Consider the following 71,643-nt stretch of genomic DNA (forward strand, 5'->3'; position numbering starts at 1 on the left):
GGTGTAATACTCATGTTCACAAATTAGACAAAAAAACAGTTGTAAATCCTTTTGTAGTTTTGTTTTTCATATTATACACTCCCAGCTATGCATTAGTTCTCTTGTTTTCGTTTTCAGGCAGCAGCTCTCCTACTGTTCAATGGTTCAGATAGACAGTTTTTCAGAAATAAAGACACAGTTAAATCTTGCTGATGAGGACGTGGTTAGGTTACTCCAGTCGCTATCTTGTGCTAAGTATAAAATTCTCACCAAGGAGCCAGCCTCAAGAACTGTTTCGGACACTGATTATTTTCAGTTTAATTCAAAGTTCACGGATAGGATGAGGAGGATCAGGGTGCGTGTCCCACTTAACAACTTGCCATATCTGTTTATTTTAATTTTTTTTCTTTTGTTTTTAATAATTGTGAGAGTTGATTTATCAGATTCCTTTGCCACCTGTGGATGAGAGGAAAAAGGTTGTGGAAGATGAAGACAAGGACCGGAGATATGCAATAGATGCTGCTATTGTGCGTATAATGAAGTCTAGAAAAACTCTTAATCACCAACAGCTAGTCTCCGAGTGCGTAGAGCAGCTAGGCCGCATGTTCAAGGTTTGCTATTTACTCATCTTAACAATTTTATGAGTTGTATTTTTTGTCTTGTTGTCTATTAAGCTTACCTTAAATGATCGTTGCCTTAATTTTGAGCTTTGTTTTTATTAATATAGAGTTTTTAAAGGTGGTGTTTTTATTAATATAGAGTTTTTAATGTGCAGCCTGATTTTAAAGCAATCAAGAAGAGGATTGAAGATCTGATCACAACTCACAAGAGAATACTTGGAAAGAGACAAGGAGAACCCTAATGTCTTCAGGTATTTGGCATGATCGGAAAGCCCAATTATCCATGTACTTGTATTGGCAAATTCATTTTCTTTGCAGAGGAGTATTTTATGGTAACCATCGAGACACTGCCACTTCCTACATCATTCGATCAACGACAAGGGTCGACCCATTATCTGTGGATATATTTGATTGGTTGGTTTTTGTGTATCAAGAACCTTTTTTAGATGCCACGAAGTTTATGCTATTTGATTAAACTGCTGTGTATTATACAAGGTATAAGTTTAACTAAGTGGGTGTTTAAGGTCTGGGATTGTGTTATTTGAAAATGCCATGATTACGTAGTTACGATCCTTTGATCAGCGAGTGTGCTTTGGTTCAATTGTTCAAATTGGAGATGGCCATATAAAATTAAGAATAAATTACGAACTATGTCCTCTATGTATTAGTCACTTTATGTATAGGTCGCTTTATGGCATCACAAGCGACACCCCCGTTGAGGCCTTTAACCAAAACAGTGAAATCGAGAGCGAAAAGTGTATTCAACAAAGTTGTAACCAAATTCATAAAGCAAAGATTTCCAAGTTGATGTCATTCTCTCATACATATAAAGTTCCAAGGTTACAAGGAACTAAAAATGCAATACAAGTATTTGTCAATGCTTATCATTTTATTTTATGGTTAAAGTGAATCTTTTTTATGATCTTGTGGGTATGTGAAAGTAACCTATCGTGAATAGATACATGCAATTATCAGTAGAAGCCAAATGATTCAGTTGATCAGTTACAATTATAAGAGAAGTGATTGATATATAGTTTGATAATGCAAGTTTGTAGGTTGTGGTCATTGAACCAACACCTCATGAAACGTAGGGTCATAACTCTCACATGTCTTTTGTATCTTAATATACTTTTTTCAATGAAACTTCCAATCAACAAAAGATGTCGGCCCATACTTGTAGAAACATATATTATGCTATCACTGTCGGTTTATATACGCACGTTTTCAAATCTACGACTTGTGTTTCGATACGATGTTGCATTTACCATTCTGATATTCCAATTCTAGTTCCATTAATTTGTTGATGATGATTCAATTCAAATATTTAGCACATTATAATGTCTTGCACCACAATTGTGTAATGGATCAAAATCATTTTTATTTGACCCGTTTCATCCATTGATTATTATATAAGTATCATATATACTAAGTACTAACTAACAAAATCACATTTTATTAGCAATAAAAAGAGACATTCGTTGTACCACAAACTGAACTCTCCCACTTGTAGGATTCTGATTGAGATTTCTTAATAAAAAAATTAATTGTAACTGTAGAAAGCAGAAATAAATTAAAACAAACATCTCAGAAGACAAAACGTATTATTATTTAAAGTGGAAATGCTTGAAAGAATATTTTATTTATTTATTTATTAAATGATTATTGTTTCAAAAGATTTTGGTTGTTAAATGGTCATTTCTTCTCTCTCTTCTGTTATTAATCCCAAGTTAAATAATGAACCAAATCTTATTAATATAACATCACTTTTGTGAATAATGAGGGTCACGTGTCCATGCCCGTCCAAGATCCCATCACCAAATAATTTGTAATGGTTTGTTTGTATACTGATATTTCTTAAAAGAAAATTCCAATGTGTAAGACTCATTAGATTGTCATGGTCATAAATACTTTATTATTATTATTATTATTTGTTGTTGTAATTCAAGTTTATAACTATGCTTTAGAAATTTTGTTAAGACTGATTTATTTTTGGTAGTAAAGAATGTTTTTTTAAACACAGAAGAACTTCTAAAACTGATAAAGGGCTTATCGAACAAAACTATAACGATTAACAAATTTTACCCAAATCACGGAAAATGACATACACACGTAACACACTCATATTGCAGTTTGGTTTAATGGATTTTTTTTTATAAAAAACAGGCTACGTAACATTTAGTCATGGTTGCATTTTTTTAACGTTAATTACATCAAACGATATTTTTTATAAGTTCATATCAAATTTCATATTTAGATAAAGTGCACTTCATTGCATATATAAAAGATCTATATATACCTGCAAAAGGTGGTATCTTTTTCCATATGCATTACACTGATTCATCCAAAATTGCTTATATCATAAAAGGGTGTATATTGGGTTTTAAAATACTTTACATTGTAACACATATGAAAACTCATCAAGCAAAAGAAAGAATTTAACTTTGTCAAATTAATCAGTGTAAATTTGTAAGTTTAATTATTTTATGAAAAGACAAGACGATGAAATAAGCACATGTTGGAGATTAGATTAAAAATAATCTTATATTTAGATTCCCATGTCTCTTTGTTTGTGTTTCGAATATGGACAAATATTGAAAAGCTAAAAGGAAAGAGCAAACTCCAACCTGGGGAGGGGGGTAGGTAGCAATATATGTATCTATCTATTTAAGAATGATAAACGATAATTAACGCACAACTTATAAATAACCGATTTATATTATAATCAGAAAATATAACTCAAAAAACTGATTACAGTAACTTTTGTAGTGATGGTGGTGATTGTTGTGTTTGTTGTTGTTGTTGTGTTGTATCTAACACTAACTTTGTACATCTATTTATACTAGTAACCCAACTTGATCACCAAGCATAATATGTGATCACCACTCAACTTGGCCACCAAGGTGAACTTGGGCAACAAGGTCAACTTGGCCAACAAGATGAACTTGGCCACCAAGCATATGGAATGTTTCATAATACCCCTTAGACTTTAACCGACTTGTTAAAACCTCTTAGGCCCGGTTCGCCGACTTGTGACCCGGAATAGAAATTAATCCAACATTCACCCCCCTAATTTCTGATTCGGATTAGTAAGGTCTTCAACTCCAAGTAACTCGCGCATCTCCGTGAACTTGATTCTTGCGAGTGCTTTAGTGAGGATATCGGCTCGTTGCTCTTTCCCGCTAATGTGCTCAACATCGACTTCGCCGTTGTTGTAGCAATCTCGGATAAAATGAAAGCGAGACTTTATATGCTTTGTTCGGTTGTGAAAACCGGATTTTTCACAAGGGCTATTGCAGACGTGTTATCAACTTTCAACATAACTTTCTGTAATGCTTCTCCAGTCAACTCGCTCAACAACTCTCGGAGCCATACAGCTTGACATGCAGCTGCTGAAGCCGCCATGTTCTCGGCTTCACACGATGAGAGTGCAAATGTCGCTTGCTTTTGTGAGCACCATGTAATTGGAGATTGCCCGTAATAAAACACGTGCCCCGTGGTACTTCTACCATCATCCTCATCTATGTTGTGACTACTATCACTATACCCGACAAGTCGTTTGGACTCATTCTTCCCGTACTTGATCCCATAACTCGTCGTGTTCTTTAAGTATCTCAATAGGTGTCGTATTTCCATACCATGAGATTCTCGTGGGCTTTGCATATATCGACTAACAATACCCACAGAGTACGCCATATCCGGACGAGTGTGTAATAAATACCGTAAGCAACCCACTACCTTTCGATACTCGGTTGCATTGAGTTCGACTTCATTCTCGGCTTTTGAGTATTTCACACCATGATCCATCGGGACTTGAGACGGATTACAGTTTTGCATACCGGTCTTCTTTAGAATCCTTTTGGCGTATCCTTCTTGTGTAATTACTATCCCGTCCTCTTATTGGACTACTTCGATTCCGAGATAGTAGGTCAACTTCCCGAGATCCGACATCTCAAACTTGGTCGGCATACCCCTTTTGAAATCGGAAGTTATACTCGAGCTTGTACCTGTCACAAATAAATCATCCACATACACGGCTACGATCAAAAAATGTTTCCCATCCGTCTTTCGGTAAACTGATTGTTCCTTGGAACATTTTTGAAACTTCATGTCTCATAGGATGTTATCGAGCTTTGTGTTCCAAGCTCGGGGAGCTTGCCTTAACCCGTACAAGGCCTTTGACAACTTGTAAACTTTTGCCTCATCGCCTTTTTTCTCGTATCCTTCGGGTTGAGAAACGAACACAACTTCTTTCAATTCACCATGTAGAAATGTCGTCTTTACATCAAGATGGTGGATTTCCCACCCGTTAGATGAAGCCAACGCGATTAGTAGCCAAACGGTCTCGATTCGGGCTACCGGAGCGAAAACATCATCAAAGTCAATCCCGGGTTGTTGCACGTAACCCTTTGCAACCAACCGAGCTTTGTACTTGTTTATTGTTCCATCCGCATTTCGTTTGATTTTGAACACCCACTTCAACCCGATACATTTTGCACCATTTGGAAGTTCAACTAACCTCCATGTTTCATTCTTGTTTATCAAATTGATCTCGGTATTCATAGCTCAAACCCGTTCTTGGTTCGACTTAGCCTCAAAATAGCTACTCGGTTCACCACTTGCTGTGAGAAGCAATTTCTCATAGTCAGAGTCAATAATCTTCTTGTAATCTTCTTGGTAAAACCGAGACTCGGGTTGAACGTCTTAGACCCGTTTGGGCCTCATTATCACCCGAATGGACCTGTGACCCATTACTCGTCGACTGAACTTGAGAGCGGGTTGAGGAATTAGGCCCTATATGACTTGGTTCGGCTGAGTCGTTGGACTCGGGTTGAACCGATGATGTAGGTTCAGAGCTTGGGCTACCCGAGTTGCTTCTAGACGTTTCTTCAATAGTGGGTTCGATTTGACTAGATCCATTGTCAACCGCACCCCCCCAAACAATAGAAAACATACCCGGCTCATAGTCATTCTTCTCGACTTTCTTTACTCAGTTCCACCCTTTGTTTTCGTCAAACACAACGTCCCGACTAACAACAATTTTCCGGGTGTTCGGATTGAAGAGACGGTATGCTTTTGAACCCGTCTCTGACCCGAGATAAACGAGTTGTCTTTACCTATCATCAAGTTTCTTTAGATGTACACTATCAACTTTAGCATACGCATGCACCCAAATACTCGAACGTGTTCAATAATCGGTTTCTTTTTCTTGAACCGTTCATATGGAGTTTGATCAACCAAGGTCCGGGTTGGGACCCGATTGATTAAAAAGGTTGAATGTCGGACCGCTTCTCCCCACATATAATTTGGTACCTGCATTGCCTTTAGAATACTCCGCACCATCCCCATTAAAGTTCTGTTTCGCCTTTCTACCACGCCATTTTGTTGCGGCGTGTACGGGGCGGTTAAATGCCGAATAATTCCACTTTCATCATAGAACCGATTGAAATCACGTGAAGTGAATTCTCCTCCTCTATCGGTTCGGAGAGTTTTCATTGGTAAACCCGCCTCCGTCTCAATTAGGGCTTTAAACCTCTTAAAACTTTCAAACGCTTCACCTTTTTCTTTCAATAAAAATGTCCACATATATCGTGAGTAATCGTCTATAATAACAAACACATACCTATTACTCGAGATAGTGGATGGGGTTATTGGATCGCACAAGTCACCATGAAATAACTCCAAAGGTTGGGATGCTCTAAACGAGGATGTAGCCGGAAGTGAACGCCTCGTTTGTTTAGCCACCAAACACGATTCACACAACTGATTTTTGTGTTCAACATGTGGTAAACCTCGTACAAGATCCTTCTTAGCCATCGATTTCATTAACTCGAAATTGATGTGCCCAAGTCTTGCGTGCCAACGCCATGCATCATCTTCAATCTTTGATTGCAAACACACGGGAGCTCAAATTTTCATTCGTATTTTGTAGAGTCGATTTTTGGATCTCTTGACCTTCATGAGTAACCTCCCGTTCTCATCGTACATGGTCAGAAGATCGTGTTTCATCCGAATGTCACATCCGGATTCCGTTGCTTGACCGAGACTTATTATATTACTTTTTAACTCCGGAATGTAATAAATCTCGGTTAGCAAGTCTTGGTCACACGATTTTCCTTGGAAAAGAATTGAGCCTTTTCCCTTGATTTGAACAAATGACCCATCTCCGAACTTAACCCTCCCGGTTATGTTCTCGTTTAACTCTAAAAAATAAGACCGGTTTCCCGTCATATGATTACTTGCCCCATTATCCAAATACCATACATCATCTTCGACCCGCTCGGTCTCGTATTTCTTTGGTATTAGGTTTTGTTCATTTAAGAACATAACTTGATGCATATACGCTGCATCATCAAAATTTTCACGGGCTTCGTTTTGTTTGCTTCTTGACCCTTTTGAACTCGGTCCGGGCAACCGGATGCAAAGTGACCAAACTGGTCACATCGGTAACATAAAATCTTTGACCGATCTTTCTTCACCCTTGCTTTTCCCCGACTTGATGACCCTCGTTCGGTACTAGGGGTTCGGTATTGGCCATTGAAACGGCCTCGACCGCGACCTCGACCTCCTCGTCCTCGTCCCCCATTAGATTCAAAACTTCTATGACTTGATGAATCATATTTACCGAATAAAAGTTTACCTTGGTCACCCCCTTGAATTTCTTCTTCTCGGATTCGCTCCTCATAGGCTCGGAGTCGGCCTACAACATCTTCAAATCCCGTTTTATTGATATCCAACATTTGCTCAAGCGAAGCAACCATTTGAATATACTTCGATATTGGGAGACTTTTGAGAAACTTCTTTACCAACCTTGCTTCATCTATAACTTCGCCGAGAGCCGCTGATTTCGAGGCAATGCTCGATAACTTGCCCGCAAAGTTATCTATGGAATCTGACTCGTTCATCTTCATATTGTCAAATTCCATTGACAAGGTTTGGAGACGTGCTTCTCTAACCCGTTCGGCACCAAAGAGTCGGGTTTTAATCGAATCCCACATGGCTTTAGCAGTTTCTTGATCTCCAATTTGCATGATCACGGTTTCGGGTATGGATTGAAACAACAAGGCCATAGACATGTCATTTTTTTCTTCATCGGGGACACCCGAGTTAATGGTGTCCCAAACTTTGTGAACTCTTAGGACTACTTTCATCCTCATAGCCCACACGTTATAGTTCGTTGTAGTTAACATTGGACATTGAACGGAAGATGGCCCGTTCTCTTTCCCCTTTGGCGGCGGCGGTGGAGTCGTGTCACCCATGGCTACTCAAACCCAACTTGTTTGAATAAAGAAACAACTGAACGAACTATGCTATCGACAATGACAACAACTTCTTTGGGAGATCAAACCAACTTGTTCGATCAACCACGATAACAACTTCTTCAGGAAATCAAACCAACTTGTTCGATCGAGACACCTTCTTTGTTGGCCGTTAATTATCGCGTTCTTGAACCGAGATCTGATACCAATTCAAGAATGATAAACGATAATTAACGCACAACTTATAAATAACCGACTTATATTATAACCAGAAAATCTAACTCAAAAAACTGATTACAATAACTTTGGTAGTGATGGTGGTGATTATTGTGTTTGTTGTTGTTGTTGTGTTGTATCTAACACTAACTTTGTACATCTATTTATACTAGTAACCCAACTTGGTCGCCAAGCATAATATGTGGTCACCACTCAACTTGGCCACCAAGGTGAACTTGACTTGGGCAACAAGGTCAACTTGGCCAACAAGGTGAACTTGGCCACCAAGCATATGGAATATTTCATAACACCCCTTAGATTTTAACCGACTTGTTAAAACCTCTTAGGCCCGGTTCGCCGACTTGTGACCCGAAATATAAATTAATCCAACATCTATCACCTTTTATTTATATATTGTGGCCATATAATTATAATGCCACATATATATACATATTGTTATAACGTGTGGGTAAAACATCCATGTGAATGGATGGAAACATTTGCATGTGAAAGTCTTCAACTAACGTGTGGGTAAAACATCCATGTGAATGGATGGAAACATTTGCATGTGAAAGTCTTCAACTAACGTGTGGGTAAAAATGTGGATGGTGAAAGTCTTCAATCAAATTATTAGCTTATGTCCCCCAAATAGTGAATGTAAAGTGTGTGTATATATCTTATATTTGTAACAATAAGTGATACAGACAACCAAAAGGAGTTACGAAATATATATGTATATCTCTTATGTTCTTGTTTGTTTTGTCATCTTCAACTCTTCAAGTTTAAGGAATAATTGCTAATCTTGTAGTAATATTATAACACGTTATCAGCACGAGCCGCTTATATCCTAACCAAGAAAGGTAATAGACACAAAGGTATCTACATAAGCATCATAAACACTTCTTTAATTATGTACATTAGATATATATCTATGCATATACATATACTAACTAATATACTGAGTAATAGCAATAATGTGTATAAACATTGTTATTAAATTTTGATAACTATTCTAACTTTTATTTATATATACACACTAATATCTCATTTAGAAGTTAGATTTATTTACACTAACAATTCTATTCTTATTATCGTGCATACTAATTATATATATTTTATAAAATAAACTGTATTTAATATCTTATTTATTATCTTACCTTAAAATAATTAATATTATATATTATATATATACACACACACAAACGGTAATGTTACCGTTATAAACGGTAATATAACCGTTATAAATGGGTTATAAACTTCTACTATAAATAACCAATCATTAACCCCATTTCATTTACAACAAACATTCTTCTTATTAAATTTATCCAAGATAAAATTCTCAAAATGATTCACCCGGTTTTGATGTTGGTCACTATAATGCTTATACCACTTCTCATTCTAATCTTTAATCTCCCATCTGAAGATTTCGGCATTTTCTTTTTCTTTTATATGTTTATAGCTCTACCAATGTATTGTATCTCATTGTTGATTGATATATATGGATTCTAATATTTATCTTATTATTTGCTCTATTATGTTTAGCAACAAAATGTCAAATATAGCAAAACTCGAATTCCCAGCACTCAACATTTCTGGAGAAAATTATATGTCTTGGACAGCAAATGTCAAAAGACATTTAAAATCTATGGATGTGTTAGACGCAATCCAAGAATACAATGATTGCTCTGACCAGGATAAAGCAAGAGCTGATGTTTTCATCCATAAACATATTGATGAATTACTACAGCATGAGTATTTTAATTATGACAACCCATATATGATATGGGAAGATTTGAAAAGCAGATTCGGTCATTTAAAGGAAGTTTTACTTCCTACTTCTAGAGATGAATGGAATAGTCTTAGGTTCCAAGATTTTAAGAGGGTAAATGATTACACCTCTGCTTTATACCGAATTTGTTCAAAGCTAGAATTTTGTGGGTATCCCGTAACAAAGGAAGAAAAGTTAGAGAAAACTTTCTCCACGTTTCATGCATCAAATATAAACTTGCAAACACATTATCGTTTGCAGAATTTTAAGAGATACTCTGATCTAAATGCATTACTCCTTGTAGCCGAGAAAAATAATGAATTATTGATGAAAAATCATCAATCTCGTCCCACGGGTTCATTAGCAATACCAGAAGCACATGTTGCTCACAAAAGTTCTCATAAAAATTCTGATCATAAATGGGAACAAAGTCGAGGACTAGGCCGTGGACGTGGACGTGGTCATTTTGACAAAAGACATTTTAATGATCGTAAGCATCCATTCAAATGGAACAATAACTCTTACGGTCGTGGTCGTGGCCGTGGTCGTGGTCGTAACCAGAGAGCCAATAATTATCATGTCCCACACAATACCAATTCCAACCACCAAAATAAATGGAATGAAGCTGGTAGGTCCGAAAACAATGGCACTTCATGTTTTAGATGTGGAAGTACAAACCACTGGGCAAAGGCTTGTCGCACAGCTCCACATCTGTGTGAACTGTACCAAGCCTCTCTAAAAGGAAAAGAGAAAGAAGTGAACCATGTTGATAACTTTAATAATATCAATGCTGAGCTGAGCGTTGAAGACTTTAGGATGGAACTTTGAAACAAAGTTGCTTGACTACTATAATTAGATGCAATTATTAAGTGTGTTCTCATTATCTTTAATTATGTAGTTTCTCTTTCATGTACTACTTGTGTTTCAATTAAAGTTCTTATTAAAATATCATATGTCTTCGTTATACACTTATTTTTTTTTCTCTTAATATTTTTCAAGATTTAAAATGAAAATCACCGGAGCACAAGATCAAACAAATGAAGAAGATATATGTATAGCGGATAGTGGAGCCACGCATACTATACTTAGATCTAAAAAATATTTTTATAAACTGAAACCAACAAAAGGGATCATCAATACAATATCAGGTCCTACAAACTTGATAGAAGGAGTGGGAAAAGCTAATTTAGCATTACCAAATGGTACAAAGCTCAAAATAGAAAATGCTTTATTTTCCCCAAAATCAACAAGAAATTTGTTGAGTTTCAGAAACATATATCATAATGGATATGATACTCAGTCAAGGACTGTTAGTAATGAAAAATATTTGCATATCATAAGCAAAGATCAAATATTGGAAAAATTGCCAATGCTCCATTCTGGTTTGCATTATACATATATAAATGTGCCTCAAGCACATATGGCAGTCAAAGAAAATTGTTGCGATTCTGGTATCATAAACTTATGGCATGACAGATTAGGCCATCCAGGATCCACAATGATGAAAAGGATCATTGAAAATACACATGGGCATCCACTGAAAGGTCAAAAGATCCATAAAATAGATAAAATGCCTCAATGTACATCTTGTTCTCTTGGAAAATTAATTACAAGGCCTTCGCCATTAAAAGTCGATAAAGAAACACCAATGTTTCTTGAAAGAATTCAAGGTGACATATGTGGACCAATTCATCCACCATGTGGACCATTTAGATACTTCATGGTCTTAATAGACGCATCCAGCAGATGGTCTAATATCTCTTTATTATCGACTCGTAATGTTGCTTTTGCAAAATTCCTTGCTCAAATTATCAAATTACGTGCACATTTTCCGGATTATACCATTAAAAGAGTAAGGCTTGATAATGCGGGAGAATTTACATCACATGCTTTTGATGATTATTGCATGTCTATGGGGATTGTTGTAGAACACCCTGTTGCTCATGTACACACACAAAATGGCTTAGCCGAGTCGTTGATCAAACGCCTACAGCTAATAGCTAGACCATTAATAATGAGGACAAAACTCCCTGTTTCTATTTGGGGTCGTGCAATTATGCATGCTGGATCATTAATCCGCGTGAGACCAAGTGCAAATCATAAATGCTCTCTCACACAACTTGTTTATGGAAATGAGCCATATATCTCTCATCTTAGAATTTTTGGTTGTGCTGTGTATGTTCCTATTGCACCAACACAACGCACAAAAATGGGTCCCCAACGAAGGTTGGGAATATATGTTGGATATGAAACATCTTCCATCATAAGATACCTTGAACCTTTAACAGGTGATGTATTTACAGCACGTTTTGCTGATTGTCATTTTAACGAGACAATGTTCCCAGCATTAGGGGGAGAAATGAAAAAGCAAGAAAGAGATATATCATGGTGTGTACCATCATTGTTACACCTAGACCCAAGATCAAAACAAAGTGAGACAGAGGTTCAAAAAATAATACATCTACAAGAAATTGCAAATCAGTTACCTGATGCATTTACTGATATAAACAGGGTCACTAAATCTCATATACCAGCTGCTAATGCTCCAGCTCGAGTTGAGATTCCAAGCAAGCAAAATAATAATAATGCACCTCATGAATCCCAAAAACGTTTAAAACGTGGAAGGCCAATCGGTTCAAAGGATAAAAATCCTCGAAAAAGAAAGGGTTCTGAGAAGGATACTGACCCTAAGGAAGGAATGATTGACAAAACCTTCCCTCAGGAAAGAATAAATGATATAACATTTCCTCAGGAAGAAATAAATGATTCCAATAAAGAATTGTCAATAAACTATGGTAAATCACATATAATGTGGGATCGAGATGAAATGGAAAATATTGATGATATATTTTCTTATTCTGTGGTAAGCGATATCATGGAAGAAAACGATGACCCTGAACCAAAATCTGTAGATGATTGTAAAAATCGACAAGATTGGAACAAATGGAAAGATGCTATGCAAGCTGAATTAAACTCACTAAACAATCGAAAGGTTTTTGGACCTATTGTCATTACACCAAAGTCAATGAAACCTGTAGGATATAAATGGGTTTTTGTGAGAAAACGAAATGAGAAAAATGAAGTTACAAGATATAAAGCAAGACTTGTAGCTCAAGGTTTTTCTCAGAGGCCAGGAATTGACTATGAAGAAACGTATTCTCCTGTCATGGATGCTATTACGTTTAGATATTTAATCAGCTTAGCAGTATCTAAAAATTTAGAGATGCGCCTTATGGATGTTGTCACAGCTTACTTGTATGGATCACTAGATAGTGACATTTATATGAAAATTCCCGAAGGATTTAAACTCCCCGATGCAATAAGCTCAAAGCCTAAGGAAATGTATTCCATCAAATTACAAAGATCCTTGTATGGACTGAAACAATCTGGAAGGATGTGGTACAATCGTTTGAGTGATTATTTGATAAGCAAAGGATACACAAATAATCTTATTTGTCCATGTGTCTTCATCAAGAAGACAACATCAGGATATGTGATCATAGTTGTGTATGTTGACGATCTAAATTTAATTGGGACACAAAAAGAAATTAATGAAGCAATTGCTCTTTTAAAGAAAGAATTCGAAATGAAAGATCTTGGAAAAACCAAATATTGTCTTGGTTTACAAATTGAGCATATGCATAATGGGATACTTGTGCATCAGTCAACTTATACTGAGAAACTCTTAAAACGTTTCAATATGGACAAAGCAAATCCTTTAAGCACACCGATGGTTGTTAGATCACTCAATGTTGACAATGATCCATTTCGTCCTTGCGAAGATAATGAAGATATTCTTGGTCCCGAAGTACCATACCTCAGTGCAATTGGAGCACTTATGTATCTTACTAACTGTACAAGACCTGACATTTCTTTTGCAGTTAATTTATTGGCAAGATTCAGTTCATCCCCTACTAAAAGACATTGGAATGGCATTAAACATATTTTTCGGTATTTAAAAGGAACTGTTGATTTAGGTTTATTTTATCCTAACGATTCAAAAGAAGGGTTAGTTGGTTATGCAGATGCAGGTTATTTATCTGATCCCCATAAAGCAAAATCTCAAACTGGATATGTATTTAAGAATAGAGGAACTGCGATTTCATGGCGTTCTCAGAAACAAACACTCATTGCAACATCTTCAAATCATGCTGAAGTCATTGCATTGCATGAAGCTTCAAGAGAATGTGTATGGTTAAGATCTATGTCACGACACATATTGATTTCTTGTGGACTAGAGAAAGATCGAATTCCAACTCCTATCTATGAAGATAATGCAGCTTGTGTCTCGCAAATGAAGGAAGGATATATCAAAAGTGACAGAACAAAGCATATACCACCAAGATACTTTGAGTATACTCGAGACCTTATTAAAGACTATCAGGTTGAAATGAGATATGTCCAGTCCAGCAACAACTCAGCTGATCTTTTCACAAAAGCACTTCCCACAGCAACATTCAGGAAACATGTTCATGATATTGGCATGCGCCATGTACGAACAATGTAACGACCTGCAATTTGAGGGGGAGCTATATACTGCACTCTTTTTCCCTTAGCTAAAGTTTTTTTCCCATTGGGTTTTTCTTTAGCAAGGTTTTTAATGAGGCAGTAATTCAATATCCCGAAGTTTGAAAATGTTTCATCCAAGGGGGAGTGTTATAACGTGTGGGTAAAACATCCATGCGAATGGATGGAAACATTTGCATGTGAAAGTCTTCAACTAACGTGTGGGTAAAACATCCATGTGAATGGATGGAAACATTTGCATGTGAAAGTCTTCAACTAACGTGTGGGTAAAAATGTGGATGGTGAAAGTCTTCAATCAAATTATTAGCTTATGTCCCCCAAATAGTGAATGTAAAGTGTGTATATATATCTTATATTTGTAACAATAAGTGATACAGACAATCAAAAGGAGTTACGAAATATATATGTATATCTCTTATGTTCTTGTTTGTTTTGTCATATTCAACTCTTCAAGTTTAAGGAATAATTGCTAATCTTGTAGTAATATTATAACACATATGATAATATATATGATATGACATGATTTTTGCCTATATAAGGCACCTTAGTTATACTACTGTGACCACACACACACTCAAAAGACATTTGGGCACATAGATGGGCTTCAAGAACAAACTGTTGGTATGTGCAACAATAGAAAGTGAAAGTAAAGAAGAAATGGTGAAATCAATGGAGAAAGCTAAAGAAGAAGGGGCTGATATTGTTGAGCTTTGTATGGACTCCATCTCTCACTTTCATATTTCTGATCTTGAGCTTCTCTTTAAACGAAGAACTCTCCATGCTATTGTTTCATTCAGGTACCTTTCTGCCTGCCACTTTATTATTGTAATCGGCTTGTTTTTTAAAGATGTTCTGATATGATAAAAAAAACAAAAAAAAAGCTGAATAGTTATAAAACAGTTAAATCTCACTTAGCTCTTATTTGGTGTCGTTGTTCACAACCCATTGGCTAGGGATATTATTTATATTACGCTCATATCTTTATGCAACGTAAAATAAACAGAAAAGATACAAAACGAGTGTTACTAAAATTCCAAAATGATATTAATTTCCCAGATGTCATTGACCGTGGCATAATAAGTTCTACCCACTATTGGATTTGAACCATTGACTCCTATATCAATACCATCAAGTTTAATGTTTTTTTACAAAAAAAGAAGCATCATATATAATAGAAAAGCGAGTGTGTTTTCGCAATATGTTCTCGTGGACATGTTTGACCATGGCGGGGTAATTAATCAAAGGCTGTTTAGTTTATAATTTTGTGACTAGGCAAATTAATACCCATTTAGCCCTTGTGATATTGTAGACGATGTTTGGTCCACAGAGAAAAACAAAAAGGATTAATATATCAATGGTGGAGATAAATACTTAAATATATATATCAAAAATTAAAGTTGGAGTAGACGACGAAAGTGCACATGGAAACTGGACATACGCCACCAGCGGTAGGTGGATTGGCTTGGCTATGTCACACAAATAATATATAAATTAATATATTATAAGTTTACAACTATAATAACTAATAAATAGCCGCTCTCTTTTATCAAAAGTTTACACTGCATTCAAGTATCATTTACTTTTATCTTGTATTTTTCGTTGTATGTAATACTTTTATTATAAGTAATTTTCATAACATGTAAATGATGACGTGGCATATATACATCTGAAGAGGTAGGTCTTAGCAGAACCCAGTTAGACCCGCAAGACTCACCTTAAACAGAGACGTCTGCGCAGTCGGACCCGCAAGACTCACCTCAGAGGGACGTCTGCGCGGCTGGACCCGCAAGACTCACCTAGAGGGACGTCTGCGCAAAGACCAACTGGATCCGCAGGACCCACCACGCTCAGAGACGCGACGTCCTTACGCGCAGTACGCAAGCTGCTCTCGCAGGAAACGCCTCCTAATGGTCGACGTACTCCGCCTGTTCCCGCAGCTACGGATACTAGCCATCAGGGAAGGCTACCCGCACAGCAAGGCTACACGCACAAGGCACTAACTCTCAAATAATTCAGTAATGTCACCTGAAGAAGGAATGAGCAAGCCGGGAACACTCCCGCCCAAAGCCGGGAATACTCCCGCCCAAATGAGCCAGTCCGTACGATACTGGAGGATCTTTTGTACTGTACCTGCCAAGGTATGGACAAAAGATCTGACCAAAGCTGCGACAGCTCACTGACAACAGTACGACGGGCAGCACGCTCTAGTACTTAAAGTCACTATCAGCCGCTGCCTACTCACCAACCCCTGTCGGGGCACGTCCATAGCCTGCAGTTGGTGGAAAAGGAATAGTACACAGCCGGCCTGGTCACTATCAGCCGCTGCCTACCCACCAACCATCAGCATGGCACGTGCGTAGCCCACAGTTGGTAGAACAGGAATACTATTCAGCCGGCTGTACCTGCTTGGAAACCTACATTCGGCTATAAATACTCCAACACCTTGGAACGGTATCATATCTTAATATCATATCTTCTCTCTAGCTATTTCTCTTAATATACACTTATATTCAAGAGCAATCTAGTCTGATTCTCACGCCGGAGGGTGGTCACAAGGAGGTACCCCCCCCTTCTCAGTGACGAGCTCACGGTGTCTGTTTTGCAGGTCATCAGAACAACCATCTTTGCCGGAACTAACCCTCGTGGGAAACATCTATTTAACCCCCAGATTATCCGTAATCTGCCCGGGGTCACTTAGTGTTTCTTCATTGGCGCCATCCGTGCATAAAAGCTAGAACTAATTCTTTTTCAGTTTTTTCAAAACTTCTAGAAAGATGGTTAAGGTTACTCCGTTGCCAAGGCCAACGAGCGACCAAGAAACTCCGGTAACCACAACCCCAGCTACTGGGGGGAACACCGGCGAGCACACAAATTTTACGAACACTACCCCGGTTACCCAAGCCAGGCCAAGTGCAGTAAATTTTACGAACACTACCCCGGTTACCCAAGCCGGGGCAAGTGCAGTAAACAATCATCCCCTGGAATTCATTAATACCCAGGTAGAAAGACAACAGACGAGGCTCCCCCGCCAAACACTTGAACAAGTTAAAGCGTGGGCGGAAGCACGTCAGAAGGAATTCCAAGCTGAGTTGGACGAACGCCTACGTTCCATCCAACAGGCTGACGAATTTGGAAGCACTCGACAACAGCTCAACATGAGCAGTGAGTGCGAATACTCGGACGATGATCGGGAGGAATCCGACACCGACGCAAACCCTCGCCATAGAGCGAAAGGGAAGCGTAAGGAAACGGACTTCCAACCGAGAAGGAATTTCGAAGAAACCTTCAAACCAAGGAACGCGGGGGGAAACCCACGTGACTTCTCCAAAATCTTTAGACCAACTGCTGCAAATGCGGGAACGTCCAAGTTTGCAAGGGACATTGCGGAAGCAATCGCTCCGAGAAGTGCCAAAAATATGTCCAACATCGGCACTTATGATGGTATATCCGACCCAGACGATCATTTGAACAGATTCATAGCGGGGGCAACCGTCAGCAACTGGACGGAACCCACGTGGTGTTATATGTTCCAGATGACGCTGGTTGGAGCGGCTAGAGCGTGGTTTGACCGTCTACCGGTCCACCACATCTACGATTGGGCAGACTTCCAACAGAAGTTCAGCCAACACTTCAGTCAACAAAGAAAGTACACTGAAGAACAATGGACGATCCTCAACTGCATCCGAGAGGAAGATGAATCTTTGCTAGACTTCATCACTCGCTTCAACTCAAAGAAGCTGAGTCTGGGCGCTATTAGCGAAGATCTTGTTCGCGCTGCTTTCATCCAGGGCGCGAAAGATCCAGAGCTCATCCGCACCTTAACGGGTAAAGACGGCATGCCATCCACATGGGATGCCATCATGACAGCAGCTAAACGCTTCGCGGAAACGGAAAAGCAACTGGGTAGAGATCTTCCCCAAAGCACAAACCTCTACACCCAGAAAACAAGAGAAAACAACGTCCTTACCGCCCGACTAAACAAAAAGAGGAAGCTAGGTATTTGGCAGTCAAGGGTAAACTTTGACACCTCATCCGGCTCGCACCCTCGGTTAGGCGGAAAGGACAGCATGCAGTCGAACCGGAACTCCAGATGGACGCCACTCACCAAAAGCGTCACCGACATATTCGCCACTGAGAGGCTCCCATGGCCAGAGGCTCCAATTATCCGACAGCGTCCAAACGCTGATTAAAGCAAATTCTGTGACTTCCACAGGACAAGAGGCCACACCACCGAGGAATGCTTAGACTTGAAGGACATCGTCGAAGCATTTGTCAGAGATGGGACGCTCACGCACCTCGTGGCGTAATGAACGCTGAGCAGGCTAATGCGTGTTGATCCCCAGTTGGGAAAAACACGAATGAAACTGCAGCTTCAATGTTGGAGACTACATACTGCGTAAACAACGAGATTCCGAACCAAGTGCATATCGGCTCGAAAGGCTCGATGACACTCCCATCCCAAGAACATGGAAGGGAGCTCAATTACACAGGCTGCATGTAGATCAATTCCAAACTTGTAAAGAAAAGGCCCAGAGCCACTTCTAATGGAAATGATTCTCCTTATCACATTGACGCTGATGATCTTACATTTATAAACTTTCCACACTAATATGCCGGTATTCACCGCATAAATAAGTGGGGAAGTAAGTCGTTGCGTGTGGACGGCGGCAAAACCCGCATAAACACAAAAAACGGCAAAAATTTCAAACAGATGACAACCTTCACGCAGGTCAGTTATAGGTAAAGTTTGGTCATCCCACTAAATGAAAGTGCCGGTCATATCCGCACAATCATGATAGAGGAAACTGAACTTTAACCTATTGACAACCGCGCGTCGAACGGTTAACTTATTCAAAACACTGATATGCCGGTATTCACCGCATAAATAAGTGGAGACGTCGTTGCGTGTGGACGGCGGCAAAACCCGCATAAACACAAAAAACGGCAAACCTTCACGCAGGTCAGTTATAGGTAAAGTTTGGTCATCCCACTAAATGAAAGTGACGGTCCTACCCGCACAATCATGATAGAGGAAACTGAACATTAACCTATTGACAACCGCGCGTCGAACGGTTAACTTATTCAAAACAGATATGCCGGTATTCACCGCATAAATAAGTGGAGACGTCGTTGCGTGTGGACGGCGGCAAAACCCGCATAAACACAAAAAACGGCAAACCTTCACGCAGGTCAGTTATAGGTGAAGACTGGTCATCCCACTAAATGAAAGTGACGGTCCTACCCGCACAATCATGATAGAGGAAACTGAACACTAACCTATTGACAACCGCGCGTCGAACGGTTAACTTATTCAAAACACTTGGAAAATTGCTAAGTTAAACTAAAGTATGCACGAGCGAATCATATATTGTTTATGCGGCAAAAAAAGTGCCAAATTAAGCTATAATATGCATGAGCAAGTCATATAACGTTTATAAAGCAAGTCATCCAGTGAAATTGGCGGTCCTACCCGCACAAACATTTATATTTCATAAAAAATTCAAGCATTACAAGAATGGCCGGGTACCTACCCGCCTACAGAAATATAAATCTATCCTAACGGTGGGAAGGGATCTCAAGGTTCAAACTTCAGGACCACTCCCTCCAAACCCACTTGTACCCGCACCATCAGTTGGCTGTGGCGGTTCAAGGAAAGTCTTGAGAATGGTTAGCCCATCATCAGCAGCAGCAATCTCGTTCACCTTCTCCACCACCGGATGCGGGAAGGCAGCATACTGGTTCACTGCTTGGTCATAAGCAGCTTCAGTATCCACATCATATAGAGGGAAGTTGGAAGGCGGGATGCCCTTCTCAACAAACCCTAGACCAAGCAGGAAGCCAGCCTTTTCCCCATCCTCATGAGAAGCGTTGAGGGCTGCGCTCATGGCATCGTCATAAGATGTATTCGTGAAGACTCGATGCACAACCTACAAGAAGAAAAAATACAAGTATCAAAACCTTTTCTAAGCACAAAGAAAAGCGTAAAGATATTATGAAGCTACGCATACTTGCGACAACGCTTCTCGTCGAAGCCATTCCTTGGTAATCAGAGCTTCTTGGAGGGCAGCCTGAGCTAAGTCACGGGCGCGTTCGGCTTCATTTTTGTTAAGGTTGGCAAGCAACACTTCCTTAGCAGCAGCCTCTTCAACGCCCTTCAGCTTATGCTCAGTATGGTCAAGCATACCCCTCTGATCCAAGATCTCTTGAACCTTCTTGGCGTCTTCCATAGCCAAAGCATCCTGAGCCTGCTGAAGCCTCTCTAGTTTGGCTTTAAGCTCCTCATTTTTGGCGCGCAGAGGTTCAGCAACGGCTTCAGCCTTGGTGGCCCTCTCGGTCGCGTTCCGCGCAGTTTCCTTAGCCAACCGAAGCTGTTCGTTAACAGCTTGGGTAGCCTTGGAATGGGCCTCGAGCCGGGCCTGCACTTCAACCTCGAGAGCCTTGAAGGCCTTTTCCTTCTCCGCAGCAATTGCGGAAAGTCTCCTGTTCTCCTCCCGGATAGCCCGCGCCTGAGCCACTTCTTGGATACGCGCAGCCTTTAACTTGTCGTTTTCACGACAAAGCAACTCGACGCGCGGCTGCATCCGGGCAAGGAGAATCCGAAGCTCATTTGTCAGCCTACCCTCCTGGTAGCTAGACATGGCTTCCCCCAACGCGCCACTTGGGGCCGCGTGACGCGCCCACTCGACGCAGTCCACAGCCGTCCGAAGGGTTGTTCCCCGGCGGATGTTCCACCGTGGAACATACACCTCATTCGAATCCGACACTGCAAAAACAAAAGGCAGTTAGGAAAAGATGATAAAAATATAAAATGGCCAAAATAACCCTACGCACCTGTAGGGTCGACAACAGGCCGGTAGCCGCCAAACCCATCACCCGAACCTAACGGATAACCATCCAACAGGTCAGGCAGATGGGAAGGAGGCAGAGATTGGCTAGAAGCCCCGAGCATACCTGCTGAACCGGCCGGGGACGAGGTAGTCGCCGGTGCCGGAGGCACGGTTGAAGCCGCCGCGGTAGAGACCATCGGAGGTGAACTCACTGGAGGTGAACTCACAACCGTGGCCGCCGCTGCGGAGGAGCCCGCGGAAACAATCACCGCCGGCTCAGTGAAGGATTCCTTGAAGATCGCACTGACAGCCGGCGGGGATGATGTTACAGTTGGAACAGTTGCCTCAACAGAATGAGCAACTGAACCAACACTTGAAACAGTCGCGGCCGCCTGGGTCATCGCCTCGGGTAGGTTGACCAAACCTACCGTCATGGGTCGAGAGACGCTCCTCCCCGCTCCACTTTGGAATGCAGTAGCATCCACGCCTGCATGAAGACAAGATATTAAAAACAATGGCGGAAAGAATTGCGGGTAAGATTAATTTACACTTACGAGTTTTCTTGATCTTGAAGGTTCTGACAGGCGGGGACGAACCCGATGGAGCCGGCCTCTTCACGCCGGTCACCGTCGTCGTACTGGGCGGATCGGAGGTGACAGCTGTCTCAACCTCCGGGGCAGTGGTCTCACCATCACCAGGGTTCCCCGCCGCCTCTTCACTTTCGGTCTCCGACTCAGACCGGTTCCCCTGATCGGCAGTGGAGGCAACCTTCGCCTTGCCCTTCCCGCCAGCAGCCTTCTTCCTCGCGAAGAAAGGACCATCTGCGGATTCCTCCTCAGAAGATGACAAAATTAGAGGAATTCCAGCAGAGGTTTGAGCATTGAGAGGGCGAGGGTTAAATAATCTTTTACCTGGCCGCGTGGCGCTCAGTATCTCGTGGCCCGGCGGGTAGACCTCCACAAACCGATCCGCAGTTTGCTCAAGGATGGGCAACTCGTTCTCATCAAGAGCACGAGTACCCATCCGAGCGGGACCACCGCTCTCCCGCGGCTGCAGAAGAAATTGCAAGTTGTTTCCCTCTGAAAATAGACAGAAACAGTTAGAAGAAAAACCCTAAATCAGCAAAAAGAAATGAAGCATACCGTAAGGGATAGAGTTCAAACCGTATTCGAGGACGATAGGAATCTGTGGCACCTCTGCCCCGGCATCCTTCCACACCCGGCTCATCCCGAGCATAACCATCCCGGACTCCGCAAAGCGGTAAACCGGAGTCTGGATCCGGGAAATCTTGGAAAACCATTCCGCCTCCTGGTAGTTGGAGGCGTGAAGGCTCGGAAGTGCTCTCCCGTTCTTAAACGTCATCGCAATGGGGACGACGCGAGCGGAGACGTAGAAAAACTCCCGCTTCCAAGAACGAAGACTGCGCTCGGTAGCGCAGATCTTCAAACCCTTGATCCGATTGACCAAGGTATACCAGCCTGGATGCACCTCCAAGAGTAGAAGGTCATCAGGCGGTCGACATGGGGCTCCACACCCAGAATGAGGCACACCCATTCAAAATGGTGGATCTTGGCGATCGCCATTGGGTGTACCTCCGTCAGGTGCACACCGTGTCTCTCCAGAACACGGTATACAAACTCCGTCAATGGGAACCTGAGATTCCCATAGATGAAGAATGCAACATACACCCCTATTTTGCCCTTGGGGGCATCGTACACCGTCTGGTGAGGCTCAGGGAACTCAGGCTCGAAAGGCTCGAGCATGAACTTCCTGACGATGTACTGATACTGGTCGACGGGAAGAGCACACTGGCACTCGCCAGCAGTACTCTTATCGTCCTTATCAGAAGTGGACGTCGGGTTCTTGGAATACACGTCCGACTCTTCGGCAGTAACTTCAAGATCATGAGTAGAAGACATGTTTTGGAGGATGGAAAGAACGATTTCAGGAGAATGCTCGACGGAAAAGTTAGAGTATTCGCCGGAAATCGCTTAGAAGATGAAGTGAAACTGTGAATTGAGATGCATCCTCTCCTCCCTTTATATACTCATCGCAATGAATGCGATGAATTTAATGCGGGAGAGACGGAAAAGCGCAGGTGCAATGAAACTATGACACGTGGAAAAAGCAAGCTGACAACAGCTGTCGATAGGACGTGCACCGTAAACTTCGCGGCCACGCGCCTGAAAGAGCGTCTGGAATGACCATATACTGTCACGTCGCCATAACTTCCTGCACGTCCTGAAACTGTCAGAAGAAACCGTCGGACGACGCAACCGTCCCTTCAACAGTTTGGACTGTTCTTATCCTTTCACCAACTCTTCAAATTTCAAAGATTCAAAAAGATTCAAAAGTAAGCGGGACTATACCCCCTTACCTTGGCAACCAAGTAACTATAAGACAGGTGCGGGTACAGTGTCAAGGCAAAACCCTTCACATACTTAGCACCTGCAGGGAATTGAAGCCAAGAATACCTCGGCAACCAAGTAACTATAAGACGGGTGCGGGTACAGTGTCAAGGCAAAACCCTTCACATACTTAGCACCTTCAGGGAATTGACGCCAGGAATACCTTGGAAGTAAAGTAACTATAAGACGAGTGCAGGTACAGTGTCAAGGCAAAACCCTTCACATACTTAGCACTCCGCAAGGAATTGAAACCAAGAAGGATCTCCTGGGCCATGCTTGCGGAAACGGAAATAACATCCCCGCATAGCGGGAACGTTGAGAACTAGATTGTTTGAAGCTCCAAGATGGAATTGGTTGTTTAACATAATTGATCACTATGTTCAAAACTACCAAAACCTCATGGAGAATCTACACAAGTGGAACTCAACGCTCCTGAGTTGCGAGGAGGTTACAGACCTACCCGCATCATACCCAAAGATCAAGCAGAAAAGTCGGGAATTTCTGCACGTGACATTAGGACTTCCGCGGGAAGAATCCCCATGGAAAACCTTAAAACTAAACCCTTTTCAAAACCCCTTGCTTAAGTCCAAAAGTTCACCTCACTTATTAACAATTCATGAGAAGAACATTGGACTGGGGGGACTTGAAGAGGTAGGTCCCAGCAGAACCCAGTTGGACCCGCAAGACTCACCTCAAACAGAGACGTCTGCGCAGTCGGACCCGCAAGACTCACCTCAGAGGGACGTCTGCGCGGTTGGACCCGCAAGACTCACCTAGAGGGACGTCTGCGCAAAGACCAACTGGATCCGCAGGACCCACCACGCTCAGAGACGCGACGTCCTTACGCGCAGTACGCAAGCTGCTCCCGCAAGAAACGCCTCCCAATGGTCGACGTACTCCGCCTGTTCCCGCAGCTACGGATACTAGCCATCAGGGAAGGCTACCCGCACAGCAAGGCTACACGCACAAGGCACTAACTCTCAAATAATTCAGTAATGTCACCTGAAGAAGGAATGAGCAAGCCGGGAACACTCCCGCCCGAAGCCGGGAATACTCCCGCCCAAATGAGCCAGTCCGTACGATACTGGAGGATCTTTTGTACTGTACCTGCCAAGGTATGGACAAAAGATCTGACCAAAGCTGCGACAGCTCACTGACAACAGTACGACGGGCAGCACGCTCTAGTACTTAAAGTCACTATCAGCCGCTGCCTACTCACCAACCCCTGTCGGGGCACGTCCATAGCCTGCAGTTGGTGGAAAAGGAATAGTACACAGCCGGCCTGGTCACTATCAGCCGCTGCCTACCCACCAACCATCAGCATGGCACGTGCGTAGCCCACAGTTGGTAGAACAGGAATACTATTCAGCCGGCTGTACCTGCTTGGAAACCTACATTCGGCTATAAATACTCCAACACCTTGGAACGGTATCATATCTTAATATCATATCTTCTCTCTAGCTATTTCTCTTAATATACACTTATATTCAAGAGCAATCTAGTCTGATTCTCACGCCGGAGGGTGGTCACAAGGAGGTACCCCCCCCCCCTTCTCAGTGACGAGCTCACGGTGTCTGTTTTGCAGGTCATCAGAACAACCATCTTTGCCGGAACTAACCCTCGTGGGAAACATCTATTTAACCCCCAGATTATCCGTAATCTGCCGGGGTCACTTAGTGTTTCTTCAACATCACATCATAAAAAGTTTGACATTTTGTCACCATTTAATCAATTATAATTGTTTGTCTTCAGTAATAACTTATTTGTAAGAAGAAACTTTATAATAATTTGTTTTACTTATAAATAATATAAGTAGGAGTATTTAATTTAAAAAACTTATTGTCATATTTATATATGGTCCCTTTGTTATCATTTAAAAGGACATGTGTTGATAGATAGATTTTCTTTTCTTAAACAAACTCATGAATGCATTTCATGATAATGAAATCTGTAGACAACCAATGAGAAATGAGCATGATATAATAATTTAAAAGTCGTTTTCAACCTAGTTGAAAATAATAATAATAATAATAATAATAATAATAATAATAATAATAAGTCAAGTGGGCCATTAATGGCTGCCAAACACATGGTGAGAAAAGTAAAACTCATGTTGAGCCCAAAGAGTGCCTGAAAAGTAAACTCATGTTGTAAACAATGAATAGCCTAGTGGAAGAAAAACATCAAAATCTGAATTTTGGTTTTTACTTTATACCATGTATTACGAACACAATAAACAAAATGATTATCCATTCTAATAAACATCTCTTAACTTCATAAATAACTTAATCATTTTCTTACATTTTTAATTTCAAGGTAAGCTGAGTTTGAGACCCAGCTTAACTTGTTTAACTGAAAGATGTTAATTTCTGTCATTATTACAAACTTTAAATCTAAGTTCAACTCATGAGTACTTTTAAAAGCTCGAGCTATCATTTGGCTCGATTCATTGATTCGTTATTTTTGCTTATGTATGTACTTACGTATTTAATTATATTTATTACTATCATTATTATAATAATATGCATTTTGTAATATACAATATTTATTTATATAAGTTATAAGTTTCATTTAAGGTTTAAGCTATCACACCTTGTGTCAATAAACTTAGACAGTTAGACCCTGATCAAGTTTATTTAACTGAAAACCGCTTTTGACTTTTATTTGACCAACCCCGAACATGTGTTTTACAGATTAAATTCGCTGCAGAAAAGTGGACGCAAAGTCGGAGGAGGAGGAGGAGATTTAAGATACAAATGCTTACAGATATTGAGGCTGGCCGTGGAATTGAATGTTGAATTCGTAGAAATCGACTTTGAGGTTAGTTAGTTAGTCAGATACAACTGTTTGTTTGTTTGTATATATATGTAAAGCTGCTGCAGTGCTGCTGCTGATTAACTAAATAAATTTTGGAACGTACAGTTGGCTTCCGATGTGAGTGTGATAGATGAACTTATGCAGAAGCGAGAGAACAGCAAGATCGTTGTATCAAGCTATGTGAAAAATAATAACACTACTCGTTGCTGCAGAGAAAAACTTGGCAACCTGCTTGCAGGCCTTCAATCAACCGGAGCAGATATAATAAAAATAGTGACGGAGGTGGCTTACATTACAGACGTTGCGCCTGTCTTCCATCTCCTTACTCATTCTCAAGTTCCTGTGATTGTAAGAGCGGTTGGAGATCGAGGTCTTATAAGCCAATTACTGGGCCCAAAATATGGCGCCTTTATGGTCTGCGGTTCATTAAGAGGAACATCCATACCTGGTTTGCCGCCTCTTGTCAGCATCAAGAATGTTTATGAGCTTGATAACATGGATGCCGATACAAAAGTATTTGGCGTTGTGTCTAATCCTGTTGGTCATAGCAAAGGCCCGTTGCTGCATAACCCTGCGTTCAGATATTGCGGTTATAATGGGATTTATGTTCCGCTCCTTGTCGATAATATTAAGGACTTCCTTAGAGTCTACTCTTGCACAGACTTTGCTGGTTTCAGGTATGTATGAATAACCGTTAAAAAGATATCAATTTATGCTTGGTTAAGAAATGTAACAGTGTATATTGACTAGGTTATTCTAATGCATGCTTGTTATATATTTGATGGAACACGTAGTATTGGACTGCCACATAAGGAAGCAGCGGTTGCGTGTTGTGATGAAGTTGATCCCCTTGCTAAGGTAAATATATAATTTTTTCACAGTTGTTTTATCCATGCCAGTAAATATGAAAATAATATTATCCGCAGTCAATAGGAGCGGTAAACACCATTGTTAGGCGGCCCTCTGACGGAAAGCTGGTTGGTTACAACACAGATTGTGATGCTTGTATCACTGCCATAGAAGATGCGCTGCGAGGTATATACTTTGTAATGATAAAGTGACATAATAATTATCAAAGTGTGTTTAGTCAAACAAGCCATATATTATAGATAGAACTTAAAGAAAGTGCATTAACTAACAGAGAGGCAGAAGTCAAATGGAGAAGTCGGAAACGGGTCGCCCATTGCGGGAAGATTATTTGTGTTGGTTGGAGCAGGAGGTGCAGGAGGAGCACTGGCTTTTGGTGCCAAAAGCAAAGGAGCTCGTGTCGTCATATTCAACCGCAATTTCGGTAAGCCTCGCCCTTTGATTTTATTACATGTTGACTAATTAATTTGTAACTTAAAACTTGTTGGGCAGATAGAGCAGAGTCTCTTGCACGGGCAGTTTCAGGCGAGGCGTTGCCTATTGAAGAGTTGGATACGTTTTGTCCCGAAAATGGAATGATTCTTGCAAATAGTTCTGCGATAGGCATGGAACCAGATGTACACCTAACACCCGTACCCAAGGAGCATTTAAGATCATATGATCTTGTATTTGATGCGGTTTACACGCCTAGAAACACCCGACTGCTGCAAGAGGCTGTAGAGACTGGTGTCACGGTTGTGAGTGGTGTTGAGATGTTCATCAGACAAGCCCTTGGTCAGTTCAAATTGTTCACCAATGGATTAGGTACGTACATGATTCACACAAGTTATTATTATATCTTTAGGACATGATATATATATATATATATATATAGTATTTGTCCATTTTATAAACAATAATGTATTCAGTATGATTAAAAAGCAATATTATAATTATAATTATAATAGTAATCTGAATTGAGTTGTTTATGTTATGTAACTGCAGCTCCGGAGGACTTCATGTGCAAGGTTGTATTAGAACATTTTTGATCATCGTGGCTTTCTTCACCAGGAAAAATAAATATAAAGAAATCCGTTGTGGACGAGTACAAGCAACAAATGCATATACCGAGTTACCAACAGAAAGAGAGAATGAATTATGTTGAGAGCATAATTTGTGAATCTCATTAATCATGTATTTCTATTTCTATTATTGTTGAAGCTATTGGAATTATGCTCTCCTCTCCTCCTGTATATAGCTTTTTTTTTGCATTGAACCATGGTTAGAACCGTTTCGGGTCGGCCCCAAGTAATAATACCTTTTTGGGTTGGCTGGCTGGCCCTAAGTAATAATACATTGGATGATGTTTTACGATAATTCTGTTAAAAACAGTACGTTGTAAGTTTCTAGTCATGGATCGTTTATTATTTATAGAAAAGTTGTTAAGCAACATTAATCTGATTAATTGTTTGAAAGTAAGTAACATCTTTCTTTTATTATACATTATTCTACATGTCCTTGTTTTTTTCTTGTTGTAAATTTGAATGACTCCAATTAGGCCGGTGGAATTGATGAATTGCTTTCATCTTCATATATGTATGTATTGTTGGGTATGCGTTTATTTATGGGACGCGATACTGTACAATAATGCTTTAACATACGATAGGTACGCGAGATGCTCAAATGCAAAAAAAAAATACATAGGCAAAACCTAAAATACGCTCAGCCAAAACCTAAAACTCTCAAAAAACGCTCAAAAACGGTTTTCGTGAAAAAAAGTAAAAATTGATCGATTAACGATTCAAAACTGTTTTTTTTCGGTGAACAAATGATTAATTGGATACGTATTGACGATTCCGAGATGTTGATATGTGATTTCATGGATCGATTTTGTTACTGATATAATACTTCAGGGACTGGAAGTGTAATAATGAGATAGATAAGTAGATCAGGGACTAGAAATGTATTAGTTAGGAAGTTGTTGTAATAGAGTTGTTAATGTCTGTACTTATAACAGAAGTGAATGATAGGCTTGATTGATCGTTACTCTCTTCTCTCTGTATTCTTGTTTCTATCATATCAGATTTCGAACAAAAAATGGATTTTACAATAACTACTGTTATATTGGATCTTTTCACATTTATTGCTCAATATCAATATCAATTGGGGGTCGTATAGTCAGGAGTCCTTGGAATCATTCGTTCGTTTGGCCTGTAAATCATTCATCTTATTATCCTTGTTTTCGATCTAACCGATTGATTCATTGATTTCGTTATTATACTACTACTAATTGCTTGCTTGATTTTTAGGGTCAGATATGATTAATAAAATTTTGTTGCTTTCAAAACAACCCCCCCCCCCCCCCCCCTCCCATTGCTTGTTTTAATTTATTCTTCTGTTGCTGCCTACAAATACATAAATAAATATTACTTTGTTTAGTTACCAACATCTGCTGCTGGTCAATTGACACCATAACTTGTCTCTGCCTGTTTCAGCTTCACTAATCAATACAAGATGGAGGAAGTCAAACTATGGAATGACAAAACGACCTCTACGCCATCATCAACGCCACTGAAAAGCTCGAGAAGGCCGATATCATTTCATCACCCGCTTACGAGATCCAGTCTCACAAACTCATTGCACATTTCAAAACACTATCATCAGCACTCAAACACACCGTTCCTAGTTAAAGCAGACAGTACTTCTGTTTGTATGTCGCTGGTAGCATTGTAGTGTTTCGTTAGTGACGACTGTGGAACCTCGGTCAAAGTAATTGGGACTGGTCTGATATGGTTGGTTTTTAACCCTGGTCAACATAGTAATCAGAGTTATATTATGTAAATTGTGAGTCTGTTGACTATTGAGACTTGCATTGGACTATTTTTACATGGTCAACATTGTAATCAGACCTGTGTCAAAATGTTAAGGTATAATCAAATTAAATTTCTGTGATTTTGAAAACAAAAATAAATATCATTAGATTAGTGTGTTATGTAATTATTTTGTGTTATCTTGATGAATGCAAAGCAAACATGATCGCTTGTTTTGGGGGCAAATATTGCTAAGTGTAAGACGAATAAGTTTTTATATTAACTTAAAATTTGCACAGTAAGTCATAGATGTAAGGTTTTTAAACTATTATTTCGAATTTTTCAAAACTCAAAACTCAAAACAAATTTAACCCGGTGATGGTTGAACTCATACGTCTTAGCCTCATAGATTGATTGAGCCGGTGTTAATGTATGTTACCATCAGATAATCTCCATGCCAAATCGGTTAGAGGAAGATAAGCTTGCACCGCGTTTAGCAAGCTTACAAGCATATAATACAACTCATTAACATATCAATATAGTCATTCTTTTCTCTACAACATTGTTTGGTGCTTATTGTTTCAAAAGAATCTTCTTTGATCTCCCTTTAAAGTATCTCTGTCTTTGTTTATTGCTGCCACATTATGAAGTCATGTATATTGGTAACTTGTTAATTTGATTTTTTATTTTTTATATAGTTGAGCGTTACAAAATATATATGGGGTCATCCATCCAACAATCAAAGACTCTTGAAACTAAATGAAGGTTACAACTACTGCAGGCCTGCAGCATACATACAGTACCTGGATTAATTATCCAATGGAAAGTTACAAAATAACCAGCTGGTGAAATACATGTTCAGCCGCCAGCTGAACCACAAACTTAAGTCAATCCAAACACTTCTCAAAATACATAACCACTAGCTGCTGCTGCTGCTACTAAACAATTTACAAGGAAAACAAACATAAAAGCATCACCAGTTTCACTTGACACATTCCACAATCTTGTTCACCTTTTCGACTTGTGACCCCACCGCGGGGCTAACACTCACACTCATACCTGATGACATGTATCCATCAGTCATCACAGACGATTCCTCCTGGAAATCAAACCCGCTTGTCGGGCTAGACCGTTGTTGTTTCACCAGATTTCCCAACTCTTTCTTGAAACAATCTTTTGCATTTTCATTTTCAATCAGTTGTTGTAAGAAGCTTTCTTCCATTTCACTTAACGATTCAACTTCATCTTCCTCAGTCTCATCTTCTGATGATGGTCTTCTCAGTTCACAGCTAGTTTCGATTTCTTCTTGACTTTCAGAACAGTACGACATGGGGGAATACCCACCGTCCGTTGTACCCACCTCTTCACGCTCTCGCAGTGTTTTTGTAATCAGGGTTTTGAGCAAGTTCATGACTTGTACCGCATGCATCAGGGCTGTTAATGGATCCGACATCTAATACAAATAAAACGGAAAAAAGAAAGAACAATTATATTAAAATGGGCCTAAATCTTTAGTAAGAAAGCTCCCTACAACAATAAAAGGAGGCACATTATGCCATTTCTATATAAAAATGGTCCATTGTTTATAGAATCTTGAATATTTAGTCATTGTAGCCTGATTTCATACAAGAAGGATTGTGTGATCATGTGAATGGTCCAGTTTGTCATAAATGAAAACTTTATAAAATCTTGAATTGAGATAAGAAGGAACATGTGATCATGTGAATTGGTCTGGTATTCATACCATTTAAAAAGAATTAAAGTACAGTACAGTTATAACATGAGGATTAATTAAAGAGATTTACCTGAGTCATGTTGGGAGCAAAAACCATGGCAATGTTTCTGGCATTCATTTTGTTGGACTCTTCATGGTCAACAACATCTGACATAAGATCAACCGCCCAATTGAGCAATGCAGTTTCGGTTGGCTTCAAATGTTTGACAAGCTCAGCGCACTCGTCTTCAGTGTTACACTGCAACACCTCTTCAGGAGAAAGGCCATCAAGCACACCACATGGCAGCTCTCTAAACCACGCTTTAATCAACCCTGCTAGACAGTGAACCTCAATGTCCTCAGGGACGGTGCCTCGGTTTAGCTGGTCCCTCACCTCTTCCTCTTTGCTGTTTTCGGCATTGATACGAAAGATCCCCTCGGCCTTGAGACCCCCTTGGGCGTACAATCTTTGCTGCATGAGTAAAAGGATTGTAGGGACACTGTTGCCTCTAGAGTCATAAGAGCATTGCATTGATTCTGCTGAGACACCAAACACACTAACACTGCATAAAGGAGATGATAATCAGTAATTAAGTAGTTGTATGTATGTTGATGAAAATACTAGTAATAAATTTGGTAGGTGTTGAAACTAACTTTGAATACTGAATAATTATATTAGTTGAAGTAAGTAAGTAAGTAAAGGAAATTAAAATGAAACTGACAATCTTGATAGATAGATATTGGGTTTAAAAATGAATGAAGTTAAAATTCCAAATCTAATAATTGAAGCACCTTTCTTGTGATGAGTTAATTAAACAAAACGCTCTACATTAAATGAAGCAATTAGACTTCAACCTGGCACTGGGAACGCGAGAGGGGATTTGGACTTGGAACTCAATGGGGAGGCCGAGGAAGCCGTGGAAGCGATCGAAAGTAACATGAGTCAGATGTTGAACATTTGTAGGCCATCCGATTTCCATCTGATGCTGCAGAGCTGCCTGGTCGTCTCCTTCGTTGACTCGACAGGCCACCATTGACTTCCTTAAAGCTGAAATCAGCAAGGCTACCAGTGACACCTCCTGCTGCTGCTGGTTTTGCTCTTCTTCAGTAGCAGTAGCAGTAGCACAGCGAGTGTTTTCGTCACCACCGCCTCTTGTGAGCATCACCATACCTGTCATACCTCAGCTTCTTTCTCTCTCTAGGGTTTTGAAGGTATTGAAATGAAATGGAAGACTGATTTTGAATGCTGCTGCAGATATAATGAATGAATGTGTTTGTTTTATATATTATTATTTATTTATCAGGGTGGGTGGGTGGGTGGGCTTCTTTCAAACGGCCATCAGTTTTCAAATTTTTACCTTTATGTTTCCAATTTACCAATATACCCTTCCTCCTAATTATTATTATTATTATTATTATTATTATTATTATTATTATTTTCTCAATTGCTACTTCATTTCACTTACTTGAAATGTCAAATGTGTGGACTGTGACATGTGAAATTGATATCTAATATGCGTTTAATCTCTATTTACTTTCAGTATAGCAAGGTGTTAGGGAGTGGTTATAGAGTCATCGACAAGAGAGTTAGAAATTCCAATCGTTTGTTGAATTTGAAAGAAATACTCACTTTTTTATAAAAAGAGAAATTTCAATTTCATTTATATCTCAACCAAATATGTTATCTTTAGAATATTTATTTTAATTCAAACATGATCTACAAATCAAACATGTTAAAAATGAAATTCAGCTTACACTAAAGTTACAATATGAAAAAATAAATACGCTCTTAACTCATACTCATCTTTTATTTAATTTTAGAATCATAATTACAACTTCCGCTAAGTGAGTATGAACTAATGTTTATTTCTATCTATTATTTTGTTTTGTTACTTTAATAATATATGTATCTCTTAATGTTCATTAAAAATGACACCACGAGATTTTAAAAGGGATGAATATAATAAATGGCACGTGCGAAATTAAATGATGGACTAGGCAACATAGTACCATTACTTTAGTCTATTTAAGAGTAACAAATATGTACACTTAAAATTAAATATGAACATTTGATACTTCTTTATTTTAATTTTCATATAAAAATAACTCATTGTTAATTTAATATCATTATAACAAAGAGCATTTGTCCTAATGATAACAAAGTATTAAATAAGTATTTACCTTTTATAATGGTGAGTGTTATAACAAAAAAATTAAATTTTAGAAGTATGGGTAAAGTATGTGTGAGTAGTCATTGTAAAAAATAAATCATTATAAACGTCGCTAATGATAAAACTCATTTCTATATTTTAAAAACTAACATTACCAACTTATAAATATTAATTATAATTCAGTGATAACTTATAAAACATGTACTTTTTTTATAATAATACTTTCTAATATTTTTGAAATATATACTAAGTTATATCATTTTATGAACTTCATATGAGCTATATTGTATTAAGTAACATACGAATAAAAAATTAAGCACACTTGCCTTTATGTTTGGTGAAGCCAAATGCCTAATATGAATAGATGAAAAGATATTTACCGTTGGCAAAAAGAAAATTTGAATTTGAGTGGACGAACGTTGGACACACACCAAACCCCACAAGTGAACAGTGGCTTGGACCGACATGCGGGTCAAGACAAGATCCAGGATCCATTTATCATCACTGGTTTTTTGCTTTTTACTAAAAAAATAGCAAATGCATTCCACTTTTTACAACTCACTTTTCTATATATTTTTTATTATGAATTTTCTTTTGCTTTCTTAATTACAAATTTAGTTAAAATATATTATTTTGAAATATAATATTCTTTGTCGCATCGGAAACATATGCTGAATGACTACAACAATCAACTAACAAATATACTCATACTCTCATCAATAACAAACGTATGACAAGAATTACTTTTTACCAAAAAAAATCTTGTTTCCACCAATTTGCAACTATAACAAATCTTGTCTATTGTCCAATTTGTTCATCCTAATTCAAGTTGGTTTGTCATGACTCCTCCCTACATAAGGATTCCACGGTTCTAATCAATTTCGCCGTGTATCTCCGCTTTACATGCCTAAATCATCTTGATGTTTTCTCATTTATCTTACCAAATATACGAGTCGTAGTTGACCTTCTGGTCTAATTGCATGTGTGTGATGGTTAATGCTTGAAATATTAAGATCTTAAGTTCAAACCTAACTCAATAGAGATTCAACACTTATATGATCTTAATATGTATAATGAGGGGGTGTTTGGGATTCCTTATTTTTGCCTCCTTATTACTTATAACTTATTAAAAAGTTTAAAAATGTTTGAGTTTACTTAATATGTGAGAAAAAAAATTTATAAGTTATGAGCCTATATTGTTTTTCTTTCTTCTCTCATTTCACCAATTTGTATTTCTTTATAGTAAATAAATAGAAGGGGAATGTTCAAAAACCAATAAGATACTTGGAACTTGTAAAAACAACTTTTAAACGCTAATCTTTTATTTATTTAATCTTCTTCATTCTTTTTATATGCTTTTAATCTTTACCAGAACCAAAAAGAAATTAAAAAATATATATGTTACTCGTGAAAATACATTTATATATATATATACTAGTTTGAGGCCCGTGTATTACACGGGTAATTGTTAAAAGTTTTATACTGTAACCATTAAATGAAATATAGTTAACAAAATGATCACATATTTTATATGGTTACAATTTACATTAAAATTACAAAAATTACATAACTAAGATTACACAAATATGTCACAAATAAGTAAAACCTTCATTGTACACTACATTTGTGATTGTATTGGTTGGTACACATTGTCTACTTGTAACTCTTGATAAGGGAACATATAGGTATGCTTATAACTCTTGATATATGCACGTATAGTTGTGAGTGTGACAAATAAGATTCTTCAAGTACATGCCAACCCTAGATAAATGATAAAATATCCATGAAACTATAAAAAAAATATTCATACAACTAAAATATCATACATTTTAATCAATTAATATAATATCATTTGAGATCATCTACTCATGTTTATTCCAAAAACATGATTATCCAAAAAAACCAGATTACCTGAACTTTGATGATATAGTCATCGTTATAAACTTTATAATTTGAAATTGATTTATCATGATAAGTTTGGTGTCATTAATATTATGTGTATGACAAATTTTTACATGATTTATATTTTACAATTAAAAATTGTATAATCAAACAACATATAAAACCGGAAATTAAAATATAACAACATGATTTTTTTTTTCATTTCATGTTAGTGAAAAATGACAAAGAAATACTAACCTTAAAGTCATGTTCAAATAAAAGGATTATTCTGAGTTAGCAAGATATTAGAATATTTAAAGTTACATAAAGTGAATGTAGTAATTCTTATTTATAATAGTTGAAAGTATTCGATAAGAAATGTTTAAATTTTAAATACTAATCCCGTTTTATTAGTTTACATTATGGGAGTTGTTGGAATATTTAATGAATCGATATCTATATTTTAACAACTTATAGACAAAAAACAAAGATTTCGGATTTGTTGGAAGCATGGTAAATGACTTTTAACCGGATTAACTATTTTTTTATATTAATGTGAATCTATATGTTTCTTAAGCATTTTGGTCTGAGTTATAGAAGAAAATATTGAAAACTAAATATTGATTTTCTTATTGCTAAAACCCTTTATACTAAGCAGAAAAATCATATAAATAAATGACATACCATATAGTAAATCGGTATACATATAGATTATAATTATCATATTCAACTTCAATAATTTAATGCTAAACACCAAGATATATATAATAGGTATTCTCCATGTTTGTAATATTTATACAAAACGTTTGAAGAAAATAAAAAAAAATACACATTTTCCTGAGTTCAAATTATATATTGTTGCTCGAATCCGAGTTTAAAAAGACAATTTGTAGTTTACCATACAAATCCAAATTATTCGATAATGATGCACCTTTTATTTGCTTTAATTTTACTTGTGATTTTATAATTTTATTCTAACAAACCTGAAACGTCAATTTTAATATTTCCTTATTTTCTTATTTCACCATTGATGTTAATAAATGAATCGATTAAGATTTACATGTAATAAAAACAAACTTGAATCTCATATATTGAAATAACTTAAAAGATAAGGGTTATATATTGAAATAAATGAAAAAAATGTGAGGAGGGTTATGAGATTGACAAGTGGCAAAAGTAGTCTTTTATTAGAAAAGATAGATATACACACACATAGTACATATATATATATGTGACTTTGCAAGGTACATATACACTTATGTAATCCTCCATTGTTGCTGTGGTATATATTCCTATAACCGTACAAAGAAAAAAAAGATCTTAGGAACAAAATCGAGTTTGATTACTATAGTGACACATAGTGGCAAAATAGATAACATGTAACAAACGGGTTACACATAACCCACATGTACAACATGCTTTAGAATCTATAAGAGATAAATACCAATGTTACGAGTAGCAGTCTAAGGGTGTTTTTCTAACCGTACTTGGCACAAAGTCATCTGAAGCCGAACTAGAGAATATTCAAAAAACCCAAACTCGAATCTTAAATGGTCCGGTTATCAAGTCTTTTTTTTCTCAACAAAAAAACACCTGACCAAAACAACTCGAAACACATAACCCAAACATTTATTGTGTATTCTTTATAGATGCGTTTTGGTTTGTAGTCTTTTGTGTTTGAAACATAATGTTTTATAGTTTGTTTTAGAACTTTTAAACATTATCATATCATATGATGTTTGAACTTTTATGCTATTTATATATTACCATGATGATATTTGTGAATAAAACAATTGTGTTTTTATTTTTTTTCAATTTATATTTAAACCTAAAACCGAACAACTCAAAACTCAAAAAATAAACCTGAAAAACATCTCTAAGTATCGCAATGATTCACAATAACTAATCTGTAAATAAGTTGAAAATATGTATACCTTTTAAATTTCTAGTATGCTATAAATAATATTACATTAGATTACATATAACATTACATATAATTTTGTTCCCAATATAACATATTTTATTTGAGAAGACACAATATTCACATGATATGATATCCCTCCCTTTTAGTATTATTCATTCATTCATACATACCGCACGCACGTCTCCCATCCTAATCTCCTATAATAATAATAATAATAATAATAATAACAATAACATAAGTATAACTACTACTTGACTTCCGCAACGATTATCTATCTATCTATCTATATCAATATCTATCTGTATCTATCTATCTATCTATCTATCTATCTGTAGTCAGTAGTCTGTCAGTCAAGTCAGCCAAGACGGACGACGACATCATCTCTACTCTTCATTCGGGATATTATAATAATAATATTATTATGCAGCAGCAGCAGCATTTCATTCATCATCAACATCATATTTAGCCTCAAATTCCTATCTTCAATTATTATCATTTCATTGCAGCAGGTATTTACTTCTACCTTTCATTCTCTTGTCTTTCCAATTATTATTATTATTATTATTATTATTATTATTATTATTATTGTTCACACCTTTACTTATCATTTCTAATTCCCACCCCCTTACAATAATAATAATAATAATAATAATCTAGGGTTTTTTCTTGATGCTAATCAAATGAGGCCTGCAAATGGAGTTACACAAGTGAGTCACAATTTTATGCTGATTCTAATACTCATCTTATTAATTAATTATAATTATAATTGCTTTTGTATGCAGCAGCAGCCTCCTATTGACTTGGTTTCAGCTGTCAACGAGTTACATGTATTCACTTCTCAGGAGCTTACCAACTTAATCAGGGATGCCGCTGATAATAATAATAATAATGATCATATTATTCACTGGACTACCACTAATATTGGATCATCCAAACAGGTTCGGTCGTTGCATCATTTTCATTTTTGGCAAGTTTTTGCGTTAATTAATATTCATATTTCAGATTAATTTGGAAACCCTAGCACGACATTTGACGTGGCACCTAAACGCAAAGCTTTTGGAATCCAAACGAGACCAAGAGCTTTTCAGATATTTGTTAGCTGGGATTAGACTTTTGCATGCCTTGTGCGATCTTGCACCGCGCAATTCCAGGCTTGAGCAGGTGAATGCATTTGTTTGTTTATTTATTTTTTATAGTTTTCATTTATTGACTGTTTTACGCGATACAGGTTTTGCTTGAGGATGTGAAAATATCTGAACAGATGTTTGATTTGATTTTTTTCATCATGCTGGTTCTTAGTGGATTTACACAGGTTAATGTAGTTCTATGGTTTACATAATTTTGGCTCTGAATTTTATATATATTGTCCTGCATTGACACGTATCTTTGTTGACTCAGGACAGTCAGCTGGTTCTACTGCATTCAGCACTGTTGACCTGCAGTCTATATCTGTTAACAGCATTTGTTTCTTCACAATGGAACGAGCTCGCTCAAGTTCTGCTTGCACACCCTAAGGTGACATGTTATTGTAGAATACATCTTTAAAGTATTCAGGTCCAGCAATAAGCTGTTCTGTTGAAAAAGTATTCTAAAACTATGGTCAACGATTGCGTGACAGGTTGATATATTTGTGTTTGGAGCATTTTCTGCTGTTCATAGACACATTCAGTTTCTTCAAGTGAGGCTGACTGGAATGCAGTCAGATCTTACTGAAGTCAACCGTCTGTGCCAGCATTGTGAGGCATCTCTACAGTTTCTTCAGTCGCTTTGCCAACAAAGGTTCTTTAGAGAGCGTCTCGTTAAGAATAAGGTTTTCCACTAATTAAATATGTATATCTATTCGTATAAAACTGCTACAAGTATCCCCTTTTAGGTTCTTGTTATGTTGGAATACATATGTGATGCTGTTGTTTTCTTCAGGATCTATGTGAAGAAGGTGGAATTCTTTTATTGGCTCATGACATCATGAAGCTGCCATTTTGTGAAGACTCTTATCTAATGGCTGTGGTTTCTAGACTGAAATCAAAAATCTTATCTATTGTAAGATCTTTTTATGAACCGTGCTTTATGGATTTCACCTGTGTTTATATATTAATCGTTTCGTTAATATATGCCATTACTCTTTATGCAGCTGCTGCATCTTTGTGAAGTAGAAAGTGTCTCTTTCTTGGATGCGGTTGCCAGCACTACGAAGGGTTTGAATTTAGCAAAGTCTACTGTATCCCAGGTCCCATTCATATATATGAAGATCAAAGTTTGTTTATCTAGCAACTAGTTACCCTTGCACCTTTTTCTAGTCTCGTATCAAGGTTCCATGCATTATGTGCTCACTGTTTTACTGGCGATTATTAATAGGTTCTTGAATTGCTGAGGACCATGTTTAGGGGAGATCTGAATGGGCTTGTTACTTCCTTAGACAAAATCTATCCAAGGGGACTTCTGCAACTCAATGCAATGCGATTGACAGATATTCTTTCTGATGATTCTAATTTTAGATCTTACATCACCCTGAAATTTGTAAGCTTTTTACAACTGCATGTTAATTTGATTCATATTTTGATCCACAATTCATTTATTGCCCTTATTCTATGCAGACTGAAGTTTTGACCACTATATTTTTGCAACCACATGCGGATTTCTTGTCTAGTTGGTGCTCTTCTGAATCTAGGCCTTCTGAAGAAGATGCTACTATTGATTTTGATTCTTTAGCAGCATCTGGATGGGTTTTGGGTGTGCTTACACCATCAGATGTTCCAGAATCCACTTTCAATGCATGTCGTGTTCCTCGGACTTCGTATGCATTTCAAAGAACGTCTTTACTGGTTAAAGTCGTGGCAAACCTCACTTGTTTTATTCCTGATATATGTAAAGGTGAATACTTTAACCATTTGTTTTCTGCATGGGATATTAGTAATGATCACACTTTTGGCCCATACACGATGAATCATGAATGGGTTGATTTGGTTATGATTTTATCCTAATGGGCTAGGTAGAAAAGTTTAGTTGGTGTAATGGGTCGAGCAGGTTCATAGTCGTCCAAACTTATTTTAAATACTCTTTGCCTATCGTTTTTGTAGAGTTTGATTTTTATTGTAATAACATGTAATCATGTTTAACGTGTTAACTACTTACAAAATTTGGATAAAATGACCAGAAAATTTGCAGGTATAACCCTCACAACCTGAACACGTGTTGCGACCCATACTGCTAAACTTGGTATCCAGTGTGTGTTCTTAACGAAGCTATTTTCTATTTCTTTTCACAGAGGAGAAGGATCTCTTCCTTAACACATTCCTGCAGTGCTTACAGAAGGAACTTCCTCATTTACCATATGGAGTTCGAGATGATTCTAGAACTGAACGAGCGGCTATCATTACCCAAAATCTGCGTATCAATTGTTTCAATAGCTCTTCTAGTTTATTAAAAACATATGCTTTTGCTTTACATGATAAAAGTTCTTTATGTGTGCAGGTTCTCTGTTCATTCATGCGGAATCTTTAATTCCTGCATTCCTAAATCAAGATGATTTACAGCTGTTTAGGTAAATTCAAATTTTCTTCCTTAGCTTGTAGCTTACATAAATTATTAATTATTTGGTAATCACAATCCATTTTAACCTAAATCGACCTATTTTCATTTCATATATATTTGGTTTCTATAGGGTTTTCATTACACAGTTGGAGCCACTAATTACTCAGGAATTTAGTATCGACCGAGTTACAGTAAAGTCTTCATTACTTGTCTATATTTTTTGGCGAGTTTTAATGTTTGTAATAACGGTCACATTTAGTTCAGACGACGAATGTAATAAAATCTAGACCTCATTGTGTAGGAGGCCAATGGTAGAGGTCAAGAATCTCCAGATGCATGTGGGAACAAGGGCCTGTATGACAATACGCCTTTGGAAGAAGCAAACCAGTTAAATATCCATGGAAATGAAGACCAGAGGACAGATGTACCTCAAATTTTTCATGCTAGGGGTGTTCACGAGAGTGATGGAGATGCTCAGAATGTCGAAACCAATGGATTAGATCCAAACACAATGCGGGTAAAGAATTTTGTTTTAAAAAATAAAATATTTGGATTTTTCCAACAATCAATGATGAGATCAGAGTTTTAAAAATGTGCAGAGTGATGAAAAGCAGTTTAGAAAAAGGAAACGCAACATAATGAATCACACACAAATAAGCATGATCGAACAGGCATTACAGAACGAGCCTGATATGCAGAGAAAATCGGCCTCAGTACAATTTTGGGCTGAAAAAATTAGTCTTCATGTATGTAAAGATTCACATTTTTTAACTTGGGAAAAAAGCTTCACAATTGTCTGAAGTAATAGTTGAAGTTTCCTAATTTGATTTTGCAGGGTTTGGAGTTATCTCCCTCACAGCTGAAGAATTGGTAAATATGCATACCTTCACTTGTTTTACTGTTGTTTCTTATATGATTGTTGTCAACAGGTTGAACAACCGTAAGGCCAAACTAGCACGTGCAGCTGCCAAGGACATCTGTGCACCTTCTGGGGGTGACAACAATGACAAACAAGGTGGCTCAGGAACCGATGCTGACCCTGAGGAGTTCTTTGACCCGACCCCATCTACTACCCAACCCCAAGGGATTCACGAGCCAGGGCAAATGGTGGGGCTTACAGATGGTCAAGGAGAGGATATTGGTAAGGGTTGTGTGCACCAAGCAAGCGGCTCATAGTGTGGCACCAATCTTGATGAATCTGGGTTGTGTGTTGTGGATGTTACTTATCTTAAGGTGGATAAGTGGTCAAACCTTCCACACCCGTGTGATGCTACTGGCACGTCGTTTGGCCATTCTGAGCAGATTACTGGTGTAAAGAGAGTGCTGTGGGATTCCAGCAAACTTACTTGTTCTACAGCACAATCCTAGATAGACCACAACTTTTCTTTTTTTCTTTTTCTTTCCTGTTGGTTGAACATAACATAAGTTATAAACATTAATCTTATATTCTTTTAAATATTAATAAAAGATTGTATAAGTACTTGTATTTTACTATTTTTTTATAGGTTGAGCGTATCAATTGTCAAGATGCAGTAGAAAACGCTAATGCGTGTTAAGAGTTGGCAATGTTTAATAATTTACTAGTAAGCTTGTTGCTAAAAAGTCACAGTTAAATGCGTCATTTTTACATACCTTTTTATACCTTTACCAAGTGCAACTATCAAATAGTATCATTCATTGTTCTTGATTATTGCAAGGTGCCAAGGTTGTATATAGTTCTTAAAGATTGTATAGCCGTTTAAAAGATTAAAATTTATGTTGTTCAAAAGAGTTTCCTACAAACTACGGTTAAGGATTTTTCTGTTTAAAAATCATTTTAGTATAACCGGATATACTTTAAGCTGGTGAACATTCCTAAGGGGTTATACATGCACGGTTTGTTCATGCAAGAGCGATAATGCTTCACGGTTAATAGAATACGTGTCAAGACTCGGAGGCCTCACCAAGAATCGGTTTTGATGATAAAGATTTTTGAACTCAGAAATATGCTATTACTCTTCCTCTTTTTGGTTAAAATGAGTGACATCTCTCAATATTATGATATAACAGTTAACAAAGATTATTAAGTAAATTATAATAATGTCCCAAATATAGAAGTCACAATATGAAACCTTACAAAAAGGATATCATATCATAACAGGCATCCCACATCGCTTGGTTAGAGAAAGCATAGGAGTGAAACTGATTATTTAATGTAAGCTGGTAAGGGGTTGTATGGCACGCAGCCACGCAGTGAGCACAAAGCGAACTATTCTTTCGCCTTTTACTAAAGAATACCGTGTGCTTGTTGCGCTAAGTGGCATACGCCTATTTTTGGAGGGACCCTTCTTCACTGAAGAAAGGGCTCCAACCAATATCAGTACTAAGTTTAATAAGACATCATATACATAATGACATTAGTTGAAGACCGTTGACCGGAATGGTTCATGCACGAGTACTGGTCCACTCTCACAAGCTGTCTTTTCTGACCACACAACTTCAAGCATTTATATCTCATTCATTGTAGGTTTGTACTGCATATATAAATACAATTATTTGTGAATGTGTAATCATAGACAACTACGAGAATAGCTTGAAATGTGCTAATAAACAGAAGAAATTTAATGGATACCATCTTAAATCCCAATGACCCTAAATATGGGTTATGGGCATTTAGGTTTACCATCTCGTGTTTTCGATCTCTGTAACAAGGACATTCATCTTTATGCCCAACAACGCCTGAAGGAACGCATAAGCATGCTCGACAACAACTATTACATGTATCTAGACAATTTCCACGATGGTGCGTTTTAGAACAACGGATTTCACATGCATGCGGGCATTCTGTATAATCCATATCATCTTAATTTTAGATCTAATTTCGGTTACCTTAATTAACAACAATTTTTTACATTGAGAATGAATACTTACGAGCTCGCGTTAAAGATCCTTCTCCCCCGGCCTAATCAAATTCAAAACAAAAAGAACATGTAATTAATACATATACAATTATTAGATCATAAATAACACAAATGAAAAAAAAAACTCGCTATTTTTTTGTTAGAAAAACTAAATGACACATGGAACTATAACAAGTTTTCAAATAAACTGAAAAACAAGTAAAGCACATAAAAAATTTGTGTAACAATAATATCAACAAATTCGGATTATAACTCTATTAGTAAAGCACATAAAAAAAGACATGTATACTTTAATCACAAGAACGATCCATGTAATTTATACAAGTATAATAATTTTCACCACCTAAGTTAGTTTTATGAATCTTCTATTTAAGGAAGTTAAGACATATAACCGGAAAAAAAAACTTGCTTACATATGAAACGTTGACGATGAGGAACGGCAAACTTACTTTGAGTTTTGCCATTATTAACACCACAAAAATCAAACCTTTTTGTTCACAATATATCTAGCTAGATAGTACGTACACCCGATATATATATTTACATTGTAGTTATTTTCTATGTAAAAGTTTTATGACATTAATCTCTAAGCTAAATTTTAGCTAAGGGTTAATTCAATATTCTATGTTTTAAACATACACATCATAATGACATAAAAATATATATGTTTGGTTATTCGTAATAAACTTGTTTTGTATTGTTTGTAAAGTTCAAACAAGCACAATAAGGAGACAATGACGAACACAAACTTCAGTTGCCTAATCCTTTTGTTTTATTACACCAACTATATATATTATATGATGTCTTTGTCAAATATCTCTAAGAACACGATTAACAAAAGACCAACGACTAAGACTGAACACAAAAGGCCGTAAACTTTGTTAGACCGCATCGAAATCATCATCCATTCATCCTAGCTTTATGCTTTGCATTTTGGTTTTAAGTTTTTAACTCATACTATTTAATTATAATTTATAAATGGTGTTTACAAACTGATAATCACAAGAAAAACATTCATTCCTAGTATTAAATATATACAAGAGATGGAACAACTTAAATTAATTAATTAATATATTAAAAGGCAAGCGTAGAAGTTTGAAACATACAACTTTGGCCACAAAAAGTTTAAAATGCAAGTTGAAAAGTTTTGGTGGCCAAAGTTGGAAATGTCCAACTTTCCCACTTGCTTTTTTATTATATATTGAACTTAACCAAGAAATTTGCAGCCGTTACTAAACAGTCCCAAACAGTGTGATCCATTAGAAGAATGCGTTTCTTGCAAGACTCCAATCAGAAGTGTTCACTTCACTAAACCTTTTGCCAAGAATAATGTTTTTCGGACTTTTAGGTTAAAGAACTGGATAACAAACCACAATACGTTGATCACCAATAAACAATTTTAGATGTAAAAGAGACAAGTGATTAAACATAAACAAAATCTTAGGGGCTTCATATAAATACCAAGGTTCTAAATGTACAGGTTTCTGTTAGCTATCTTAATTAGGCAGTAGTTAACCTCTGTCTGCCATACCCCTAAACCAACTGTCTATCTATTTCTTTAAGGTGTGCCATAACAACACCCTCTTGCCAAAAGAGGCAACATAACCAACACTCAAAACAAGTCAATCACTAGCATTAAATCTTGACGGTTTTAGCAGCAAACAAGCAGTTGATCCTCTTCTGAATTGGAGTCCTGCAAGACGGACACTCCTTCATTCCATTATCTTCATGGACCAGATTGCATTCACCACACAAAACTTGATGACCACATGGAACAAAAAGCACGCTCGTTTCCTCAGTCAAACACATCACACACTCGTGATGTGTGAAACTGCTTCTAGAACATTCAGACGGTGACATCCCTTCAGAAAGCTCCCAGCTCATGCCTGTTAACACTGCAATTTTCTTGGTTTCTGCTTCTAAGTTCAGTGCAGCAATCTCATACTGAATTCTTTTGATTTCAGTTTCAAATTCTTTCAACTCTTTGCCAACCTTTTTTATAGCCCTCTCATCACCTGCATCTGCCAATGCCTGTAGTCGTTCTCTTTCATTTCTTATTGCTTCAGCCTGTTCATGAAACTTACCTGCTTCTTCTTCTTCCCTTGCTAATCTTGCCTGAAAATTATCAATTTTGAGTTAGTTTAACATCTTATTCATTAAGTTAAGCGGTAGGAAAAAACAAATGTACCTCGGTCTCTTTAAGAAGATGTTTAGCCTTCTCAAGCTCCCGTTGCTTCGGACCCACTTCCCGTTTCAGTGATTTAAGATCCTCCTCCAGTAAATTCTTTTCAGGCCCACACAATTCGGACTTCTTCAAAGCTTCTCACTCTTTACACAGAGCTTCCTCCAAACTTTTAGCTTCAATCAGGGTTTGTTTTTCGGCTATTTCCTTCTCATGTTTCAAGGCTGAATTTTCAGACTCCAGCCTAGCAATGGTTGCATTAGACATCTTAAACTGGCAGTCAGTATCAGTCAGCGCAGCTGTCAATTCTGAGAGCTTCTTGTTTGTACCCTCTTCATCTTTCTTTGAATTTTGTGAATCCGACTTTTCTGCTTTCAGTCTTTTTATTTCGGGCCCGTCTTGACTAAGCCTCTTAGCTACTTGCATCACCTTCACACTGGCCCAATCCTCCCAACTTCTAACTTCTTTCTGCAATGATTGAAGTCGACCAACTGCAGCCAGTATGATTTTATCTTTGTCATCTTGTGGCACATGCACGCCCTTCAACTCATCAAACGGGATTCCCGCCAAATAATAAGCGGCAGTTGTACAAGGTTCGGGTTCGGGTTTTGGTGCCGTGACTTTTGGTAATTTCGGGTCTTTCTTGCTTCCAGAAGACGGCCCGGATGGTGACTGTTGATTGTCTAAACACATATTTCCCAAGCTAGCAAACTTTGCCTTTAGGGCCTTTTTTGACATCTGTCCCATAAGTTTCTTTTCAAAAGAAAACGCTTTATGTCGAAGAGCGTCTCTTTTGTTCGGCGAGCACCATTTTTGACAGCATCGGCATTTTTCCTCGGGTTTGGAAACATTTACGGGTACGGATTCTTGATCATGAGACGGGATTTCCGTTTCAATTTGGGGTTTTGAAGATGCGGGCTCCAGTCGGGCGGGTTTAAAATCACGTACCAAGAACTTGTTAGGGTCAATTTCAGCGACAGTTGCAATGAGTATATTCAAATCACATATCAAAAGAGTCCACATTGCTTGATGAACAGATAGATACGGTTTAACATATCTTATTATAGTCACCATCTCCAGCATCATATACTCCACCATGTATGACATCTTCTCCTTTCAAGAGCATCGAGAGCGCGGTCCAGTATACATGAGACCATGTCTTTGAGGCCATAAAAAGGACCACATTTCAAAAGGGTGTCCTCAGCGGTCTCCTTGCTGTAACCAGTGTCAGTGATCTTTTTGAGAGCGGTTTGAAAACATGTATGTAAGTTTTTAGAAAAGAGTTTAGAAAGGTCAACTACAGCTTCACAATCCCAACCGGAATCCCGAGCCATAACTTAAAATTCTGCATATTAAAAGGCTAAAAGTTAAAGAATTTATATGGAAAGTAAAAAAAGAATGAAATAAGAAACAAAAGAAAGTTTGGTTTGGTTGAGTAAATAAAACAAACAGTTGGTGTGCATAGATAAAAAGCAATGATAAACATAATCATAATCATAATCATCTTCTTATAGTACATTAGATTATAATGAAATGATAAATAGCAGTAGCAGCAGCAGCAGCAATTAAGAAATTAAGAAATTGAAGAAGCATACCTACCCGTGAGTGATGATGGTCGATGTGAATTGTAAACAAAACAAAACCCAACTCAACTCCTCCTCCGTTGATGATATAATGATGAGATTTACAACACAACTTCTTCTTCTTCTTCTTGGAGAACAATAACAAGAAGAAGCAGCATTAATATTAATATTAGACTGAATGGAAGAAGAAGAAGAAGAGGGTTCTGTATTGGAGGACCAATTTCATTTATTTATAAGTTACCCGTGTGCCGTTAAAATAAATAAATTTATTTAAATAATAACATAATGTAAAATACAAAAGATATTTTTAATATGGTAGAATAAATTACACAACACACAATATGAAAATAAAAAGTTGTTACAAAATTCATAAATTTCAAAATATTTCTTTGTACACAGTATTTGTAGTTTTATTTGTAACTTTATTTTATATATCGAAACTTAGTAGTTTCACATTGTTTCTGCTTTAAACTCTAAATAATCCAACACATAACTGACCATAAGCTAAAATAAATTGTCTAAAGATTGAATTTAGTTTTTATTAATTGTCTTTGCAATACAAAAATAAAGTGAAATTTCATTCTTTGAAATTGATTATTTTATCTAAAGGTGTAGGATTTTTTTTACGAATAAAAGTATGTGTTCCAATATTAATTATGGATATGATTTCGACTTTTATAGCACGGCTATCATATTGTATTTTCATACGTAGTTTAATTTCATTGCATAGACCAATTTTCTAGCTTTTTTTTTTTATTTTAAGTAACATCACTTCAATATCGGCTTTAGGACTAACCTATGACTTGACAACCTTAGATTTTGAGGCCATTTAAAACATCAGAAAACTAATACTTTCTTGTAACGTATCATTTTACTAAAAAATGGTAATATGTTCATCTCCAAAAAACATGGATAACAAACGTTTGCTAATTTTTTGAACGACCTCATTTTTTGGTGCAAGTATAACTCATTCACTCACGAATTATATATTTTTGAAAACTTCAATAATAGAAGGATATACAAAGTTAATTTGTCATCTGATTAACAGTGTGCTAATGTCTAACATTTGTATGCCAAAGATAAGAAGTTGTCTTATCAACCTGAAAACCAAAACATGTAATCTAGTATTTATATTTTTTTTGAATTTTTATGATGATGAACTTAACATAAACGATGAGTTGATTAAATAATCAATTAAAAAATGAAGTTGTAAATGGTTACTTTTTAAACCAACCCGTGACCGAACTCATTCTAATCATAAACTATTTTGACCTTAACCATGTTTGATACCTTGACCAGTTAAAGAAACCGGCTCGTTTAAATTAATATAAACACTGAGAATACATCAATAGTGAATTTGTCTTTTAAGGTTTTGAAAGAAAAAACTTGTAATTTAGTAAACAATCATATATATAGTTAGTAAGTAAAAGTTTATTGAAATTTTAAATTTAAGTTAATCTTGTCTCTTCCTCCAATAATATCATTTATAATAAAACCTTAATATTTGCAATCATTATTCAAAATCAATGTGAAAATTGGTTACTTATAAAAACTAATATTGATAACCAATGCAATAAATTTATACAAAAAAATAATATATTTATGCTGGTATTTAATTGTTTAAAATGAAGAAAAAAATTATTAAAAAGAGAAAAATGAAAAATTAAAAAGAAAAAAAAAATTAAGCGAATTTATTGTATTTAGGTTACCTTATTGCTTAAATTTAATCAGAATATATTGTTTTAACTCGAGTTAATATAATAATAATAATAATCCCCTCGAAATATTGACATATTTGAGTCAATTAATTAAATACAATTTTTTTTAAAACATCAATATATACATATGCTGATAATATTTTTATTTTTTTGGAACGGATGACATTATAAATATTAATCCATTAATGATGTAAATATTATTATTAATTAGTGACTTAAATTATTACAAGTATTGAAAAAAGTAAATATACTTATTTTGCTTATTATAATGGCATTAATGATCATTAAATGTTCAAGATAATTCAAAGAACACATTTTTTTATTTAGCGATGTATATATATATATATATAATACTTTTGTCTAATGTACTCGTAATTTAGAAGAGAATGATAGATCAAGCTTAATAACCATTTTGATATCATTGGGGTAAAAGCACTTTGTGTTCTTAGAATATTGTTACTTGAAAAATATAAGATATGATTACATATATAGCCTAGAAATAGCAGGAACCTATGGAATATTTTCTTTAATTGAATATAAAATAAAGTGGTTTATATTTAAAGTTATTTAGGCAAATTTATTTAAAGATTAAACAAAAAGAGTCAACAACCACATAAAAGATACAACAATTATTATAATTTCCCAAACATTGTTGGTTTTACTTTATTAATTTGAACGTCAATCTCATTGCTAGTTTTATAGACAGAAATAAAATAAATCCAACCTTTCAAGATATACATTTAAATTAAAAATAATGATAGCTTAATATCTATTATTCTTTTTGTTTTGTTAAAACTGCTATTTCACACATCAGTGTACTAGAAAGCTTAACTATTATTACATACTAATAGCTAGTCTAGAATAGCAGAATACCTTTGGTAACATGCTATTAAGAGAGAACAAACCGTATAAAAGAAAATCCTATAAATAAATTGTAAATAAATTGTAGGGCGTGGATCACGATTATATTAATAAAACAAAAAAAAAAAACTCTTTTTGTATATGTAGGAATTCGTTGTACATATATCGTGTACACATCTAAACAAGAATAATTAAAAACACGATATAAACTTATGACTTCATTCATACCGAAGTCCTTTACATGTGATCAAATATCAAAGTCTTGAGCAATCTTCAACGAGTTGAAACCGCACCGGAGCCACACTGATCATCTTGTTGAAACCGCACCGGAACCGCACTCACATTATCTAGCTCGTGTTGACCGCGACCCGAACATCACCTGTGAGTCATGTCTTCTTGTATGGCTGGTGGATCCGTCTTTACCAGCCGAAGCTATCTGCAAAACTAAACAAAAGTTTCTGGTTGTGGCTTAGGATTTTTGTTAAATATAGGTATCTTAAAACAGATTTCAAGCCACCTCCGTGAGCCCGTCTGTTTCCCAGGGTACAATAGCCGAAGCAGTATGTACTGCCGGGATTACCCTAGCACCCGAACCATATTTGCAACGCGAGTTAGGGATCATGAAAGTTGGAAACGAACTAAACTATCTTTGGTGCATGACAGTCGTGACCAAAAATACCAAGTGGGAAGTGCGCCATCAAAACGTTACATTACACCAATGACCTGAGCTCATGCGCGCTGGGTGCTCCACAAGTGCGTGTAGTCACATAAGAATAGAATTTTGTGAGCCCTCCTCCTTATAATTATAAGGAGCTCACAAGTTTATCATTCTACCAATGTGGGAGAAACTCATTTCCTATTCCACCGAAGTTCAAGTTCTCAACTACATACTTTATAGTATCGATATTGCATTCATCTATACTCTTTAGACTCGTTAATAGCTAGATTATTAGTAATACAAACTAATAAATATTATTAATACAAAATTTTTTAACACATACAAGCATATGTTGTATGTGAGCTTAACATTCTTATGTGTAAGTGATATTTTGATCAGAAAATCAGTAGGCGATTAAGTATACATTACATTCATATTATTGTATGTAACAACCCTGCATGGTCGATCACTTGTGGGCCCCATATGATCTTTACCGCTCCTCAAAACATACATTGGAAGACTAGTGACAATGTTGGTATTTCGGTGTTCCATGGCTAGCTGTTGGGTCAACACAAATGCAAAAAGATCATGTTATCTGATCTGCAAGTGAAAACATCGTGTTTAATCGATCCTCTACCTCGATCAATGGTGTTTTAGCCTGATCTCTTCTTGTAGTTAAGTAGTGATCGCTTATCTAGAGTACAATGTAGAAAACATTACTTAGTGAAAACATTTTTAATGCTAATACAGTTTCACATTTTTTTTCTCTTAACTTTGCTTATAAATTATGTATGGTGATCAACATAAAACAATAAGACATAGAAACCAAATTAAGTTTAATTTCTCATGAACATAACTGAATGGTATAAAACATGAATGGGTTCAGAAGTTTAGATCTTCTCAAGCAACACTAATGGGCAAACATGAATGGGTTAAGGACGCCCCATTTAGGGACTGCATAGAGCATCAATTCAATGATAGCATTCAACCTCGGTGCCAACTCAACTCAACTCAACTTTTCCTTCAACCCCTGTTTGAAGGATCATTCGGTCATGTAGGACCATTCCCTGAACCACACCCATTAAACGTATGGGTCAATGTCCGTCATTCTTCATTTATCATTTATTTTTACACCGCATTCTTGGGTTTAAAATACAAGGAAAAGAAATGATAAGATTGGATAGAGGAAGAAATGAAAAGAAATTATATACATAAAAGACATTCCCGAGTTAAAATAAAAGAAAAGAAAAGAAAGTGTTTATTACATTCTTGAATTAGATTGGAAGGAAAAGATAGGAAAAAAATTTGTAACTTTACAATTATGTCCTCATAGCAACATGGAAAGAGAATTAAGATAAGGTACCATTGGTAATATGGTAATATGATATAAACTTTCTTTCACAATCCGACCATATTTGGCAGGAAAATTTTGAAGGAAAAAAAGCTTAACATTTCCTTTCATTCTCTTTTTTTTCTTTTAATGAAAAAAACTCAATAATGAAAAATGAAAAATTTTCTTATATTTTTTTTTCCAATCCCTTAAATAAAAAATTCAAGAATACAGTGTTAGTTTTTTTTAATATTAATTATATTTAGTTTTTTTAATGAGTTTTTTTTTAAAAAGAATAGTTATATTTATGTTATTATTATTAATCAAAATAAAAAATAAAATCTAACCAACCCACTTTATTTTATGTGAGAGCGTGAGGAGAGAGGGGGGGGGGGGGGGGGGGGCACGTTAGATGTGAGAGTGGCAAAGGCTGAGTGCAAGGGCGATGTGGAGCCGTTTTGGTGCTTAGCACGCCATTATTTTAACACGAAAGTAGTAGTTTTCTTATGTGATATACAGTTATCATCATGCTAGAACATTTTAACAAATGTAGTACTCGTAGCATACACTCGCTTATCATTTTAAATCTAAAAGACAAATACACGAAAACATTTTAAATGCATGCTCCTAAATCAAGAACTGGACTCTAACACACAAAAGTTAAAACTTATTTATACAAAGAATAAGATATGATGAATGTTTAAACAACATATATACCCGTTCTATGATCCTCAGGACTACCTTCCTGAGTTCCAGGTTGACTTCCCCTACGCGAAGTCCTCTTTGTAGGAACTAAATTATAATGATCATCGTCGTCTTCATCATCAACATCCATCAGTTCAGCCTCTCCCCCTTTAAAAACCGGATGTATATAAGCATCTTTTAAATATGCTTTCAGGTCGAATTGCGGCTCGGTTGCCCTTTCTAGAGTATCTTTGATCATTGCATCCTGTTAGTTAACAAGCTAGTAATGTCAAAACATAAAGGGTAGTTTTGTCTTTTCCACTCGGGTATATATTATAGAATAAAGAGATTTATAACCTGTAATGGGAATTTCCTGAATGCAGACTCGAAGCGGTTCTTGCAGAACCTATGGAACCAGAAGGTTAAGATAGGGAGTGCGGCTAGAAAAGGTGTCGAGTTTGTTGCCTCTTTTGTGCTCAGCAATCCTAACAATGTAATCTGTGAAATCATCAAACCTATTAAAATACGCCGATGAACACCTGGCCAATATGATGCTGCACTCTCATACTTCTGGTGGTATACATTGATCACCTAACAAACACCATATGTTTATAATATATCCAACCGTTAGTCTGTCACACTGGTAATTAAACGAGGCAATTAAAAATGATAGCTATAATGTTACCTGATGACGAAAAACCAGATAGGCGAAAGCAAAGAAGACGATTATGAAAGGGAGGAGTATAGGAGTGACCGTAGAGTACACTAGTCCAAGTAAGAAGTACAACTGTAAACGAGGCTCGGTTATAGGCCATAGCAATGAGCCAGGATCCATTGCTTCATCTCTGTCCTTTTCGGTTTTCACCAAGAAAACATTCTTCAAGTGATAAATAACTAATGGAACAACTCTCAAGATCTCAGCAGCCACACCAGCCCAGCCATCAACCATAATGTATGTAATAAAAAACGTTGCTTTCATTGGAATCGACACGCCCACGGTTTCTGGAATTCTGCAGCAAAATGAAAAATAGCTTGATTTAGAAACTAAAACTTTTTAAAAGCCCAACATGTCAAATGGGCATTCTTTTTTTACTTAAAAGCTCTTTAAATCAAGTGGGTTGAAAGTCGGCCAGCATTATTAGCCATGAAACTGAAAAAGGATAACAACATACTTGGATGCTGACTGTTTCAAGAATTCTTTAAGTTGCTGAAGAGCGGTTCCTGTAACAATGCTTCCAAAAAACACATTCACTAGCAAAAAAAGATGATATTTTCCAGCCGATCTTGCTTCCAAAGCCGAAAATGCAACATAACCTTCTATTTTAGACATTTCCATTAAAATCATTGGAAGAATAAGGAGAAAGATCTTCAACACTATCCCAGGAAGAAACCCTTGAATGAAAGACTTGACGGATCGTCTACAACATGATCACGGAATCAAGATTTAAGAAAAAGTAAAACAGGTCTAAATTTGATAAAGACGGGGTTTCTACTTACGTGTTGATAAGGGGTTTCAAAAAGGGAAGAACTTTCCCGATTGATTCGATGTTGGCTAAAGTTTGAACAATGGCGATTGGGATCATGAAACAGAAAGTAAGACCAAATAGAGCAACGGCCATGATCAACTTTCTCAAATTGAGTTCCACAAATGGTATGGCTAAGTTGTTCCAGTAAACATCGCGTGGTTCAGGAGCCCAATCTGTGAGCCAGCGGGTCGGGTTCCTTGTTTGTTGGGTTTGAGCACAGACGGCCGCACCCCATCGTGATCTAAACGAAACAAATGCAGCCGGGAGTACGGATTTTGGGTCATCAATCACCCGCTCTCGTTCTGCTAGTTCCTACTTTACAAAATCATTTCATGTAAGAACTAAAAAAAGTTATGATCTATATATATTTTTGAGGATGAATGCTCACTTCTTTGCTCAGCTTTTCGATTTCTGCAGTATAGTAATCAATTGCATCGATCTTCTCTCCCCAAAGAGCCCAAAAACCTGTCTATACAGATAACTAAACATGAAATTATAAACCTCAAACTAAAGTTAAAGAGAGTATTAGAAACGGCTTAAACTCAAACCTTTGTGGTTGGCCTTTTATTGGGCTTCCTCTCGTGCTTATTAGTGTAGTAAATAAGCCGATTCTGCAAATCCTTTTTCTGTTCCACCATTTTTGCAAGCTTGTTTGCATTGTGCACCACCTAAGAAATTTAAACCAATATATAAAAACTATTACTTTTAAGAACTATTCATTATGAAATACAAAATATTGGAAACATACCTTATGCAGAAAATATTGATCAGGGTGATTAACACGGAAAAAATGATCAACATGTTCACTAACAGACTCATCAGGGTCCGAGGGGACGTTTCTCACTAGAACCTAAACAAGAAACAGAATAATCAAAACTTATTATTTTGAAGCAACATTCATATACGAAATTAACTTACAGTAAACTGATCTGGACGACGGCTTTGAGAAGCAAGGAAATGCAGTCTCATGTCAGTGACATGTTTGTATTCCTTATAAAGAATGTAACACGTCCAGAATGAGAAGACATATGCCATTAATATATGTGCAATCAACCTGATAAAGACAGAGTCAGTGTTTCAAATGCTTGCAACTAGAAAAAGTTACTGCGTGTTCAGACCTTTTAGATGCAGGGGGGACATTGGATATTGAAAACTTGTCTATCTCGCCGTATGTCAAGTCTTTCATACTAGCGCTCATCGTCTGGAAATTTCCGCCTGTATAATTGACAGGTAACAGCACACCAAAAGCAAGCAGAGCAATAGGAACAAATATTTTCAATCTGCATAGAGTTAGTGATCAACATTAACAAACAGGTGAAGCAAGCAGTCGGTACGTTTAGGGTAAGAATATTACTAACCCGAGAAGATAGATTCTAATGTAGACGGCAGAATCAAGGCCTGCATGATCTATAAGCTCGGGTTCGGGCATCCTTAAAGCAGCAGGCACCCAATTCAAGAACCTTAGATACATTCTAACATCTAAATTGACAAAGTGTTTTACAAGAGGTCCGGAAGTGCTTGGATTTTCTCGTATGCCTTTGAGATACCATTTGGGGAAGTAAACTCGATCGTTAATGGGCTGAAGACGTAGGATTGCAAAGGCCACGAGAAAGAGTAATGCAGATAGACTGTTAATGGCAGCAGAGACGGTGATATCGGAAACGGTCGCCATTCCAATTCCAAATGCACTAGCTGCTGCTGCTACCTTAATTACTTACTTACCTATTATTATTATTATTATTAGTTTAGAATATGATTGATTATTAATGAAGCAAGCATGATCTAATCTAGGGGCCATAAGTAAAGTTGGAGACGAAACACTAAGCAAAGATCATATATAAATATAATATATACATGCATTAAAAGAAAGAAACTAAGAAGAAAGTGAGATTCAAATAATTAATAAGAAAATTGATTTTGTTCGAGTAATGATGAAAACTCAAACAAGATCCAATATTAATTTGGATTAGAAACAAAGAGTAACCAAAATGAATGAATTATTCAACCCATGCATAAATCCGGTGTGGGTTTTTGAATTGAATGATGAAATTAAATCTTAATAATTTACCTTTTGTTATGTTTTGTGGGCTGGCGAATGATAAGGTATATGATGATAGATAATAATAATAATTAAATATAGAAGAAGAAGAAGAAGAAGAAGAATTAGAATGGAATGAATGCAGATGGCAGTTTATTTGTTTTGTTGAAAGACGGCAGCACCGGTAAGGTAACGACGAGTGTGCCACCAAACCAACATCATATTCATATATTATTATAATTATTATAGCTTGCTTTACCGCTGCCTAGCCTAAGTAATAATAAATAAATATTATAACTATAACAATAAGAGTTTATTATTATGACTATGTATGTATGCATTTCTTTTCTTTTTGTATTATGTTAAATTCCATATGCCACTTTTCGTTTCATTCATCAAACAATTATAAATAAATATGCATGTATGTATGCATTTCTTTTCTTTAATTACTTTATGTTTCTTGATTTTATCTTTCGACGACAGAAAATGATCAAAACGTTCACTTGACAATTATTATATTTCATTGATAAGTTTTTTTTTCTCTTTCGTAATGTACATTCTCAATCTAGTTGAGGGCTCTTTAATTATTAGCCAACAAGATTTCAACCAACAAAATTAGCCGCGTGTCAAAGGAAAAGAAAATCACGTCAAAATTCAAAAATATCTCAACAACCCGACGGCTTTACGACGCCTTGTGGAATTTTATTGGTTAAAAATCTCGTAGGCTAATGACTAAAAAGTGTACATTCAACGAGATTGAAGATTGACATTATAAGAAAAGTTTGTAAATGAACATTTTGTTTACTTTAACGGGTCATATGGACATTTAGATCAATTCCCCTAGGCTATGTGTAGTGGAAGCTATGAGACGCTACTCATAATCATGTGGCTTCATTTGATTGGCATAGCTCTCTCTTCCCCCCTTTAACGCCCACCAATTTACCAACGTCTCACCCTTTGACACCCCTATATAATAATGTTTAACGCTCTTTTACGCTCTGAAAAGTGATGGGTAGCATCTAGAGTTTTTTAGAACGGTGACTTTCTTGTGTGTTAGGTCAATACACTCTTCAATTTGAAGAGCCTCGTTGCCTCACTCTAGCCAGATTATGTTGTCTTAACCGTGCACACACTGACTTCAGAGTTTGGCTTGTGCGTTCCCCCGGGAAACCATACCTCTGGCTGTAATTTGACAGTCATTGTGCCACCACAAGAGCAGATTTTTATGGCGTAACACATAGTGGGACAAAAACACGAGTGAGATCAGGATTCGAATTGATAACCTTACAAGGCCTAGCTCAAATATTTCATTATTAATATTAACTCAAAATATCACAAATAAAAATTAAACTTAGTCTTTATTAAAAAATCCAAGTCTTCGATCGCTGAATGGGTGGCATCAAGATGTCGTGCCACAACACATTTCCTTAAATCAATCCCATTTTTTCATTATTTGAGACAAGATCGTACTTATTTATTTTCTTTGTTTACACATTGTATTTTGAAGCACAAGATAAAGTAATTTAAAATTAACGACCTCGGTTATAGCAACGTAAAGAGTCTTGTTTTTTCCACCAAAATTTCCTCTCACATAATTAAATATGCAAGTGAATCAACTTTTATTTGATTTTTATTTTATTCATTTTTTTGTTATTTTTACCATTTAGTTTAGGTTATTATAAAAACATCTGAATATTATGAATAATAATGCCACTTATTATTGTATTTTAGAATTTAAGTAGGAATCAACATTTGCTACTAATACAGTATCTGTACCATACCGATTCTGTACAATACTAATAAATCGGTACAATATTCGTTACCCACTTTTTCATATGCTCGATACCAATATTTTTGGTACCGGTACGATACCGCACCATAAACATTTTGTAACAAGTATTGTACTATACCAAATTGATACCGTACCAATAGATTCAATATGATATTCAGTGCCTAGTTTTTTCAGAAATTTAATACTATGTATTTTCGGTATCAATTAGGGCATCATAATCATAATGTGATGCTAATAATAGAAGCTAACCTATGAGGGATAAAATTGGAATAAATGAAAATAGGAGGGATAGCGTGGAAGTTGCTAATCATGTTTACGGTTGGTTTACATATCTTTAAAGTTAAAAATGATATCTTTGTGATTACCAATGTTAAAGAGATGGAGTAGTTTATTTTGGTTTATTGTATTGTATTATGCGCCCATATGTCACGTTGTGCGAGGACATGATGGTTAGTTAGCTTTCTTTAAGGTGGTCAACTTAATTAATAGAGTAGTTCAACACCAATGTTTCAAAGTCCGATCTTTATAAATAAGAAAACATTCATTTGGTTGTTACGTTCTAGTTTTGTTAATTTGATATGTTTAATCCTTCAAAATTAATTCTTTTTAATATTATAATCTTTTTAAGGTTTACTTCCCACCCCTTTTGACTCGTATGCTAAATCTGATCGATGTCTATCATGTGAGGGATACATGATCACTTCTAATAAATAAAAAGAGTTAAAAATTAAGAAAACAAAATTAAATCTCATGACATGATATGCTTAAAGATTACTTTTTTTTCTTAATGAGAATATATTTGTGTAATGAAATGATCATTAAGGTGTTCAAAGAATTCTTGGCGGTGATGGAAGGCCTGGGATGAGAGAAGACGTACAACCAGCTTCACCTCCAAATGCAAAGAATTTGTGTTTCATTCAAGTAATGAGAATATATTTGTGTAATGAGAATATACTATATATATATATGTTTCTAGCTTATTGTAAAATTTCGGGTCATTATGTTTTTCTTTGCATCATATGAATTAGGAAAAGGTTACTTGTTATATTTCACACGTACAGCTCAACTTCATGACCCAATTAATTCGATCACTTTTGTAATCACGTACAGAATTCTAATTTCTTGCCAAATTTGGATCAAAGTTTAGCTTTGAGGGAGGAATTAAGTATCGGTCTGGTTCTGGTTCTTGCTTATAATCTAAAACTCGGTTACAAGCAAGTTGTCATATTTTCTTTTCAATCGCACGGCTAAACCAGAACCACCGATCTTCTTATATATATGTCATCCTGACACACGCATAGATTAATTCATTTGTTGGTTTTGGGGCAATATTATTCTCTGAAAATAAGTTTCTGGGTCTATTGAATCATATGTATATATATCATGCAATTGCAATGCCTCACAAAGTTATATATATATATATATATATATATATATATATATATATATATATATATATATATATATTCTTGTTGCAGTTCCTTTAGTTTTAACTGATCAACCCGACCTACCAAGATCATATGAATGCTATGAATTTCATAATATAATTAATGCACAATGCCTTAGCATTATATATGAGCATAGGCAAAGCATAATTCATGCAACGCCAAAGACTATGCGCACTATCAAATGGGCATTTTTCACATTTTTTTCTCTAGTCACCGCGGTTCCTATTCCGCCTTTTGCCCCTCGCCCGCTCTGTAATTTCCAACTGGCCCTTGCGAATCAAGCATGCGCATATCTTCCATCGTTGCAGCTTCCGCCCCCACCCGTTCACCCTGCCCCACCACCGCCACCTGAACAGCAGCACAGCCATAAACATGGTGATCTACAAGAGCATGAGAGCGCAAACAATCAAACTCATCATCATGTGCACAAGCATGGTCATAATCATATTCATAAAACTCATAAGCATGGTCACCATCACAAACATAAAATGTCGCCCGTAGAACAACAATGCTGTAAATGGTTAGCTCAGGTTGATGATGAGTGTGTGTGTGAGCTGCTTGGGCGCTTACCGCCTTTTCTTGTTAGACCCATTCATGAATACACTGTAAGAGTTGCCGGCTCTTGCAATACCACATACTCGTGCGGAGTCCAATTTAGGCTTTAAATCTCCATCCAATGTCTTTGTAATGATGCAGTAATTAATTATCTATATATACTGAAAAGGTTTATATATATTCTTCATGTTTCCCTTTTGTTTCTTTTTTATTTTTATCATTTGAAGTAACACTTATACACTACATTTTAAGAAATTAACATCAAAGATTGGATAAATACTGACAAAATTTCGAACGAGTCACGGGGTGCGTCATGGCATAATTATTAATCCGATTCTTTCTTAAGGTCATAAAATATTGTATGGCAGTCTCCATGACCGAATTTATGATCCGATTCAGTGGTTCGACCCATACTCAGTTTTTCCTCCGGCTCATGTACTGCCCCCTTTGGCAATACTGGCAAAATTTCAAACGGGCCACGGGGTGGCGTGTGGGCATATTTATTGATCTGATTCTTTCTTAGGGTCACAAAATATTGTATGACAGTCTCCATGACCGAATTTTTGATCCGATTCAGTGGTTCCACCCATACTCAGTTTTTCCTCTGGCTCGTGTACTACCCCATTTAGCAATACTTGCAAAATTTTGAACGGCCCACGGGGTGGCGTGAGAGCATAATTATTGATCCGATTCTTTCTTAGGGTCGTAAAATATTGTATGACACCCTCTATGACCAAATTTATGATCCGATTCAATGGTTCCACCCATACTCAATTTTTCTCCGGCTTGTGTACTACACCCTTTGGCAATACTGGCAAAATTTCGAATGGCCACGGGATGGCATGAGGGCATAATAATTGATCCGATTCTTTCTTAGGGTCATAAAATAATTTATGGCAGTCTCCATGTAAAGTTTATGATCCGATTCAGTGGTTCGACCCATACTCAGTTTTTCCTCCCGCTCGTGTACTACCCCCTTTGGCAATACCGGCAAAATTTCGAACAGGCCACGAGAAGGCGTGAGAGCATAATTTGTGATCCGATTCTATCTTAGGGCAATAAAATAATGTATGGATGTCTCCATGACCGAAGTTATGATCCGATTTAGTGGTTCGACCCGTACTAAGTTTTTCCTCCGGCTCGTGTACTACCCCATTTGGCAATTCTTACAAAATTTCAAACGAGCTCCGAGGTGGCGTTAAGCATAATTATTGATCCGATTATTTATTAGGGCCCTAAAATATTGTATGGCAGTCTCCATGACCGAGTTTATAATCCGATAAAGTGGTTCCACCCATACTTAATTTTCCTCTTCCTCGTGTACTACCCCGTTGGCAATACGGGCAAAATTTCGAACGGGCCACGAGGCGGCGTGAGGGAATAATTATTAATCAGATTCTTTCTTAGAGCCAAAAAATATTGTTTCCCAGTCTCAATGACCGAATTTATGATCCGATTAAGTGGTTCGACCCATACTCAGTTTTTCCTCCGGCTCGTGTACTACCCCCTTTGGCTGTACTTACAAAATTTCGAAAGTGCAACGGGTTGGCGTGAGGGCATAATTATTTATCCGATTATTTCTTAGGGCCATAAAATATTATTTGGCAGTCTCCATGACCGAATTTATGATCCGATTTAGTGGTTCGACCCATACACAGTTTTTCCGCCGCCTCGTGCACTACCCACTTTGGCAATACAGGGTGGCATGAGGGCAAAATTATTGATCAGATTCTTTCTTAGGGCCATAAAATATTGTACGGCAGTCTCATTGATCGAATTTATGATTCGATTCAGTGGTTCGACTTATACTAAGTTTTTCCTCCGCCTCGTGTACAACCCATTTGGCAATACGGGCAAAATTTTGAACGTAACACGAGGTGCCGTGAGGGCATAGTTATTTATCAGATTCTTTATTAAGGCCATAAAATATTGTACGGCAGTCTCCATGACCGAATTTATGATCCGGTGCATTGGTTCGACCCATAGACAGTTTTTCCTCCGGCTTGTGTGCTACCCCATTTGGCAGCACGGGCAAAATTTCGAATGGGCCACGGGCTGGCGTGAGAGCATAATAATTGATCCTATTCTTTCTTAAGGTCGTAAAATATTGTAAGGTAGTCTCCATAACCGAATTTATGAGTCGATTTAGTGGTTCCACCCATACTCAGTTTTTCCTCCGGCTCGTGCACTACCCCCTTTGGCAATACTGGCAAAATTTCGAACGGGCCACGTGGTGGCGTGAGGGCATAATAATTAATCTAATTCTTTCTTAGAGTCGTAAAATATTGTATGGCAGTCTCCATGACCGAATTTATAATCCGATTCAGTGGTTCCACCCATACTCCCTTTTTCATCCGGCTCGTGTACTACCACTTTTGGCAATACTGACAAAATTTCGAACGGTCCACGGGGTGGCGTGAAGGCATAATAATTGATCCGATTCTTTCTTAAGGTCCTAAAATATTGTATGGCAGTCTCCATGACAGAATATATGATCCGATTAATTGGTTCCACCCATACTCAGTTATTCTTCCGGCTCGTTTACTATTCCCTTTGGCAATACAGGCAAAATTTCGAACGGGCCACGAGGTGGCGTGAGGGCATAATAATTGATCCGATTCTTTCTTAAGGTCGTTAAATATTGTATGGCAGTTTACATGACCGAATTTATGATCCGATTAAGTGGTTCCACCCATACTTAGTTTTTCCTCCGGCTCGTGTACTACCCCCTTTGGCAACACGGCCAAAATTTCAACGAGGCGGCGTGAGGGCATAATTATTGATCTGAAACTTTCTTAAGGCCATAAAATATTGTATGGCAGTCTCCATAACCGAAGTTATGATCCTATTCAGTGGTTCGACCCATACTCAGTTTTTCCTCCGGCTCGTGTACTTGCCTCTTTGGCAATACTGCCAAATTTCGAACGGGACTCGGGGTGGCGTTTGGATATATTTATTGACCCGATTCTTTTTTAGGGTCACAAAATATTGTATGGCAGTCTTCATGACCGAATTTATGATCCGATTAAGTGGTTCCACCCATACTCAGTTTTTCCTCCGGATCGTGTACTATTCCCTTAGGCAATACTAGCAAAATTTCGAACGGGCCACGGGGTGACGTGAGGGCATAATAATTAATCTGATTCTTTCTTAGGGTCGTAAAATATTAAATGGCAGTCTCCATGACTTAATTTATGATCCGATTCAGTGGTTCCACCCATACTCAGTTTTTCCTCCGGCTCGTGCACTACCCCCTTTGGCAATACTGGAAAAATTTCGAACGGGCCACGTGGTGGCGTGAGGGCATAATAATTAGTCTAATTCTTTCTTAGAGTCGTAAAATAATGTATGGCAGTCTCTATGACCGAATTTATGATCCAATTAAGTGGTTCCACCCATACTCCGTTTTTCCTCCGGCTCGTGTACTACCTCTTTCGGCTATACTAAGAAAATTTCGAACGATCCATGGAGTGGCGTGAGGGCATAATAATTAATCCGATTCTTTCTTAAGGTCCTAAAATATTATATGGCAGTCTCCATGACCGAATATATGATCCGATTCACTGGTTCCACCCATACTCAGTTATTCTTCCGGCTCGTGTACCCCTCTTTGGCAATACAGGCAAAATTTCGGACGGGGAAAGAGGTGGCGTGAGGGCATAATAATTGATCCGATTCTTTCTTAGGGTCGTTAAATATTGTATGACAGTCTCCATGACCGAATTTATGATCCGATTAAGTGGTTCCACCCATACTCAGTTTTTCCTCCGGATCGTGTACTATTCCCTTTGGCAATACTGGCAAAATTTCGAACAGGCCACGGGGTGGCGTGAGGGCATAATAATTAATCCGATTCTTTCTTAGGGTCGTAAAATATTATATGGCAGTCTCTATGACCGAATTTATGATCCGATTCAGTAGTTCCACCCATACTCAGTTTTTCCACCGGCTCGTGCACTACCCCCTTTGACAGTACTGGCAAAATTTCGAACGGGCCACGTGATGGCGTGAGGGCATATTTATTGATCCGGTTCTTTTTTAGGGTCAAAAAATATTGTATGGCAGTCTCCATGACCGAATATATGATCCGATTCAGTGGTTCCACCCACATTCAGTTTTTCCTTCGGCTCGTGTATCACCCCCTTTGGCAATACAAACAAAATTTCGAACGGTCCACGGGATGGGGTGAGGGCATAATAATTGATCCAATTCTTTCTTAAGGTCCTAATATATTGTATGGCAGTCTCCATGACCGAATATATGATCCGATTCACTAGTTCCACCCAAATCAGTTATTCTTCCGGCTCGTGTAATACCCCTTTTGGCAATACTGGCAAAATTTTGAACGGGCCACGAGGTGGCGTGAGGGCATAATAATAGATCTGATTCTTTCTTAAATCCAGAAAATATTGTATGGTAGTCTCCATGACCGAAGTTATGATACTGTTCAGTGGTTCGACCCATACTCAGATTTTCCTCCAGCTCGTGTACTAGCCTCTTTGGCAATACTGGCAAAATTTCGAACGGGCCACGGGTTGGCGTTTGGGTATATTTATTGATCCGATTCTTTCTTAGGGCCTTAAAATATTGTATGGCAGTCTTCATGACCGAATTTATGATCCGATTAAGTGGTTCCACCCATACTCAGTGTTTCCTCCGGCTTGTGTACTACCCCATTTGGTAATACTGGCAAAATATCGAACGGTCCCCAGGTATGCGTGAAGGCATAATAATTGATCCGATTTTTTATTAGTGCCGAAAAATATTGTATGGCAGTCTCCATGACTGAATATATGATCCGATTCACTGGTTCCACCCATACTCAGTTTTTCTTCCATCTCGTGTACTATTCCCTTTGGCAATACTGGAAAAATTTCGAACGGGCCACGGGGTGGCGTGAGGGCATAATAATTGATCCGATTCTTTCTTAGGGCCATAAAATATTGTACGGCAGTCTCATTGATCGAATTTATGATTCGATTTAGTGGTTCGACTTATACTAAGTTTTTCCTCCACCTCGTGTACTACCCATTTGGCAATACGGGCAAAATTTTGAACGTAACACGAGGTGCCGTGAGGGCATAGTTATTTATCAGATTCTTTATTAAGGCCATAAAATATTGTACGGCAGTCTCCATGACCGAATTTATGATCCGGTGCATTGGTTCGACCCATAGACAGTTTTTCCTCTGGCTTGTGTGCTACCCCATTTGGCAGCACGGGCAAAATTTCGAATGGGCCCAGGGCTGGCGTGAGAGCATAATAATTGATCCTATTCTTTCTTAAGGTCGTAAAATATTGTAAGGTAGTCTCCATAACCGAATTTATGAGTCGATTTAGTGGTTCCACCCATACTCAGTTTTTCCTCCGGCTCGTGCACTACCCCCTTTGGCAATACTGGCAAAATTTCGAACGGGCCACGTGGTGGCGTGAGGGCATAATAATTAATCTAATTCTTTCTTAGAGTCGTAAAATATTGTATGGCAGTCTCCATGACCGAATTTATAATCCGATTCAGTGGTTCCACCCATACTCCCTTTTTCATCCGGCTCGTGTACTACCACTTTTGGCAATACTGACAAAATTTCGAACGGTCCACGGGGTGGCGTGAAGGCATAATAATTGATCCGATTCTTTCTTAAGGTCCTAAAATATTGTATGGCAGTCTCCATGACAGAATATATGATCCGATTAACTGGTTCCACCCATACTCAGTTATTCTTCCGGCTCGTTTACTATTCCCTTTGGCAATACAGGCAAAATTTCGAACGGGCCACGAGGTGGCGTGAGGGCATAATAATTGATCCGATTCTTTCTTAAGGTCGTTAAATATTGTATGGCAGTTTACATGACCGAATTTATGATCCGATTAAGTGGTTCCACCCATACTTAGTTTTTCCTCCGGCTCGTGTACTACCCCCTTTGGCAACACGGCCAAAATTTCAACGAGGCGGCGTGAGGGCATAATTATTGATCTGAAACTTTCTTAAGGCCATAAAATATTGTATGGCAGTCTCCATAACCGAAGTTATGATCCTATTCAGTGGTTCGACCCATACTCAGTTTTTCCTCCGGCTCGTGTACTTGCCTCTTTGGCAATACTGCCAAATTTCGAACGGGACTCGGGGTGGCGTTTGGATATATTTATTGACCCGATTCTTTTTTAAGGTCACAAAATATTGTATGGCATTCTTCATGACCGAATTTATGATCCGATTAATTGGTTCCACCCATACTCAGTTTTTCCTCCGGATCGTGTACTATTCCCTTTGGCAATACTAGCAAAATTTCGAACGGGCCACGGGGTGACGTGAGGGCATAATAATTAATCTGATTCTTTCTTAGGGTCGTAAAATATTAAATGGCAGTCTCCATGACTTAATTTATGATCCGATTCAGTGGTTCCACCCATACTCAGTTTTTCCTCCGGCTCGTGCACTACCCCCTTTGGCAATACAGGAAAAATTTCGAACGGGCCACGTGGTGGCGTGAGGGCATAATAATTAGTCTAATTCTTTCTTAGAGTCGTAAAATAATGTATGGCAGTCTCTATGACCGAATTTATGATCCAATTAAGTGGTTCCACCCATACTCCGTTTTTCCTCCGGCTCGTGTACTACCTGTTTTGGCTATACTAAGAAAATTTCGAACGATCCACGGAGTGGCGTGAGGGCATAATAATTGATCCGATTCTTTCTTAAGGTCCTAAAATATTATATGGCAGTCTCCATGACCAAATATATGATCCGATTCACTGGTTCCACCCATACTCAGTTATTCTTCCGGCTCGTGTACCCCTCTTTGGCAATACTGGCAAAATTTCGGACGGGCCACGAGGTGGCGTGAGGGCATAATAATTGATCCGATTCTTTCTTAGGGTCGTTAAATATTGTATGACAGTCTCCATGACCGAATTTATGATCCGATTAAGTGGTTCCACCCATACTCAGTTTTTCCTCCGGATCGTGTACTATTCCCTTTGGCAATACTGGCAAAATTTCGAACAGGCCACGGGGTGGCGTGAGGGCATAATAATTAATCCGATTCTTTCTTATGGTCGTAAAATATTATATGGCAGTCTCTATGACCGAATTTATGATCCGATTCAGTAGTTCCACCTATACTCAGTTTTTCCTCCGGCTCGTGCACTACCCTCTTTGACAATACTGGCAAAATTTCGAACGGGCCACGTGATGGCGTGAGGGCATATTTATTGATCCGATTATTTTTTAGGGTCAAAAAATATTGTATGGTAGTCTCCATGACCGAATATATGATCCGATTCAGTGGTTCCACCCATACTCAGTTTTTCCTTCGGCTCGTGTACCACCCCCTTTGGCAATACACACAAAATTTCGAACGGTCCACGGGGTGGCGTGAGGGCATAATAATTGATCCAATTCTTTCTTAAGGTCCTAATATATTGTAGGGCAGTCTCCATGACCGAATATATGATCCGATTCACTAGTTCCACCCAAATCAGTTATTCTTCCGGCTCGTGTAATACCCCTTTTGGCAATACTGGCAAAATTTTGAACGGGCCACGAGGTGGCGTGAGGGCATATTAATAGATCTGATTCTTTCTTAAATCCATAAAATATTGTATGGTAGTCACCATGACCGAAGTTATGATACTGTTCAGTGGTTCGACCCATACTCAGATTTTCCTCCAGCTCGTGTACTAGCCTCTTTGGCAATACTGTCAAAATTTCGAACGGGCCACGGGTTGGCGTTTGGGTATATTTATTGATCTGATTCTTTCTTTGGGCCTTAAAATATTGTATGGCAGTCTTCATGACCGAATTTATGATCCGATTAAGTGGTTCCACCCATACTCAGTGTTTCCTCCGGCTTGTGTACTACCCCCTTTGGTAATACAGGCAAAATATCGAACGGTCCCCAGGGATGCGTGAAGGCATAATAATTGATCCGATTTTTTATTAGTGCCGTAAAATATTGTATGGCAGTCTCCATGACTGAATATATGATCCGATTCACGGGTTCCACCCATACTCAGTTTTTCTTCCATCTCGTGTACTATTCCCTTTGGCAATACTGGAAAAATTTCGAACGGGCCACGGGGTGGCGTGTGGGCATAATAATTGATCCGATTCTTTCTTAGGGTCGTAAAATATTGTACCGCAGTCTCCATGACTGAATTTATGATCCGATTCAATGGTTCGACCCATACTCAGTTTTTCATCCGGCTCGTGTACTACCCCCTTTGGCAATACTGGCAAAATTTCGAACGGGCCACGTGATGGCGTGAGGGCATATTTATTGATACGATTCTTTTTTAGGGTCACAAAATATTGTATGGCAGTCTCCATGACCGAATTTATGATCCGATTCAGTGGTTCCACCCATACTCAGTTTTTCCTCCGGCTCGTGTACTACCCCCTTTGGCAATACGGACAAAATTTCGAACGAGGCGGCGTGAGGGCATAATTATTGTTCCGATTCTTTCTTAAGGCCATAAAATATTGTATGGCAGTCTCCATGACCGAAGTTATAATCTTATTCAGTGGTTCGACCCATACTCAGTGTTTCCTCCAGCTCGTGTACTACCCCCTTTGGTAATACAGGCAAAATATCGAACGGTCCCCAGGGATGCGTGAAGGCATATTAATTGATCCGATTTTTTATTAGTGCCGTAAAATATTGTATGGCAGTCTCCATGACTGAATATATGATCCGATTCACTGGTTCCACCCATACTCAGTTTTTCTTCCATCTCTTGTACTATTCCCTTTGGCAATACTGGAAAAATTTCGAACGGGCCACGGGGTGGCGTGAGGGCATAATAATTGATCCGATTCTTTCTTAGTGTCGTAAAATATTGTATCGCAGTCTCCATGACCGAATTTATGATCCGATTCAATGGTTCGACCCATACTCAGTTTTTCATCCGGCTCGTGTACTACCCCCTTTGGCAATACTGGCAAAATTTCGAACGGGCCACGTGATGGCGTGAGGGCATATTTATTGATACGATTCTTTTTTAGGGTCACAAAATATTGTATGGCAGTCTCCATGACCGAATTTATGATCCGATTCAGTGGTTCCACCCATACTCAGTTTTTCCTCCGGCTCGTGTACTACCCCCTTTGGCAATACGGACAAAATTTCGAACGAGGCGGCGTGAGGGCATAATTATTGTTCCGATTCTTTCTTAAGGCCATAAAATATTGTATGGCAGTCTCCATGACCGAAGTTATAATCTTATTCAGTGGTTCGACCCATACTCAGTTTTTCCTCCAGCTCGTGTACTAGCCTCTTTGGCAATACTGGCAAAATTTCGAACGGGCCACGGGGTGACGTTTGGGTATATTTATTAATCCGATTCTTTCTTCATGGCTTGGCAGTCTTCATGACCGAATTTATGATCCGATTAGGTGGTTCCACCCAAACTCAGTTTTTCCTCCAGCTTGTGTACTACCAACTTTGGCAATACTAGCAAAATTTCGAACGGTCCCCAAGGTTGCGTGAATGCATAATAATTGATCTGATTTTTTCTTAGTGTCGTAAAGTATTATAGGTCAGTCTCCATGACCGAATATATGATCCGATTCACAGGTTCCACCCATACTCTGTTTTTCTTCCGTCTCTAGTACTATTCCCTTTGGCAATACTGGAAAAATTTCGAACGAGCCACGGGTTGGCGTGAGGGCATAATAATTGATCCGATTCTTTCTTAGGGTCGTAAAATATTATATCGCAGTCTCCATGACCGAATTTATGATCCGATTCAATGGTTCGACCCATACTCAGTTTTTCATCCGGCTCGTGTACTACCCCCTTTGGCAATACTAGCAAAATTTCGAACGGGCCACGTGATGGCGTGAGGGCATATTTATTGATACGATTCTTTTTTAGGGTCACAAAATATTGTATGGCAGTCTCCATGACCGAATTTATGATCCGATTCAGTGGTTCCACCCATACTCAGTTTTTCCTCCGGCTCGTGTACTACCCTTTGGCAATACGGCCAAAATTTCGAACGAGGCGGCGTGAGGGCATAATTTCGAACGGTCCCCAAGGTTGCGTGAATGCATAATAATTGATCCGATTTTTTCTTAGTGTCGTAAAGTATTGTATGTCAGTCTCCATGACCGAATATATGATCCGATTCACTGGTTCCACCTATACCCTGTTTTTTTTCCGTCTCGAGTACTTTTCCCTTTGGCAATACTGGAAAAATTTCGAACGGGCCACGGGGTGGCGTGAGGGCATAATAATTGATCCGATTCTTTCTTAGGGTCGTAAAATATTGTTTTGCAGTCTCCATGACCGAATTTAAGATCCGATTCAATGGTTCGACCCATACTCAGTTTTTCATCCGGCTCGTGTACTACCCCCTTTGGCAATACTGGCAAAATTTCGAACGGGCCACGTGATGGCGTGAGGGCATATTTATTGATACGATTCTTTTTTAGGGTCACAAAATATTGTATGGCAGTCTCCATGACCGAATTTATGATCCGATTCAGTGGTTCCACCCATACTCAGTTTTTCCTCCGGCTCGTGTACTACCCCCTTTGGCAATACGGACAAAATTTCGAACGAGGCGGCGTGAGGGCATAATTATTGTTCCGATTCTTTCTTAAGGCCATAAAATATTGTATGGCAGTCTCCATGACCGAAGTTATAATCTTATTCAGTGGTTCGACCCATACTCAGTGTTTCCTCCAGCTCGTGTACTACCCCCTTTGGTAATACAGGCAAAATATCGAACGGTCCCCAGGGATGCGTGAAGGCATATTAATTGATCCGATTTTTTATTAGTGCCGTAAAATATTGTATGGCAGTCTCCATGACTGAATATATGATCCGATTCACTGGTTCCACCCATACTCAGTTTTTCTTCCATCTCTTGTACTATTCCCTTTGGCAATACTGGAAAAATTTCGAACGGGCCACGGGGTGGCGTGAGGGCATAATAATTGATCCGATTCTTTCTTAGTGTCGTAAAATATTGTATCGCAGTCTCCATGACCGAATTTATGATCCGATTCAATGGTTCGACCCATACTCAGTTTTTCATCCGGCTCGTGTACTACCCCCTTTGGCAAT

General features: G+C 37.8%; 5 protein-coding genes, 1 non-coding gene and 3 pseudogenes across 8 annotated transcripts in view; 4 read left to right on the forward strand and 5 right to left on the reverse strand.

The window, feature by feature from the left end:
• LOC143532551 (cullin-1-like) overlaps positions 1-1,168 on the forward strand; it is a 10,620-nt pseudogene extending 9,452 nt beyond the window's left edge. The window contains exons 18-20 of the transcript XR_013135195.1: positions 118-334; positions 423-590; positions 755-1,168. The product of XR_013135195.1 is annotated as a cullin-1-like (transcript). The remainder of the gene's footprint in view (positions 1-117; positions 335-422; positions 591-754) is intronic.
• A 2,674-nt stretch (positions 1,169-3,842) lies between these two features.
• On the reverse strand, positions 3,843-4,403 carry LOC143532542 (secreted RxLR effector protein 161 pseudogene; annotated as a pseudogene).
• Positions 4,404-6,503: 2,100 nt separating this feature from the next.
• LOC143532543 (uncharacterized) lies at positions 6,504-7,855 on the reverse strand. Its single transcript, XM_077027570.1, has 2 exons — positions 7,468-7,855; positions 6,504-7,030 (listed from the first exon to the last, which is right to left on the reverse strand). Exons 1-2 carry the CDS (start codon positions 7,853-7,855, stop codon positions 6,504-6,506), a joined length of 915 nt encoding a protein of 304 aa, XP_076883685.1.
• A 7,009-nt stretch (positions 7,856-14,864) lies between these two features.
• Positions 14,865-28,570, forward strand: LOC143532524 (bifunctional 3-dehydroquinate dehydratase/shikimate dehydrogenase, chloroplastic-like). Its single transcript, XM_077027560.1, has 8 exons — positions 14,865-15,163; positions 26,295-26,421; positions 26,524-27,095; positions 27,213-27,276; positions 27,345-27,453; positions 27,560-27,709; positions 27,778-28,089; positions 28,270-28,570. Exons 1-8 carry the CDS (start codon positions 14,964-14,966, stop codon positions 28,311-28,313), a joined length of 1,578 nt encoding a protein of 525 aa, XP_076883675.1. The 5' UTR covers positions 14,865-14,963; the 3' UTR covers positions 28,314-28,570.
• A 2,232-nt stretch (positions 28,571-30,802) lies between these two features.
• On the reverse strand, positions 30,803-32,966 carry LOC143532525 (rho GTPase-activating protein 2-like). Its single transcript, XM_077027561.1, has 3 exons — positions 32,644-32,966; positions 31,880-32,351; positions 30,803-31,527 (listed from the first exon to the last, which is right to left on the reverse strand). The coding sequence occupies exons 1-3, from the start codon at positions 32,964-32,966 to the stop codon at positions 31,057-31,059; spliced, it is 1,266 nt and encodes a 421-aa protein (XP_076883676.1). The 3' UTR covers positions 30,803-31,056.
• Positions 32,967-38,496: 5,530 nt separating this feature from the next.
• LOC143532552 (nodulin homeobox-like) lies at positions 38,497-42,794 on the forward strand. Its single transcript, XM_077027577.1, has 16 exons — positions 38,497-38,702; positions 38,767-38,925; positions 38,993-39,076; positions 39,163-39,279; positions 39,383-39,574; positions 39,685-39,804; positions 39,896-39,991; positions 40,120-40,281; positions 40,359-40,635; positions 41,030-41,152; positions 41,236-41,305; positions 41,426-41,504; positions 41,597-41,812; positions 41,895-42,041; positions 42,131-42,165; positions 42,225-42,794. Exons 1-16 carry the CDS (start codon positions 38,541-38,543, stop codon positions 42,469-42,471), a joined length of 2,286 nt encoding a protein of 761 aa, XP_076883692.1. The 5' UTR covers positions 38,497-38,540; the 3' UTR covers positions 42,472-42,794.
• Positions 42,795-43,518: 724 nt separating this feature from the next.
• On the forward strand, positions 43,519-43,636 carry LOC143532554 (U5 spliceosomal RNA). The gene has a single exon (XR_013135196.1). It is a non-coding gene; the product is annotated as a U5 spliceosomal RNA (small nuclear RNA).
• A 1,872-nt stretch (positions 43,637-45,508) lies between these two features.
• On the reverse strand, positions 45,509-48,128 carry LOC143532526 (putative E3 ubiquitin-protein ligase RF298; annotated as a pseudogene). Its single transcript, XR_013135192.1, has 2 exons — positions 47,977-48,128; positions 45,509-47,722 (listed from the first exon to the last, which is right to left on the reverse strand). The product of XR_013135192.1 is annotated as a putative E3 ubiquitin-protein ligase RF298 (transcript).
• Positions 48,129-53,048: 4,920 nt separating this feature from the next.
• Positions 53,049-56,414, reverse strand: LOC143532553 (hyperosmolality-gated Ca2+ permeable channel 1.7-like). The gene is made up of 11 exons (XM_077027578.1): positions 56,096-56,414; positions 55,856-56,017; positions 55,656-55,791; positions 55,486-55,587; positions 55,286-55,405; positions 55,126-55,206; positions 54,709-55,049; positions 54,384-54,629; positions 53,897-54,221; positions 53,569-53,802; positions 53,049-53,476 (listed from the first exon to the last, which is right to left on the reverse strand). Exons 1-11 carry the CDS (start codon positions 56,407-56,409, stop codon positions 53,228-53,230), a joined length of 2,310 nt encoding a protein of 769 aa, XP_076883693.1. The 5' UTR covers positions 56,410-56,414; the 3' UTR covers positions 53,049-53,227.
• Positions 56,415-71,643: the final 15,229 nt, after the last annotated feature.

This window comes from Bidens hawaiensis, unplaced genomic scaffold (genome assembly GCF_021521415.1).
Source record: "Bidens hawaiensis isolate Kalapana, Puna unplaced genomic scaffold, B.hawaiensis_p1.1 tig00009451_1, whole genome shotgun sequence".
NCBI lineage: Eukaryota > Viridiplantae > Streptophyta > Magnoliopsida > Asterales > Asteraceae > Bidens > Bidens hawaiensis.

What these genes read in the sequence shown, in the direction of transcription:
- LOC143532552 (XM_077027577.1), top strand. Translation starts at nt 38,541, where the DNA reads ATGCAGCAGCAGCCTCCTATTGACTTGGTTTCAGCTGTCAACGAGTTA. An exon ending in TTCTGCTTGCACACCCTAAG is followed by an intron (nt 39,280 to 39,382) that starts GTGACATGTTAT and finishes ATTGCGTGACAG; the next exon opens with GTTGATATATTTGTGTTTGG. An exon ending in CAAAGTCTACTGTATCCCAG is followed by an intron (nt 39,992 to 40,119) that starts GTCCCATTCATA and finishes GATTATTAATAG; the next exon opens with GTTCTTGAATTGCTGAGGAC.
- LOC143532525 (XM_077027561.1), bottom strand. Translation starts at nt 32,966, where the DNA reads ATGACAGGTATGGTGATGCTCACAAGAGGCGGTGGTGACGAAAACACT. An exon ending in TCTCGCGTTCCCAGTGCCAG is followed by an intron (nt 32,352 to 32,643) that starts GTTGAAGTCTAA and finishes TCCTTTATGCAG; the next exon opens with TGTTAGTGTGTTTGGTGTCT. An exon ending in TTGCTCCCAACATGACTCAG is followed by an intron (nt 31,528 to 31,879) that starts GTAAATCTCTTT and finishes TATTTGTATTAG; the next exon opens with ATGTCGGATCCATTAACAGC.
- LOC143532543 (XM_077027570.1), bottom strand. Translation starts at nt 7,855, where the DNA reads ATGGGTGACACGACTCCACCGCCGCCGCCAAAGGGGAAAGAGAACGGG. An exon ending in TTCCATAGATAACTTTGCGG is followed by an intron (nt 7,031 to 7,467) that starts GCAAGTTATCGA and finishes CGATGTGACCAG; the next exon opens with TTTGGTCACTTTGCATCCGG.
- LOC143532553 (XM_077027578.1), bottom strand. Translation starts at nt 56,409, where the DNA reads ATGGCGACCGTTTCCGATATCACCGTCTCTGCTGCCATTAACAGTCTA. An exon ending in ATAAAAGGCCAACCACAAAG is followed by an intron (nt 55,207 to 55,285) that starts GTTTGAGTTTAA and finishes TTATCTGTATAG; the next exon opens with ACAGGTTTTTGGGCTCTTTG. An exon ending in TTGAAACAGTCAGCATCCAA is followed by an intron (nt 54,222 to 54,383) that starts GTATGTTGTTAT and finishes ATTTTGCTGCAG; the next exon opens with AATTCCAGAAACCGTGGGCG.
- LOC143532524 (XM_077027560.1), top strand. Translation starts at nt 14,964, where the DNA reads ATGGGCTTCAAGAACAAACTGTTGGTATGTGCAACAATAGAAAGTGAA. An exon ending in CATGCTATTGTTTCATTCAG is followed by an intron (nt 15,164 to 26,294) that starts GTACCTTTCTGC and finishes TGTGTTTTACAG; the next exon opens with ATTAAATTCGCTGCAGAAAA. An exon ending in TCGTAGAAATCGACTTTGAG is followed by an intron (nt 26,422 to 26,523) that starts GTTAGTTAGTTA and finishes TGGAACGTACAG; the next exon opens with TTGGCTTCCGATGTGAGTGT.